Source organism: Hyla sarda, chromosome 1 (genome assembly GCF_029499605.1).
Source record: "Hyla sarda isolate aHylSar1 chromosome 1, aHylSar1.hap1, whole genome shotgun sequence".
In the NCBI taxonomy this organism is placed as follows: Eukaryota; Metazoa; Chordata; class Amphibia; order Anura; family Hylidae; genus Hyla; species Hyla sarda.
Window position 1 is genome coordinate 121150559 of NC_079189.1, and position 60948 is coordinate 121211506.

Here is a 60948-nt window from a genome sequence, read left to right on the forward strand (position 1 = left end):
TGACATATCTGTCCATTTTAGGAATTGACCAGAGCAGCATATGTTTGCTATGGGGATTTTCTCCTATTCTGGACAGTTCTTAAAATGGACAGAGATGTCAGCAGAGAGCACTGTGCTCGTGATGTCAGCAGAGAGCTCTGTGTTCCAAAAAGAAAATAATTTTTTCTGTAGTATTCAGCTGCTAAAAAGTATTAAGATTAAGAAAGGATTAAGATTTTTTAATAGAAGTAATTTACAAATCTGTTTAACTTTCTGGCACCAGTTGATTTAACCCCTTAATGACCAAGCCCATTTTCACCTTAAGGACCAGGCCAATTTTATTTTTGCGTTTTAGTTTTTTCCTCCTCGCCTTCTAAAATCCATAACTCTTTTATATTTCCATCTACAGACCCATATAAGGGCTTGTTTTATGAGTGACCAATTTTACTTTGTAATGAAACCTCTCATTTTACCATAAAATGTACGGCGAACCCAAAAAAAAAAAATGTAGGGAGGAAATTTAAATGAAAACCAAAACTTTGCGCATTTTGGAGGGATCGTTTTCACACTGTACAATTTAAGGTAAAAATCACATGTGTTCTTTATTCTGTGGTTCAATACGATTAAAATGATACCCATGGCTAGATACTTTTATATTTTTGTACCGCTTAAAAAAAAATCTCAAACTTTTTGTACAAAATCAGTAATCTAAAATCGCCCTATTTTGACCCCCTATAACTTTTTCATTTTTTCGTATATAGGGCTATATGAGGGCTCATTTTTTGCACCATCATCTGTACTTTTTTTTAGATACCACATTTGCATATATAAAACTTTTAGATCATTTTTTATAAATTTTTTTTTAAATAAAATGTGACAAAAAAGCATCATTTTTGGACTTATTTTTTACGTTTACGCCATTCACCGGATGGGATCATTAACATTATATTTTGATAGTTTGGACATTTACACAAGCGGCAATACCAACTATGTTTATTTAAAAAAAAATGTTATTCTTTTTGGGGGTAAAATGGGAAAAACTGACAATTTTCATTTTTATTGGGGGAGGGGATTTTTCACTTTTTTTTTTTTAAAAAATTTCAACTTTTTTTTTTACACTTTTTATGTCCCCATAGGGGACTATCTATAGCAATCCTTTGATTGCTAATACTGTGCAGTGCTGTGTATAGGACACAGCACTACTTAGTATTATCGGTGATCTTCTGCTCTGGTCTGCTCGATCGCAGACCAGAGCAGAAGACCCCGGGAGACGGCCGGAGCCAGGTGAGGGGAACTCCGGCCGCCATGCTGGATGATCAGATCACCGCGACAGCACTGTGGGCGATCCGATCATCCAATCAAAATACCGCAATGCCGCAGATGCCGTGATCTGTATTGATCACGGCATCTGAGGGGTTAATGGCGGACATCCGCGCGATCGCGGATGTCGGCCATTACGGGCGGGTACCCGGCTGCTGCTAGCAGCCAGAACCTGCCGTGTATGACGCGAGCACCGTTCCGATGCTCACGGTCATACACAGGACGTAAATGTGTGGGAAGTCCCGCCAAGCCAGGACGTACATTTACGTCCATTGTCGTGAAGGGGTTAAAAAAAAAAAAGGTTTTCCACCGGAGTACCCCTGTAACTGGAGGAGAATGGTCTCCCTCAGCCTGAGAACTTTTCTAATAGTATGTTCACACAGGCAGATTACCTGCGGAATTTCCGCATGGTATTTGCTGTGAAAAATCCGCCACGTATTTTGCTACCATTGACTTTTATGGGTCAGCAGAATATCCTCAATAGAGGCAGATTTGCAGATTTTCCTTTGAACTCATTAAAGTCAATGGTAGCAAAATCCGCTGTGGATTTTCCGCAACAAATACACTGCTCAAATTCCGTAGGTTATCCGCCCACGTAAACATTCCCTACATTAACAAAAGAAATTTGTGGAAATTATACCAGCTCATAGTTGCCGTAAAAGTCTAGTTGTGGTGTAAGCATCTCTCAATGGGGGAGATTTATCAAGACCTGTGCTGAGGAAAAGTTGACCAGTTGCCCATAGCAACCAATAACTTTGCTTCTTTTATTTTTCAGAGGCCTTTTCAAAAATTGAAGAATCTGATGAGTTGCTATGGGCAACTGGTCGACTTTTCTTCTGCACAAATTTTGATAAATCTGCCCCAATATTTTGTTGTACCTTACTCTGCTGACTTTCTCTTTGAGATTGGCATATGAAATGGCCCTTATTGAATTTTAGATCTTATAGAGAAATATTAAGGCCTACAGGCATTCAGCTCGTGGTGTAAGAATGTTTACATGAGAAAACAGTCCATATGCCTTAGGATGCATAGAATGACTGAAAGCACAAAAACTGGAATATGTCTTTGCATTTGCCTCTATTTTTTTATATTTGGTCTTAGGCAAAATTTCCACATGGGCTTTTTTTGGCATTTTGTTTCCGTGGGAAAAACGCTGCGGCTAGATGTCAGCAGGGAGTCAATGGGGAAACGCAAAACGCCAAACTTTCTTTGCATTTTTTGGGGTTTAGGCATTTTTTCCCCTGACCCTGGCGTTTTGCTGCGATCTGGCAGTTTTTCCAAATCACAGCAATGCTGAGATTCTGGCATTTTTTAAACAAAAACGCCATAGTTTCAGCATCCTCGGAGAGAAGGAGTGATGCATAGCATCCCTACTTCCCTCCGCAGCCATACAGCATTTTCCAGCGCAGCATTCTGCACTGGAAAATGTCCCTGCACTGATCAGGACTCAGCTGTGCTTGCGGCTACAGAGCCTGGAAAACAGCTGATGCTGAGCATTAGATACAGTGTACGTTGTATATCTACTGCCCAGCAAGAACTTACAGTGAGCCTGCAATGTGTATACAGTATACACATTGCTGGCTCACTTAACCCCTTGCTGAACTGAGCGCTATATGCCAGCCCAGGAAGGAAAGAATTAATTTACACTACTGGACAGTGTAGGTTAACCCTTTCGGTGGTATACACTATATACAGCTATCTATAGATAGCTGTATATAGTGTATACAGAACACAAGGTCACTTACCTCCCTGGCTCCTGTCACCGCCGGGTCCATGTAGCTCCACCCCACAGTGATGCCATCATTAGGAGTGGAGCTACAGACGGGAGGCAGAATGGAAAGTGTGAGGCTCCGTTCACATTGTACATTTTGTATAATGTGAACAGACCCTTCTGCCAGTGTCTTCCCAGACAGGGAGACTCCAGCTGTTGCTAAGCTTCAACTTCCAGCATTCCAGGCTGTCTGGGCATGATGGGAGTTGTAGTTTCGCAACAATTGGAGGCTCTCTATTTGGGAAGACATTGCAGTATGGGAGCTTTCCCCAACGGAGAGCGCCAAAAATGTCCTGACCCATTTTTGTGTTTCTTTTTTCTTCTCAGTTCAGATTCGTGTATGCAGAGGATTACGGTGGATTCGGTGGACTACTGTGGATGAACTGGATTTTTTTATTTTAATAAAATGGTTAATAAGGGCTGTGGGGGAGTGTTTTTTAAAATAAAATAATTTTCCAATGTGTCATGTTTTTTTTTTTACTGAATTTTCAGGTTTAGTAGTGGAAGCTGTCTTATTGACAGAATCTATTACTAAGCCGGGGTTTAGCGTTATCCCCAAAAACAACTAGCGCTAACCCCCAAATATTACCCTGGCACCCACCACTACAGGGGTACAGGGAAGAGCCGGTACCGACAGGCCCAGAGCGTCAAATATATGGCGCTCCTGGGCCTAAATGGTAACAGGCTGGCGTTATTTAGGCTGGGGAGGGCCAGCATAGGCGTGCGCAGCCTATTGCATTAGGGTGTGCACCCTAAAGCACAAACTCACTCCGCGCACGCGTGTGTATATATATATATATATATATATATATATATATATATACACACACACATACATATACACACACACACGCACTCCTGCTTGCATAGTGTAGGAGGATTGGATCCAGGGCCAGTTTTAGGCTTAACGTGGCCCTGGGCAAAATCAGAAGTGCGGTCCCAAAAGTCGTAATAGTGCACTAATCAGATTAGCACATTTTTGGTCACTTCAAATACCATAAAAAATATCTAAAAAGCAAAAAAAAATTAAAAAAATGGTACCGATAAAAACTACAAATCACAGCGCTAAAAATGACCCTCATACATCCCCATATACAGAAAGATAAAAGTGCTATAGGGATCAGAATAGTACAATTTTATATTTGTGTATTCACATTAGGTTGGCAGCATAGTTCCCCCACATTAGGTTGGCAGCATAGTTCCCCCACATTAGGTGCAGTATAGTTCCCACACATTAGGTAAGTAGTACAGTTCCCCCACATTAGGTGCAGTATAGTTCCCCCACATTAGGTGGAATATAGTTCCCCCACATTAGGTGGAATATAGTTCCCCCACATTAGGTGGAATATAGTTCCCCCACATTAGGTGCAGTACAGTTCCCCCACATTAGGAGCAATATAGTTCCCCCACATTAGGTGCAGTATAGTTCCCCCCCATTAGGTGCAGTATAGTTCCCCCACATTAGGTGCAGTATAGTTCCCCCACATTAGGTACAGTATAGTTCCCCCAAATTAGGTTGGCAGTATAGTTCCCCCACATTAGGTACAGTATAGTTCCTCCACATTAGGTGCAGTACAGTTCCCCCACATTAGGTGCAGTACAGTTCCCCCACATTAGGTGCAGTACAGTTCCCCCACATTAGGTGCAGTATAGTTATAATTGTAGGGAGGAGGACAAGTCTAGAATTTACCATGAGGCTTACGGGACTAATTCTACCGCTGATCTTATATTTGCCAAGGGGTTCAATAGGCGGAGCCAAAGGGATGTCAAAATTAGGTTTTGCCTAGAGTGTCAAAAATCCATGCACCAGCCCTGACTAGACCTCCCACTTGTGTGTATGTTTGCTGGTGTTTATAGGGAGGCATTGTTCATGTGGGGGGAATATTCCAAATTACATTTTTTTTGCACCAGATTGGTTGAAAAAGTCTGCAGCTGACCCAAAACTAGGACTCCCAGCATGTTGCACCATAATCTAAATTGTACTCCTATATAGTGCAAGAGTTGTAAGTGGAGTTGTAATTTTGGTCATCATAGATTGTATCAGGGTATGCTGGGAATTGTAGTTGGTAACTGCACCTCCCAGCATTGCATTCCTTGAAGGAATGCAATGCTGGGATTTGCAGTTACCAACTACAATTCCCAGCATGCCCTGATACAATATATGGTGACCAAAACTACAACTCCCATTATGTTGCACTATACTATAGTATAGGTTATATGGTGCTACATGCTGGGGGGAGCTGTAGTTTTGGGTCAGCTGCAGAGATATAGGCTGGAATCTGGATCAAGGAAATTTCTTGATCCAGATTCCAGCCTATATCTCTGCAGCTGAACCGAAACTACAGCTCCCCCCAGCATGTAGCACCATATAACCTATACTATAGTTTAGTGCAACATAATGGGAGTTGTAGTTTTGGGTCAGCTGCAAAACATAAGCTGTATCAGGGCATGCTGGGCATTACAAATAGTAACTGCAACTCCCAGCATGCCCTGATACAATCTTGGTCTGCTCTGCAGCTGTCCCAAAATTAATGCATTGCTTCCCCAGGACTCAGGAGTATAGTGCAACATAATGGGAGTTGTAGTTTTGGGTCAGCTGCAAAACCATAGACTGTATCAGGCTGATGATGCAGCCTATGGTTTTGCCGCTGACCCAAAACTAATTTTGGGACAGCTGCAGAGCAGACCGAGATTGTATCAGGGCATGCTGGGAGTTTCAGTTACTACTAACTGTAATGCTCAGCATACCCTGATACTATCAGGACATGCTGGGCGTTACAGTAGTAACTGTAACTCCCAGCATGCCCTGACCACACCACACATGCCCAGGCTCACAGCTCAAGACTACATCCCCATCATGTATGATTGTGACTGTCTATTATATGTAGCCTACATATAATAGACAATCACATGATGGGGATGTAGTCCTTAGCTGTGAGTCTACATATAATAGACAGTCACAATCATACATGATGGGGATGTAGTCCTTAGCTGTGAGCCTACATATAATAGACAGTCACAATCATACATGATGGGGATATAGTCCTGAGCTGTGAGCCTACACATAGGCGTGCGCACGGGGTGTGCCGGGTGTGCACAGGCACACCCTAATCACCGCGGTCGCGGCCCGCTGCTGCAGGACTCTTTTTTTTTTTTCGCCGACATCACCAGCCCGACCCCCCCACCCACACACCACTCCCCCCCCACCACCCCCCGCTCGGCGCCGCAACCACTACTACACACATTATCCCTACACTGACTGACCTTACATGCCGCCCGGGGCCGCTTTAAGAGCGCGGGGGCTGATGCAGTGGCGTTGCTAGGGTTGGTGTCACCCGGTGCGGTAGAAAATGGTGTCACCCCATACCTACCCCCTCCCCCCAGTAAGTTTTTAGCCTGTTGTGACAGACACCACTGTTGTAGCGCATTGTGAGAAATTACAGTATAATAATCAGATATACCAGTTGCCACAGAATAGGAAAGTGTTAAAGAAGTTTTCACCATTGAAATATACAGCTCCCAGAATTACTTAAAGGGGTACTCCACTGGAAAACATTTACTTTTATATCAACTGGTGCCAGAAAGTTAAACAGATTTTTAAATTACTTCTATTTAAAATCTTAATACTTACAGTACTTATAAGCTGGTGTATGCTCCACAGGAAGTTGTGTAGTTCTTTCCAGTCTGACCACAGTGCTATTTGCTGACACCTCTGTCCATGTCAGGAACTGTCCAGAGCAGGATAGGTTTGCTATGGGGATTTGCTCCTACTATGGACAGTTCTTGACATGGACAGAGGTGTCAGCAGAGAGCACTGTGGTCAGACAGAAAAGAAATTAAAAAAGAAAATAACTTCCTGTGAATCGCTTATACAGTAGCTAATAAGTACTGGAAGGATTAAGATTTTTATATAGAAGTAATTTACAAATCTGTTTAACTTTGTAGCACCAGCTGATTAAAATTATTTTTTTCCAGTAGAGTACCCCTTTGAGCAGTGGTGAGGTTATGCTGGGAGTTGTAGTTTCACTGACCTAACTGTAGAACTGACAAGTGACTACAGCTCTGATAGGACATAGTGAGGACAATGATACAGGTGACGTCTTCTCTATAGTCTTCACTTATCTAATTCAGATGGTACATACCGCCAGGACTTGTTCCAGCTAAAACTTCTCTCTGCAGAATGTGACGCCCAGACGTCTCCTCACTATGTCAGCGCATTCTCATCCTCTATATGAAAACAAGTATTATTATAAACCTGCCAGACACTGTATCCTCTAAATATAATACTACTATACACTATACTCTTTGATTATAAACCTTCCATACACCATACCCACTGAATATAATACTACCACACACTGTACATTCTGAATATAATACCAACACATACTGTACACTCTGAATATAAATCTGCCACATACTGTACCCCTGAATATAATACCACCACACACTGTACCCACTGAATATAATACTACAACACATTGTACATTCTGAATATAATACCAACACATACTGTACCCTCTGAATATAAATCTGCCACATACTGTACCCCTGAATATAATACCGCCACACACTATACCCTCTGAATATAATACTACCACAAACTGCGCCCTCTGAATATAATACTACCACAAACTGCGCCCTCTGAAAATAAATCTGCCACATACTGTACCCTCTGAATATAAATCTGCCACATACTGTACCCCTGAATATAAATCTGCCACATACTGTACACCTGAATATAATACCGCCACATACTGTACCTTCGGAATATAATACTACCACCCACTGCACCCTCTGAATATAATACTTAGAGATGAGCAAACTACAGTAAATTCAACTCGTCACAAACTTCTCTGCTCGGCAGTTGATGCCTTATCCTGCGTAAATTAGTTCAGCTTTCAGGTGCTCCCGTGGGCTGGAAAAGGTGGATACAGTCCTAGGAGACTCTTTCCTAGGACTGTATCCACCTTTTTCAGCCCACCGGAGTACCTGAAGGCTGAACTAATTTACGCAGGATAAGTCATCAACTGCCAAGCCGAGAAGTTTGTGACGAATCGAATTTACTGTAAGTTCGCTCATCTCTAATAATACTACCACAAACTGCGCCCTCTGAATATAATACTACCACAAACTGCGCCCTCTGAATCTAACTTTGCCATACACTGCCCCCTCTGAATATAATACCACAACCAAAGTAACACCCCTCAACATCCGTTAGCTGATGCTATTACCACGGGAGGGGGGTATTGGTGGTGTTGCTAGTGGATGATGGGGGTGCTACTACTGGGGGGGTGTTGCTGGAGGATGATGAGGGTGCTACTGGCCATCCCCCCTGGCAGTATCACCCCCATCATCCATCGGCAGGATCATCCTCCTGGCAGGAGCACCTCCATCATCCACCATCAGGATATGTTGATGGAGGTGCTGCTGGGGGGGGGGGGTGTTGCTGGTGGATGATGGATGATGAGGGTGCTACTGCCAGGGGGGGGAGCATTAGGTAGGCAGCAGTGCCCCCACATTAGGTAGGTCGCAGTTTCCCCACATTAGGTAGCATCTATTCCCCACATTAGGCAGCATAGATTCCCCACATTTGGTACCAGTTCCCCCACATTAGGTAGGTACCAGTTACCCCACATTAGGTAGCAATTTCCCCAGATTAGGTAGCAATTTCCCCACATTAGGTAGCAATTTCCCCACATTAGGTAGCACAGATTCCCCACATTCGGTAGCATAGATTCCCCACATAAGGTAGCATAGACTTCCCACATTTGGTAGCACAGATTCCCCACATTAGGTAGCACAGACTCCCCACATTAGGTAGCATAGACACCGCACATTTGGTAGTAGTTTCCCCACATTAGGCCGCAGGTTCCCTTCCAGGTTCCCCACAATGGGTCAAAGTCTCCCCACAATAGATCACTGGTCATACCCCCCCCCCCCCTCCCCACACACACACACACACACAATAAAAAAAAAACACATACAACACAGAGGGACAAACACACACACACACACACACACACACACACAGTCAGAGAGACACACACAGGCACACACACAGAGTCACACAGTCACACACACACAGCGTCGCACAAACACAGAGTCACACACACACTCAGAGAGTCACACAAACACACACAGTCACATACACACTGTCACACACAAACATAGATAGAGACAGACAGACAGAGAGACAGACATACACACTCACCCATCCAGCGCAGCGCTCCTTCTCACCGGGCGCCGTGCGAGTGACGTAACTCACGTCCTCCTGCGCGGCCATGCGGTGTGACGTCAGGCCGGCGCAGACGTGGGAGCGGAGGCCGGGCACAGTACTGGTGAAGGTGAGGGGTGTGATGACGGTCGGGCGCACAGTGAAGGTGAAAGAGGGGGTTTGCTGACGGACGGGCGCACCGCACACACAGCGCGGGGGGGGGGGGGGGTATGGGTTCCTGACGGATGGGAGGCCGGTCGGGCACAGATGGGGGGGGGTGCTGCGGAGCATCTTGGTGTCACCCCATTAGGTTGGTGTCACCCGGTGCGGGCCGCACCCCCCGCACCCGGGTCGCAACGCCACTGGGCTGATGGGTCAGGCGTCAGTGCGCACGGCTGCACATGACGTCATGACGCACGCGCGCACTGTTTCTGGAGAGCCCGCACAGGAGAGGCCCGCTGCCAGGGCAAGGACAGGAGAAGCCCGGGCCCCCAGCTCTGGAGTCTGGGCTGCTGTAGAGGGCATCTAAGGAGAGAGAGGCCTGCAGCAGCAAGTGCCGGTAAGTGGCTGCTGGCCTGCTGCCATACATGATGGGGAAGTAGTCCTGAACTGTGAGCCTACATTATGTAGGCTCACATCTCAGGACTACATCCCCATCATGTATGATTGTGATTGTCTATTATATGTAGGCTCACAGCTAAGGACTACATCCCCATCATGTGTGATTGTCTATTATATGTAGGCTACATATAATAGACAGTCACAATCATACATGATGGGGATGTAGTCCTGAGCTGTGAACCTACATATAATAGACAATCACAATCATACATGATGGGGATGTAGTCCTGAGCTGTGAGCCTGGGCATGTGTGGTGTGGTCAGGGCATACTGGGAGTTGCATGCTGGGAGTTGCAGTTACTACTGTAACTCCCAGCATGCCCTGACACAATCTCGGTCTGCTCTGCAGCTGTCCCAAAATTAGTTTTGGGTCAGCGGCAAAACCATAGACTGTATCAGCCTGATACAGTCTATGGTTTTGCAGCTGACCCAAAACTACAACTCCCATTATTTTGCACTATACTCCTGAGTCCTGGGGAAGCAATGCATTAATTTTGGGAAAGCTGCAGAGCAGACCAAGATTGTATCAGGGCATGCTGGGAGTTGCAGTTACTATTTGTAATGCCCAGCATGCCCTGATGCAGCTTATGTTTTGCAGCTGACCCAAAACTACAACTCCCATTATGTTGCACTATACTATAATATAGGTTATATGGTGCTACATGCTGGGGGGAGCTGTAGTTTCGGGTCAACTGCAGAGACATAGGCTGGAATCTGGTCAAGAAATTCCCTTCATTGAGATTCCAGCCTATATCTCTGCAGCTGACCCAAAACTACAGCTCCCCCCAGCATGTAACACCATATAACCTATAGTATAGTGCAACATAATGGGAGTTGGAGTTTTGGTCACCATATATTGTATCAGGGCATGCTGGGAATTGTAGTTGGTAACTGCAAATCCCAGAATTGCATTCCTTGAAGGAATGCAATGCTGGGAGGTGCAGTTACCAACTACAATTCCCAGCATGCCCTGATACAATCTATGATGACCAAAACTACAACTCCACACATCTATATAGGAGTACAATTTAGATTATGGTGTAACATGCTGGGAGTCCTAGTTTTGGGTCAGCTGCAGACCCAAAACTACAATGTGCACACTGCTCCAAGCTTGCTGGGTGCCGCATCACTTTTTCAACCAATCTGGTGAAAAAAAAAATTCTATTTGGAATATTCCCCCCCCCCCCCCCCCCTCTGTGCCCCCATCTTATAGTAAAAGTGTTCTTCTGTTTGCCAAGTAAAGAACAAACATGAGTTTTACCATTCAACTTACAATTTTTTTTTCAAATCCACATCAAATGCCTCCCTATAAACACCAGCAAACATACACAAGTGGGAAGTCTAGTCAGGGCTGGTGCATGGATTTTTGACACTCTAGGCAAAACCTAATTTTGACAACCCTTTGGCTCCGCCCATTGAACCCCTTGGCAAATATAAGATCAGGGGTAGAATTAGTCCCGTAAGCCTCATGGTAAATTCTAGACTTGTCCTCCTCCCTACAATTATAACTATACTGCACCTAATGTGGGGGAACTATACTGCACCTAATGTGGGGGAACTGTACTGCACCTAATGTGGGGGAACTGTACTGCACCTAATGTGGGGGAACTGTACTGCACCTAATGTGGGGGAACTGTACTGCACCTAATGTGGAGGAACTATACTGTACCTAATGTGGGGAACTATACTGCCAACCTAATGTGGAGGAACTATACTGCCAACCTAATGTGGAGGAACTATACTGCCAACCTAATGTGGGGGAACTATACTGTACCTAATGTGGGGGAACTATACTGCACCTAATGTGGGGAACTATACTGCACCTAATTTGGGGGAACTGTACTGCATCTAATGTGGGGGAACTATACTGCACCTAATGTGGGGGAACTATACTGCACCTAATGTGGGGGAACTATACTGCACCTAATGTGGGGGAACTATACTGCACCTAATGTGGAGGAACTGTACTACTAACCTAATGTGGGGGACCTATACTACGCACCTAATATGGGGGAACTATACTGCCAAATTAATGTGGGGGAACTATACTGCCAACCTAATGTGGGGGAACGGTACTACTAACCTAATGTGGGGGAACTATACTGCCAACCTAATGTGGGGGAACTGTACTGCACCTAATGTGGAGGAACTGTACTACTAACCTAATGTGGGGGAACTATACTGCACCTAATGTGGGGGAACTATACTGCCAACCTAATGTGGGGGAAATATATTTCCATCCTAATGTGGGAAATTTATACTGCCAACCTAATGTGGGGGAACTATGCTGCCAACCTAATGTGAATACAAAAATATAAAATTGTACTATTCTGATCCCTATAGCACTTTATTTTTCTGTATATGGGGATGTATAAGGGTCATTTTTAGCGCTGTGATTTGTAGTTTTTATCGGTACGATTTTTTTTATTTTTATTTTTTTTGCTTTTTAGATATTTTTTATGGTATTTGAAGTGACCCAAAATGTGCTAATTTGATTAGTGCACTATTACGACATTTGGGAACCCACTTCTGATTTTGCCCAGGGCCACGCTAAGTCTAAAACTGGCCCTGGATCCAATCCTCCTCCACTATGCAAGCAGGAGTGTGTGTGTGTATATGTATGTATGTATACACACACACACACACGCGTGCGCAGAGTGAGTTTGTGCTTTAGGGTGCACACCCTAATGCAATAGGCTGCGCACGCCTATGAGCCTACATAATGTTCAGAACTACATCGCCATCATGTATGGCAGCAGGTCAGCAGCCACTTACCGGCACTTGCTGCTGCTGCAGGCCTCTCTCTCCTTAGCTGCCCTCTCCAGCAGCCCAGATTCCAGAGCTGGGGGCCCGGGCTTCTCCTGTCCTTGTCCTGGCAGCGGGCCTCTCCTGTGCGGGCTCTCCAGAAACAGTGCGCGCGTGCGTCATGACGTCATGTGCAGCCGTGCGCACTGACGGCGGACCCATCAGCCCCCGCGCTCTGTAAGGTCAGTCAGCGTAGGGATAATGTGTGTAGTAGTGGTTGCGGAGCCAAGCGTGGGGTGGTGGGGGGAGTGGTGTGTGGGTGGGGGGTCGGGCTGGTGATGTCGGCGATGTCCGGTGGGGCTGGCGTTTAGTAGTGAGAAAAAAAAAAAGTCCAGCAGCAGGCCGCGGTGATTAGGGTGTGCCTGTGCACACCCGGCACACCCCGTGCGCACGCCTATGAGGGCCAGTAACAATGGTCCTCGCCCACCCTGGTAATGTCAGGCTGTTGCTGCTTGGTTGGAATCTGGCTGAGAATAAAAATACGGGGAACCCTATGCTGTTTTTTTTCATGAATAAATACATTTTAAAAAGCGCATAGGGTTCCCCCTATTTTATTTTTAGCCATATACCAATCAAGGTAAAAGATAATAATGCAGTTCACTATAGCTGAGTGCATGTCCAAGGTTAAGTGTGTTGCCTAAAACCCCAGTTAGGATAAGGAATAATTTAGATAATAGTGTATAATAACAATGCAAGAGGTGCTGCTCTATCCCCGTAACCCGGCTTCCGTGCTGCAGACCGGCAGGGTGGCGTTCCCTTCCACGTGCAATAGTAGAAAACGGAAGATGTCCAGCACCAGGAAGGCAGGTAAAAACTTATTTATTGAGGTACAAAAGTAACAAACAGCATATCAAGGAGCGTAAAGCCTACGCGTTTCAGGCTAGAGAGCCCTTAGTCATGGCATAAAAACTTTACAGCACTGTGTTCTTTTATAGTAAAATGCAATAGAATCACATGATCTGAGCAGCAAAGTAGTGGATCATCTAAAAAATGCGGCATGGAGTTAATCACAAAACACTAAGATTGTTATACATATATAGACATGGCGTACAATACACGGGTATATAGGACAACCACAAGATTCAATTGCACTAGTACTTATATTATCGTGAGCAATGTTGAAATCTGGCTAAATAGATGGACCGTATTTACTAATTACTTCTGTTATTAAAACGTTAGTATAAGGTCTTGTCTCAAATTTAACCCTTGTGGTTCTCTCGTGCCTAGCATGAATATCCAGAATGATTCCCTGTTGAGAACCATTCTTCTTAAGTCTCCACCCCGTCTCGGTTTCCTAACTTTTTCTATGCCCATGATTTGTAATGTATTCATGTTGCCTCCATGAACATCCCTAAAATGCCTGGACAACGCAGAAATATTACTATTAAAAGACAAAGTATTCTTTGCATCAGATATGTGCCTGCGTATCCTAGTTTTCAGGGAGTTCATGGTACAACCAACATACTGGCATTGGCATGATGTGCAGGACGCTAGATAAACTACATTTTTTGTATTGCAATTTACATAATCCTTCAAAACAAAAGTTTTGGTATTTGAATATGATTTAAATTCCTTATTGACCTGCATGTAACTGCAAGTGATGCAGACATTGTGCCCACACCTCCAGTTACCCGCATGAAGCAACCAATTCGTACCAGTATGTTTGTTATCATTACTACTAAACGTACTGGGTGATAGGATAGATCCCAGAGAGGGACCTCTTTTGGACACCATCTTGAAGTTGTCCTGTAAAAGATTATACAAAACAGTGTCTTGATGCAATATAGGTAAATTCTTTTCAATGATATTCCTAATTTTATGAAATTGTTTGCTGTACTGTGTGATGAAGAAAGGGGGATGAGCCCTATCCTGTCTCGTTGTAAAATCCTTATCTTTGGTACCATGTGCAATAAGATCCTGTCTATCTAGTTTGGCCGCTCTATTTCTTGCCTTATAGAGTGTCTCCGGGTGATATCCTCTTTCCCGTAATCTGTTAAAGAGTAGGTCCGATTCATGTATAAATGTTTCTTGTTTGCTACAATTGCGTCTTAATCTGCACCATTCCCCATAGGGGATGTTGCGGAGAACATGTTGGGGATGGCATGATGTGGCTTGTAGTATAGAATTCCCTGTATTCTCCTTTCTATAGGGGGCCGCCACAATCCTATCATTATCCACAGAAAAACATACATCCAAGAAGGGTATGCTTTCCTGTGAAAAATTGTAGGTGAAGGAAAGGTTCAGTTTGTTATCATTAATGTATTGTACAAACTCTTTAAACTCCAATTCCGAGCCTTCCCATACAAAAATGAGATCATCTATGTATCTCCCCATCCATTTGATCTGTTTTTGGTATGGATTACTGTTTGAGAAGATCACCTCCTCTTCCCACTGACTCATAAAAATATTGGCAAAGGATGGGGAGTATTTCGCCCCCATCGATGCTCCCCTGGTTTGAAGAAAAAAGCGGCCATCGAACATAAAGTAATTATTTTTCAACAAAAATTCCGTGGCCATTAAAATAAATTCCTTCAAACCAGGGGAGCATCGACTGTATGTGTCCATATGTTTGGCCAAAGCTCTGATGCCCTCTGGCCAGGGAATGGATGGATAAAGGGAGACCACATCACACGTGGCCCATGCACATGCGGAATTCCACCTGATACCCTCCATTACCTGTAAGACATGTTTGGTATCCCTGATATAGCTGGGTGTGACCTTAGTGAGGGGTTGCAAATAGCTGTCAACCCAGTCCCCCAGTCTCTCCCCAAGAGATCCAATACCTGCCACAATAGGGCGCAGGGGAGGTGGAAAAACCCCTTTGTGGACCTTGGGGAGAGAGTGGAAGACTGGGGTGACAGGATTCCTGACCATCAAGTATTCCTTCATTTTGTTATCTAAGATACCCATTTGGATACCTTCCTCCAATATTCTGTTTAGTGCAGCCTGACAGCTACTTGTAGGGTCACCTTTGAGCTGCCTATATGTGGATTGGTCTGATAACATGTTCATATTTAATTTCTCATACAAACCCACATCTAAAACCACTATGCATCCACCCTTATCTGAATTCCGGATGATCACATTTTTGTTGTTCTTTAATTCTTGTATGGCTGCTTTCTCTAGTCTGGACAGATTGGAACCATGTGTATTATTTCTACTTTTAACCTCTTCGTGTAGTTCCACTAAATCCTTTTCCACTAGTTCCTGAAATCTGTCCAGAGCAGGAGGGCGTGACGCTACAGGATAGAAATCCCTATTACAGGTAATAATTCCTTGTCCCTCATCACAAAAACTAGACGATTCAATATTCAATGCTCTTAATGTAAGTATATTTCTCTGATCAGCAAAATCAACACACGTACCAACATCATTGGCAACTACACCTTCATAAATATGTGTGTCGTCACTGTAAGTGACCGTGTCCGGTTCATGTCTTGTAGATTTCGGTATAAGAGAAAAATGTTTGTGCAAAGTCAGTTTCCGTGCCCACCTGTTTACATCCAGTATAGTAGCAAACAGGTTAAAGTCACACGTTGGAACATAATTCAGTCCCTTACTGAGGGCAGATGATTGTGCAGAGGTGATAATAGATGCAGAGAGATTCAAAACGGTTTCACTCACTTTTTGTGCGGAGTTTTGGACCGGAGGGCATACCCGCTTGCATCCACGCTTCCTTCCTCCTCTCCGTGTACGTTTGCGTGACGAAACCCCAATTGCTCACAATTAACACCAGGTGTGGTTGGAATGGATTTCCGGGACGAAGTAGACAGGCTTTCATTTGATGAGGATATTTCCTGGGCGCTATCCACATCGGAAAAACTCACTCTGCGTTTCACTTTGCGGTTTTTCTTTCGGTAACTCCTCTTTTTGTTCCCATTTCTCAAAATGGATTTAGGTACATTGTGTTCATAGTCCGATGTTTTGTGCATAGCCCATGTATATATTTCATCTTTCTGATAATCAAGGGTATCTCGGTTAAATTTTCCTTTTTTAATGTCCATGATTTTATTTTCCAATTCTGTGGTTTTTTGTGTAACTTTTAATTCTAGCACCTTATAGTTATCGTTGTTTTGAAATGGTTTAAGTTTACTTTTCACATCTTGCATCTCAGTTTCGATAGCTTTTAGCTCCAGCTCTTCTTCCTCCATAATGTAGGAAATCAATTTTTGAGAGCACTCGGATAGAGCTGTATCCCACTTATTCTGGAATTGTTGTGAAAAGACCTTGGTAGGTCGTTTTTTTAACCTCAGTCCCCTTGGTATCATAAGTTTCTCATGATAGGTACTCAGTGTTTGGAAGTCCCACCATGTCTTGAGTTCCTTTATTTGTAGATTTTCCAATTGCCGCATTAAAAGAATGAGATCTTGTGGAGCAGTGGGAGTCAGATTCCCCAGGTTGGAAGAAAAGACTGACCTGATTTTTTCTGCCCTATCTGTTATAGGGGCAACCATGGCATTTGGTTCCAGGTCCTCCACCGCATCCACTAGTTCCGTCATGTGCTGTTCCATAGTTACAGTCAGCGTTGTCCTCTTGTCGGGGAGAGCAGGTAGCGCCAATTCATAGACAACAATGCAAGAGGTGCTGCTCTATCCCCGTAACCCGGCCTCCGTGCTGCAGACCGGCAGGGTGGCGTTCCCTTCCACGTGCAATAGTAGAAAACGGAAGATGTCCAGCACCAGGAAGGCAGGTAAAAACTTATTTATTGAGGTACAAAAGTAACAAACAGCATATCAAGGAGCGTAAAGCCTACGCGTTTCAGGCTAGAGAGCCCTTAGTCATGGCATAAAAACTTTACAGCACTGTGTTCTTTTATAGTAAAATGCAATAGAATCACATGATCTGAGCAGCAAAGTAGTGGATCATCTAAAAAATGCGGCATGGAGTTAATCACAAAACACTAAGATTGTTATACATATATAGACATGGCGTACAATACACGGGTATATAGGACAACCACAAGATTCAATTGCACTAGTACTTATATTATCGTGAGCAATGTTGAAATCTGGCTAAATAGATGGACCGTATTTACTAATTACTTCTGTTATTAAAACGTTAGTATAAGGTCTTGTCTCAAATTTAACCCTTGTGGTTCTCTCGTGCCTAGCATGAATATCCAGAATGATTCCCTGTTGAGAACCATTCTTCTTAAGTCTCCACCCCGTCTCGGTTTCCTAACTTTTTCTATGCCCATGATTTGTAATGTATTCATGTTGCCTCCATGAACATCCCTAAAATGCCTGGACAACGCAGAAATATTACTATTAAAAGACAAAGTATTCTTTGCATCAGATATGTGCCTGCGTATCCTAGTTTTCAGGGAGTTCATGGTACAACCAACATACTGGCATTGGCATGATGTGCAGGACGCTAGATAAACTACATTTTTTGTATTGCAATTTACATAATCCTTCAAAACAAAAGTTTTGGTATTTGAATATGATTTAAATTCCTTATTGACCTGCATGTAACTGCAAGTGATGCAGACATTGTGCCCACACCTCCAGTTACCCGCATGAAGCAACCAATTCGTACCAGTATGTTTGTTATCATTACTACTAAACGTACTGGGTGATAGGATAGATCCCAGAGAGGGACCTCTTTTGGACACCATCTTGAAGTTGTCCTGTAAAAGATTATACAAAACAGTGTCTTGATGCAATATAGGTAAATTCTTTTCAATGATATTCCTAATTTTATGAAATTGTTTGCTGTACTGTGTGATGAAGAAAGGGGGATGAGCCCTATCCTGTCTCGTTGTAAAATCCTTATCTTTGGTACCATGTGCTCACGATAATATAAGTACTAGTGCAATTGAATCTTGTGGTTGTCCTATATACCCGTGTATTGTACGCCATGTCTATATATGTATAACAATCTTAGTGTTTTGTGATTAACTCCATGCCGCATTTTTTAGATGATCCACTACTTTGCTGCTCAGATCATGTGATTCTATTGCATTTTACTATAAAAGAACACAGTGCTGTAAAGTTTTTATGCCATGACTAAGGGCTCTCTAGCCTGAAACGCGTAGGCTTTACGCTCCTTGATATGCTGTTTGTTACTTTTGTACCTCAATAAATAAGTTTTTACCTGCCTTCCTGGTGCTGGACATCTGACGTTTTCTAATAGTGTATAATAGGATTATACAACAAACCAGTCCTCAAATGTATGTAGAAAAAATTGTGAAAGGAAAGTGATATGTCCAATAGCGTTTAAAACAATTTATTATAGATAAATGCAGAAATGTATATAGTCGAGGTCTAACGTGGGGCCCTTGCGCAGACTCAACGGCAATAATGAAAAAAATTATGAATAGGGTAAAACAAATAACTGGTATAAAAACTAGATACTAGAAATAGTCCCCACAAATGAGAATATCCATATGTTCCATAAATATCAAATGGTCTGAAAAGAGTTCTGCAATTCAGTGGAAGCAGTTTATGATAAAGTGCATGAAAATGCTATTGCAGTATACATTGGGGCAAAAAAGTATTTAGTCAGCCACCAAGTTCTCCCACTTAAAAAGATGAGAGAGGCCTGTAATTTTCATCATAGGTATACCTCAACTATGAGAGACATAATGAGAAAAAACAAAATCAATAAAATCACAATGTCTGATTTTTAAAGAATTTATTTGAAAATCATTGTGGAAAATTGTTATTTGGTCAATAACAAAAGTTCATCTCAATACTTTGTTATATACCCTGTGTTGGCAATGACAGAGGACAAATGTTTTCTGTAAGTCTCTACAAGGTTTTCACACATTGTTGCTGGTATTTTGGCCCATTCCTCCATGCAGATCTCCTCTAGAGCAGTGATGTTTTGGGGCTGTCGCTGGGCAACACGGACTTTCAACTCGTTCTAAAAGGTTTTCTATGGGGTTGAGATATGGAGACTGGCTAGGCCACTCAAGGACCTTGAAATGCTTCTTATGAAGCTACTCCTTCGTTGCCTGGGCGGTGTGTTTGGGATCATTGTCATGCTGAAAGACCCAGCCGTGTTTCATCTTCAATGCCCTTGCTGATGGAAGGAGGTTTTCACTCTAATGATACATGGCCCCATTCAGTCTTTCCTTTACAAGGATCAGTCATACTGGTCCCTTTGCTGAAAAACAGCCCCAAAGCATGATGTTTCCACCCCCATGCTTCACAGTAGGTATGGTGTTCTTTGGATGCCACTCAGCATTCTTTCTCCTCCAAACACGACAAGCTGAGTTTTTACCAAAAAGTTCTACTTTGGTTTCATCTGACCATATGACAATCTCCCAATCCTCTACTGAATCATCCACATGCTCTCATGTACTGGCTGAAGCAGGGGACACGTCTGGCATGATTTGAGTCCCTGGTGGCGTAGTGTGTTACTGATGGTAGCCTTTGTTACTTTGGTCCCAGCTCTCTGCAGGTCATTCACTAGGTCCCCCGTGTGGTTCTGGGATTTTTGCTCACAGATGTTGTGATCATTTTTACACCACGGGTGAGATCTTGCGTGGAGCACCAGATCGAGGGAGATTATCAGTGGTCTTGTATGTGTTCCATTTTCTAATAATTGCTCCCACAGTTGATTTTTTCACACCAAGCTGCTTGCGTAGTGCAGATTCAGTCTTCCAGTCTGGTGCAGGTCTACAATTTTGTTTCTGGTGTCCATCGACAGCTCTTTGGTCTTGGCCATAGTGGAGTTTGGAGTGTGACTGTTTGAGGTTGTGGAGAGGTTTCTTTTATACTGATAATAAGTTCAAACAGGTGCCATTAATACAGGTAACAAGTGGAGGACAGAGGAGACTCTTAAAGAAGAAGTTACAGGTCTGTGAGAGCCAGAAATCTTGCTTGTTTGTAGGTGACCAAATACTTATTTTCCACCTTTATTTGCAAATAAATTATTTGAAAATCAGACATTATGTCTCTCATAGTTGAGGTATACCTATGATGAAAATTACAGGCCTCTCTCATCTTTTTAAGTGGGAAAACTTGCACAATTGGTGGCTGACTAAATACTTTTTTGCTCCACTATAAGTTAAATAGTGTGGTGCTATGCACCGCTCCCCGGGTCCACGTTCTGTTAGGGTTTCAGACTCTGGTTACGGCTGCAGCATGCCAGCCATCTTGAGATGTGAGGCAAACCGACAGTGTTCGGAGGGTTACAGTGGGAGCACGTGCTGGCAGTGCATGTAGTTGTGAACAGAGTCACTTTCCTTCAGCATAGGTGATTGACACAGTTGGGGCGCGTGCATTCAGTGCAGTGATCCGGCTCCTAGGATGACTGCATCAGCGGCGGATGAGAGACCTGGATGGATGCTCATCTGCGGAGAGTAGCTTGGTAGCAGCTGGCTCAAACTGTAATGTAGTACAACATGTATGTAAAAATCCTGAATGGGCAAATTGGTGAGAAATATTGCACCGATATTCTCCTTGGGGTAAGAATAGTTGAACGTATGGAACAGTTCTCAACGGGGGTAAATACAAGCAGAGGACTAGATGCGATTCAAGGCCACGGGCCTTTTCCTCAGTAGTCTTGTATGGATGTGAAACAATAAAACTGTCCAGTTTATATAACCCAAAGGATTAAGAAAGGGGAGGGGAAAAGGGTGGTAAATAAAACAAGAAATGGATCTGGCGATCCTGCTAAAAGCATATTGTGCAGACATATTATAAAAATTGTCACGCTACTGGATATCAAACTTAGAAAAAGACAGAGAAAAAAAAGAAAAGGAAATATAGTCTATGGTGTACAAATGAGCAATATATAAAATAAAATATATGTGGAGACAACATCATAATGGTAGCAATAAAAATATAAATATGTTAAATATGTATAAATTAGGATATCAATGCACTAAAAATAAATATAAAAATAAATATAAAAATTTAATAAAAATAAAGAATAAAAATTAATAAATATAAAAATAAGAATAAAAGTATAGTAATGGGAAACAGAAAATATTACATGTGAAAATGAAATTAAATAGAAAAAATTAATGCATAACAATAGAGCCTATAATGAAAGATTGGACACAAATAGAATAAGAATAAAGTGTATCAACACAGAAGAAACGATGTATCACTTAAGCGGAATCAACCACAGGGTCCGTCATCGCGATGGTAAACGACCTGCTGGTGACAGCCATGGGGGAGAGCCCGACCCAAGTGTGTCAAAGAAAGCCAAAAATTTCTATTTCAGCATTCAATCCCCTTGGTGTCAATGTGTCAAATTCGAAGGTTTTCTTAGCTTCTACTCTAGACATTTGTATGATGTAAGCTCAACATCTCCTGACATTCTGAATAGCTGTAAAGAACAAATTAGAAGGGTCTTGGTGGTGATATTCTGCAAAATGTAATGATAGAGGATGTGTTTTGGTCCCTTCTTTATATTATAGATATGATATACTACTCTTATTTTTATATTTATTTATTTTTATTCTTTACTTTTATTTTTATTGCATTGGTATCCTAATTTATACATATTTTACATATTTATATTTTCATTGCTACCATTATAATGTTGTCTCCACATATATTTTATGTAGTGCTCATTTGTACACCATAGACTATATTTCCTTTTCCTTCTTTTTCTTCTGTTTCTAAGTCTTATATCTGGTAGCGTGACCATTTTAATAATATGTCTGCACAATATGCTTTTAGCAGGATCGCCAGATACATTTCATGTTTTATTTACCACTCTTTTCCCATCCCTTTTCCCCTCCCCTTTCTTAATTCTTTGGGTTATATAATCGGACTGTTTTATTGTTTCACATCCATACAAGACTACTGAAGAAAAGGGTCGTGGCCTTGAAGCACGTCTAGTCTTCTGCTTGCATTTACCCCCATTGAGAACTGTTCCATACTTTCAACTATTCCTACCCCGAGGAGAATATTGGGACTTGTGCAATATTTCTCACCAATTTGCCCATTCGGGATTTGTACATACACTTTGTACCACCTTACAGATTGAGCCAGCTGCTACCAAGCAAGGAGATCATGCTTGCCACAGCTGAGCATCCATCCAGGTCTCTCATCTGCCGCTGATGTGGACATCCCAGGAGCTGGACCACGTGCCCCAACTGTATCAATCATCTATGCTGAAGGAACGCAACTTTGTTCACAACTACACACATTGCCAGCATGCGCTCCCACTGTGACCCTCCGAACACTGTCGGCTTGTCTCGCATCTCAGGACGACTGGCATACTGCAGCTGTAACCAGAGGCTGAAGCCCAAAAAGAACGTGGACCTGGTGAGCGGTGCATAGCACCACACTATTTGACTTATACTGCGATAACATTTTCATGCACTTTATCATTAATGGCTTCCACAGAATTGCGGAACTCTTTTCAGACCATCTGTTATAGGGCCATTTGATATTTATGGAACATACGGACATTCTCATTTGTGAGGACTATTTCTAGTTCAGTTAAAGTATTTCTTTTACCCCATTTATTTATTTTATTATTATTGTCGATGAGTCTGCGCAAGGGCCCTGTGTTAGACCTCGACTATAAACATTTCTGCATTTATCTATAATAAATCATTTTAAATGCTATTGGACTTATCACTTTCCTTCCACAATTTTTTCTATGTACCTTTGAGGACAGGTTTCTTGTACAATCCTATTATGCACTATTATTCAGATACAAACCAAGCAGCAACTACCTGACGTTACCAGGGTGGGCGAGGACCATTGATACTGGCCCACCCCAGCCTAAATAATGTCAGCCTGTTACCGCCTAGGCCCAGGAGCGCCATTTTTGATGCTCCAGACCAGTCGGTACCGGCTCTTCCCGGTACCCGTGTGGCGGTGGGTACTGGGGTAATATTTGGGTGTTAGCGCTAGCTGTTTTTGGGGGTAATGTTAAGCCATGGCTTACAAATGGATTCCTTTAATAAGACGGTTTCCACTGCTAAGCCTGAAAATTCAATAAAAAAAAAAAACACAATCACAGCCCTCGTTAACCATTTTATTAAAATGTAAAAAAATCCAGTTATCCGCAGTAGTCCACCAAATCCGCCATAATCCTCTGCATACACGGATCTGAAACAAGAAGAAAAAAGAAACACAAAAAATGGTTTAGGACATTTTTGGCGCTCTCCGCTGAGGAGAGCACCCATAATACAATGTCTTCTCAAACAAAAAGCCTCCAATTGTTGCAAAACAGGTGACAAAAATCCCCCCCCACAAAAAAAAAAAGCATTAGGTAGGCAGCAGTTTCCCCACATTAGGTAAGTAACAGTTTCTCCACATAAGGGAGCAGTTTTGCACCACACATTAAGTAGCAGTTTCCTCACATTAGGCAGCAGTTCCCCCACAGTAGCATAGTGCTCCCCCCCGACACACAGACACACACGGCGTCATAGACACAGACACAGTCAACTGGCCTGCGCAGCGCATCTCCTCTCCGGCGGCAGCCTGACGAATGACATCACTGATGTCCTCCTGCACGGGTCTGCGGAGGGATGTCACTTGTGCAAAATCCCTCGTCAGACCCGGGCCGGCTGGCAGCAGACTCGCAGTGTTAAAGTGGCCGCTGCGATATTAAGCAGCTTGGGCTGTGCTGGCGCCACGGCCACTTTATAACAATGAGCAGCGGTGGTGCAGCGGCAGGGCCGGCCTGACCATGGACCCAGGTGGCACAAACTGAAAAAGTGCCGCCTGGGACTATGGTCCCTTGGTTGGGCCGGCCCTGGGTTTGGGAACATTGGCGAGGTAGGCATCCGTCTAGGGTGCCCTTTGGATGATGGCACCACCTGTCTAAATTTTATTAAAATGAAGAGTGCCATTTGGCACAGCAGCACATTGCACAGTGTCTTCTCCGTTCAGAGATCCCCTGTATGGCCGGCGGTCTCCTTCCTCGTCATCACGTCGTCGCGTACGTGCGTCGGCGTGCATAGCGACGTGATGGCAGTGACGGAGAGCGAGGATACCCGGCCGGCAGCAGAGCGACGGGGGACACGGCAACAGCGATGGAGCAACATCCAGGGCAGCGGTGATGGGTCCGGAGCGGCGGGGACACGTGAGTATTACCTCCTATGCAGTGGTCTTCATTCTGCGGACCTCCAGATGTTGCAAAACTACAACTCCCAGCATGCCCGGACAGCCAACGGCTGTCCGGGCATGCTGGGAGTTGTAGTTTTGCAACATCTGGAGGTCCGCAGGTTGAAGACAACTATTGGGTTCAAAATCTTTGTTTTTTTAGATTTTGCCCCTAAAAATTGGGTGCGTCTTATGTGCCGGTGCGTCCTATAGGACAAAAATACGGTACTATCTACAGTCCCCTTATATTTTTATGTTATGTACAGATATGTCATGTGTCATACTTTTATAAATATGACATCTAAAAAATATATTGTCTTCTATTTAATCTATAGATGTAACAGTTAAGATTTGTTTTTCTATTATTGTGACCATCTAATAAATCATTCATTCTTCATTCCAGTGAATGGTGGATGTGAGGATGATCGAAATAAAGTACTAACAAACTACCGGTACTCTATTTTCCCTATGAATCAGTTGCCCTCATTGGAATATCTATAAAGAAGGCTTGTGTTAAGGTCTGGAAGTAAAATGATCATGGATGTCCTAGGTATTGGACATGGCTGAAGAAGCCTGTTATTCCCAGTTTCTCTGGCCAATGCTGGCAAGAAGTGAGAAGTTGTCACTGCAGAAGAAACAAAGCTACGTTTATGCTTCTTGCTCAGTCAAGTCAGCCCACTCCCCCAGCCCAGCATTTCTTTTGGCCCCATCACTAGCACTGTACCTCATTCTGCACACAGTAACGCAGCACTGATCTACTAAGAGGTCTACACGACATCCAGAAAGTTCACAGCAGGTACAGGTAAGGTCTGCATTCAGAAATGCTAACATAACTTGGCATAGAAAACAATGTGATGTTTGTTAATTTAATAAAGCTGTGTAACTTCACTATTTGGCTACATTTTATTGTGCTTTATGATAAATTTGCCTGCAGGACCATCATTTACTATCCTGTTCTTACTGTACATTGTATTATATTGCATTGTATGTCGTATTATGCCACAATTACGACTTTACAATCAATAGTGAATAGTGAAAAGAATGTTATCATTTAATATATATATCTGGGAATTTTTATTTTTGCCTATATAGTACAGCATAGGCTATTACCTGTTTTAGCTGATGTGGCAGCCATGGGATAGGCTCGATTTTGGATGTAAATTCATCAATGAAGTCAACCTGTAGTGCTGCCTACATTTCCCATCAATCCTCTGGCTTCGGCTGGGGCGTTAGATTATTGCACCTGGTCATCTCATCAGGCTGGAGATGATCATAATGTGAACTGATCTCAACCAACTTGTATGCAGTTTTGATGCGATTTCTTATTCACAGTGCATTATTTAAAAAAAAAAAAATGTTGCCATGAGATGAAAGCAATTTGACCTATAATCGCAGTTTAGGTGTTTTGTGAAAATATGAAGTCATTAGGCTGTGCTTGCATTTTGAAATGTAACTGCATTTTACATGTTTTTACTAAGATAAAGATACAGTTTCATAGTAATTTGCTCAACTGTGGTAAATTACCACCATTTTTGCCTCGATTACTGAACTAACAGACTAAAATTTAATAAATTAAAACGTATAAAACACAATGTTTGAATACAGCCTAAGGCTAAGTTTCCAGTTGTTTTTTTTTTTTTTTTTTTTTTTTTGCGTTTTGCCCAAAAAAATGCCAAAACAGCCACCATGGCGTTTTTTCAATTGAAAAAATGCAGCTGCCAGATGTTAGTTGTAAATCAATGAAAAAAGGCAAAAAAAAATCTCCACTTTGCATTTTTCAGTTTGGCGTTTCTTTTAATCCTTTTGGCACTTTATCACTCTTTTTTGGTGTTTTTCAGCAGAAGTCTATGGAAGTAAAAAAAACGCCAAGCAATCCAAAAAAGTGGTCGAGATACCTTTTTTAATAAAATTTCGTAGGGTACCATTAAAAAAAATTATAAAAAAGATACAGTAGCGATGGAAAAAATTGTATTTAACGAAATTCATATTTTTTATAACAAAATTTTTATTCATTTTTAAACAGGAATCAATTTATGTGTGCGGACAGGGTACAAAAAATGTAGCCGACAATAATAAAAATGTAGTGTGTGTGTGTTTTTCACTTTTTTTTCTTTATTTTTAAATTTTTTGTAGGTAGTACTACTACTCCCAGCATGGAACCCACTGTTCCATGATTGGTGTAGTGCTATCAGTACTAATTGACAGATCGCCCCGGGTCCATTGCGATCCTTCTGTATAATTTATAGATGCGGCCGGACACCTTTATTGTCTCCTGCACTGCCGTGTATATACACCTATTCATATTTCCCGCAGAGAGCTGTGATTGGCCAGATGGTTCCAGCCAATCACAACTCTCTGTGGGAAATATGAATAGGTATATATATATATGCCGGAGACCATAGAAGAGCGGCTGGCCGCATCTATACATTATACAGGAGGATCACAGTGGGTGTCAGGAGTGACATCCGCTGTCATCTTTCCTTAAATGTAGGTACTACAGCTCCCAGCATGGAGCAGAGTGTCCTATCTATTGCAGAGATGCGGAGCAGATCTATACAGCGCTCGCATCTCTGCACTATACTCCGGCCGGCCAGTGATATGAATAGAACTTCACTGATTCATATTTCCCTGTGAGAGCGGGGATTGACTGTAACCAATATGAATGAGTGATGTTGCAGAGATGCGAGCGCTGTATAGAGCCGCTCTGTATCTCTGCTATATTATGGATGATAGCATCGGGTGTCAGGAGTGACAGCCGCAGCAATATGTCTAATAGTACAGGTACTACTATTCCATCATGGAACAGTCTGTTCCATGTTGGGAGTAGTAGTACTATGTAAAAAATAGAGAGAAAAAAAGTGAAACGCATGCAGACACTGTTGTTAAATCATTTTTTTTTCCCATCCACTACTGCATTTTCCTGCGTTTGACGTTTTTTTTCATGCATTTTTCTGGCGTTTTTGCCTTTGAGTGGAAATTGCATTTTTGGCTCCTTTGGCGTTTTTTTTCAAAATTTGTTGGGTACCAAAAAAAAAATAAATGTATTTAACAAAATTTAAATTTTTTATAACGAAATTTTTATTCATTTTTAAAATGGGACCAATTTATGTAGGTGGGCAGGGACCTAAAAATGTAGCTGATGATAATAAAAATGTAGAAAGGGGACATTTAAATGTCAAAATAATATATTTTTTTATAATTAATTTTGTTAAACTTTTTATTAGTAATGTATTTTAATAATGTGTTTAATAAAGTGTGTGTTTTTTTTACTTTTTTCACTTTTTTTCTTTATTTTTAATTTTTTTTAGGTAGTCCTACTACTCCCAGCATGGAACAAATGGGAGTAGTAGTATCTGTACTAATAGACAGATCTCCCCGGTTGTCACTTCTGAGACCCGATGCGATCATGCTTTATATTGCAGAGCGGCTTTCTCCTGCACTCGCATCTCTGCTCTGTACTTCGGGATGGCCAGTGATGTGAATAGAATTCACATAATTGATTCATATTTTCTGCCCAGAGTGGTGATTGGTCGGATGGTGGCAGCCAATCATCACTATCAGCGGGAATTATGAATCAGTGATCTAAATTTCTATTCACATTACTGGCTGGCCAGAGTACAGTGCAGAGATGAGGAGAGCAGGAGAAAGCCGATCCGCATCTCAGGGATGAAGGATGAAGGACAATCGCAGTGGGTGACCTGATCTGTCCTTAACTGCAGGTACAACTGCTCCCAGCATGGAGCACACTTTGCTCCATGCTGGGAGCTGTAGTACCTACATTATTAGACAGATCGCAGCGAGTGTCACTTCTGACACCTGCTGCGATCTCTCTTTTAATGCAGGTACTACAGTTCCCAGCATGAAGCAGAGTGTGCCCTCATGGAGCAGAGTCTCATGCCCTAAATTACAGAAAAATGTATCCCCTATACCCGGGATAGGGGATACGTTTTTGATCGTGGGAGGTCCAAGCGCTTTGGCCCCTTGCGATCGTTTGTATGGAGTCCCAGCTCTCACACAGAGCGGCGTGTCACAACCCCTGCCCGAAGCGAGGGCCACCATGCCCCCTCCATATATCTCTATTGGAGAGCCGAACATTGCCGAACGGCTCTCCCATAGAGATATATGAAGGGGGCGTGTTGCCCTGCGCCACTCTGTGTGAGAGCCGGGGCTCTGTACAGACGATCACGGGGGGCCACAGCGCTCGGCTCCCCTGAGATCTAAAACTTATCCTCTATCCTGCTAAGTTTTTCTGTAATTTAGGGCATAAGACTTGTTCTTTAAGGAAAGATCACAGCAGGTGTCACTCCTGACACCCACTGTGATCCTCCTGTATAATGTACAGATGCGGCCAGCCGCTCTTCTCTGCTCCCCTGCATTCCCGTATATATACCTATTATTTTTATTTCCTGCAGAGAGTTGTGAATGGCTGGAACCATCTGGCCAATCACAGCTCTCTGCGGTAAATATGAATCTGTGATATGAAGAGCTTCACATCACAGAATACAGTGCAGTGGAGCGGAGAAACGGCCATGCTGTCCGCTTGTATACATTATATAGGAGGATCGCAACAGGTGTCAGAAGGGACACCTGAGGCAATCTATCTATTAGTACAGGTACTACTAAAAGTAAAAAAACACACACTTTATTAAATACATTACTAATAAAAAGTTTAACAAAAATTACTATAAAAAATATACACTGCTCAAAAAAATAAAGGGAACATTAAGATAACATATCCTAGATGTGAATGAATGAACTAATCATATGAAATACTTTCGTCTTTCATGAATATGCTGACAGCAAAATCACACAAAAATTATCAATGGAAATCAAATTTATCAACCCATGGACGTCTGGATATGGAGTCACACTCAAAATCAAAATAGAAAACCACACTACAGGCTGATCAAACTTTGATGTAATGTCTTTAAAACAAGTCAAAATGAGGCTCAGTAGTGTGTGTGGCCTCCACGTGCCTGCCTGACCTCCCTACAATGCCTCGGCATGCTCCTGATGAGGTGGCGGATGGTCTCCTGTGGGATGTCCTTCCAAACCTGGACTAAAATAATTGCCAACTCCTGGACAGTCTGTGGTGCAACGTGGCATTGGTGGATGGAGCAAGAAATTATGTCCCAGAGGTGCTCAATCGGATTCAAGTCTGGGGAGTGGGCGAGCCAGTCCATAGCATCAATGCCTTCCTCTTGCAGGAACTGCTGACACACTCCAGCCACATAAGGTCTAGCATTGTCTTACATTAGGAGGAACCCAGGGCCAACCGCACCAGCATATGCTCTCACAAGGGGTCTGAGGATCTCATCTTGGTACCTAATGGCAGTCAGGCAAGCACAAGGAGGGCTGTGCAACTTTCCAAAGTAATGCCACCGCACACCATTACTGACTCACCGCCAAACCGGTCATGCTGAAGGATGTTGCAGGCAACAGAACGTTCTCCTCAGTGTCTCCAGACTATCATGTCTGTCACATGTGCTCAGTGTGAACCTGCTTTCATCTGTGAAGAGCACAGGGTGCCAGTGGCGAATTTGCCAATCTTGGTGTTCTCTGGCAAATGCCAAACGTCTTGCACGGTGTTGGGCTGTAAGCACAACCCTCACCTTTGGACGTCGAGCCCTCATTCCACCCTCATGGAGTCTGTTTCTGACCGTTTGAGTGGACACATGCACATTTCTGGCCTACTGGAGGTCATTTTGCAGGGCTCTGGCAGTGCTCCTCCTTACATTGTGTTGTTTAAGTGTTTCCTTAATTTTTTTGAGCAGTGTATTACTTTTACATTTAAATGGCCCCTTTCTACATTTTTAATATTGCAGGCCACATTTTTAGTTCACTGCCCTCCCACAAGAATTGATCCCTGTTTAAAAATTAATAAAAATGTTGTTATAAAAAATATATTAATTAAATACAATTTTTTCCATCCCTACTGTATCTTTTTTTTTTAATGGTACCCTACTATTTTATTAAAAAAAGGTATCTCCATCCCTTATTTGAATCGCCCGTCCTCATATCCCGACCTCCTAACTCGACCTCCTATCCCGACCATCCCGTCCTCCTATCTTGACCTCCTATCTCGACCTCCCATCCCGTCCTCATATTCCGACCTGTAATATGTGTACCAGGTATTGAAATATCTCCAGAAGTTATGTGGGAACATACATTTCCCATTGATTTGCATGGGACTTTAAACAAAAACCCCGACCCTCACAAATGTGGGTAGTTAAGGGTTAAATTAATTATCCTATATTTTAAGTGGACATATAAGTAACATGTGACCAAGTATTATTGAAATATCTACAGCCGTTTGGAAGTTATGCAGTAATATATATTTCCCATAGACTTGTATAGGACTTTAAACATAAACCCCGCCCCTGGCAAATGGAGGTGAGTAAGGGTTAAATCACCTAGCCTATGTTTGTTGTTGACATATAAGTAACATGTGTGCCAAGTTTCATGTTAATATCTTTAGCCGTTTGGAAGTTTTTGTGGAACATACACACATACATACATACATACATACACACACACACACACACACACACACACACACACACGTTGAGTTTTATATATATATAGATGTATGCAGAATAACTTTCCAATAGCATGTTATTAAAAAAATATGCTTCTTTCTATTAAATTTTCCGCTTTGAAAAAATTAACACTAGGGTTCTCCCTACCAGTTCTGGCCGCAAGCCTTTTTTTAAAAATAGATTTCAGACTCATGCTGGAGTCCTAAATCTCAGACTGCCGTCGGGACACAGACAAGCTCAGCACTGCTCCCTACCATTAATAACACATATTATGACATATCATTTACTATATCAAGGATCTTTGGGTCTATATTGGACTATTACATAGCCACTGTATGGCATTATTATGATACTGCATAATGCTGTTCTCTAGACATTGTATTGTACTGCAATTTGGTTACTGTATGGCAGTAATATGTAGTTAAAGGAGATCTGTAATGCTCTGAACTTTATCCCCTATTCAAAGGATAGGGGGTAAGTTTTAGATTGCGGGGGGTCCGAGCGCTGGGGCCCCCGGATCTCCTGTACGGGCCCACGGCAATATACAGGAAAGGGGGTGTTTCATCCTAGCATGATGCGGCAGCAGGCACGCCCCTCCATGAATCCAATAGGGACAGAACACCCCCTTTCCTGTACATTGCCGCAGCCCCGTACAGGAGATCGCGGGAGGCCCCGGCGCTCGGACCCCCCCTCGCGATCTAAAACTTATCCCCTATCCAAAGCATAGGGGATAAAGTTCAGAGCACTACAGATCTCCTTTAAGTAGGTATGCCATAATGACTTACTATTGGATGACAGCATTTTCTTATGTATAAAATATTACTGTTTTGGTAGCCAATTTTGTGTTATGTATTCAAAAAAATTAAGGAAACTGACAAGTTCTATATTTTGTTTCAGGGTTATGTGGACTATTTGTGTGAAAATGATATGCAGCTTGCATTTATTGATTTATATAGATCACTATGCAAAAGCTCATAAAAACACAGTTCGGCCTGAATCACATTTGTTTCAAAGGCCTCCATCACAAATACTGTAAAAAAACAAAAAACAAAACAGACATAATAATGCACCATCCTTTTGTCAAGATGGTCAATCCAGAATATTGAACATAAAGCAAGTCACAGCATCAAGTGAAAGACCCCCAGATTGGAGATCCAATACATTTTACAGCTTTTTGCATTTTGAACTGGGGTCTTTCACTTGATGCTGTGACTTGGACTTGCTTTTTGATTATATAATTTCATTATATACCCTATTATACCCAATTATGACCAAAATTTGGCCTCTTTCCCGTCGTGGCCCTCACCCATGGCCAAAGTAGGCTGCTTAGTCTAAAATGCCTGGGCCTATTTTGTCCCCCAGTCCGGCCCTGTATCACACCCAAAGTGGAGACAAGGAGGGTGCTGTCTTTGAAAGAATAAAGGCCAGGTTTTTTGTACCCTCTAGGTTTGAAGGGGTACTCCTCTGAACAAAATATTTTTTTTTAATCAAATGGTGCCTAAAAGTTTAACAGATTTATAAATTAGTTCTATCTAAAAATCTTAATCCTTCCAGTACTTATCAGCTGCTATATGCTCCACAGGAAGTTCTTTTCTTTTTTGAATTTCCTTTCTGCGTGACCACAGTGCTCTCTGCTGACACCTCTGTCCATTTTAGGAACTGTCCAGAGTGTGAGCAAATCCCCATAGCAAACCTCTCCTGCTCTGGACAGTTCCTGACATGGACAGAGGTGTCAGCAGAGAGAACTGTGGTCAGACAGAAAAGAAATTGAAAAAGAAAATAACATCCTGTGGATCATACAGCAGCTGATAAGTAATGGAAGGATTAAGATTTTTAAATAGAAGTAATTTACAGATTTGTTTAACTTTCTGGCATCTGTTGATTTAAAAAAAAAAATTTTTTCCAGTGAAGTACCCCTTTAAACCTTTTTTCCCTCACTAGGATGTGGAAGCTGGACTTATGCTGCTAGAAAATACCAAGTCACTTTCCAAGAGTGGTCCCAGTATGAGTTGTTATGGGCTGGCCAGGCAGGCTATATGACTCCAATGCCAGGCACTGGGAAATAGTGTAAGGCAGGGATAGGTGGAAGCCTTATAGAGTGTGCATTCTGGCCCTATAAATTGCAGGAACAGCATGTGTTTGCACCCTGTCGACCAAACCAGGAACTGCAGCCACAGGAAGAGGAAGCAGCAACAGAGATCGGTGGTAAGTGCAGGGGCAGACCATATGTCAGTGGATGCTGATTGCTGGCATTACACTTGTCTGTTTGCATGGATTTATTACTTTGGGACACAGTGATGCAAGAGGTCTACCACACCAACCATTTATATGCCTACAGCTGCCAGCCATTGGAACCCATAGATATACTATATGATAACTAAATTGTGGTTTTTGACCAGTGTTTCTTCAATATTAAATGTAAATTCATTAAAGAATGGTTATTTGTAAAGTAAATACATTAATGTGCTACATAAAATGAACACAATCTTAATTGTGCCAGTCAAGTCACAAAACAGTTATTTTATCCTAGCCATTACAGTCATGTGAGAGAAACATATAATACACTTTTATGTGAATGTTAATACTTGGAAAAAACATCATTTTGAGAAAGTGTATGTTGGAATGGAAATGAGCCGTTGACGTATTTTACATATACGTAATTCCTTAACTTTTCTCCACTGTCGCCTGCAGTATAGCGCACACTGTGCACATGGGATTTTTAAGGAGTGAGAACAGATCCCCTGTCTGGCACTTTTTAAGGCAAAGGACAAATATTATGCCTAGTTTTATATGGCTTTGTAATGTTTTCCTCTCCAGTTTATTTAACATGATGGTGAATAGGAATATATTTCTGCATTTGAAAGCAAAAAGGTATACTCTAATCATTCAGTTTTGAGGATATAATGCATCAAATTATCTGTTGCGGCTTTAATGGCTGGTGGCATGTAACATAGTAGTACAGTCCATCGAGTTCATCCTAAAACCCTACTGAGTTGAGCCAGACAAAGGCTAAAACCCCCATGAGGCTGATGCCAATTGCCCCATGACAGAAGAAAAATTCCTTTCCAACCCCAATATGGCGATCAGAATAAATCCCTGGATCAACATTTTATCTCCACAAATCTAGTATCCGTAACCTCTAATGTTATTACTATCTAGAAAAACATCCAGGCCCCCCTTGAACTTGTTTAGTGAGTCAGACATCACAACATCATGTGGCAGAGAATTCCATAGTCTCACTGCTCTTACAGTAAAGAATCTCTGTCTGTGATGATGGTGAAACCTTCCTTCCTCTAGATGTAGAGGATGCCCCTTGTTGTGGTTAAGGTATAAAAAGATCACTAAAAAGATCTCTGTACTGTCTATTCATACATTTGTACATTGTGATCAGATCACCCCTAAGACATATTTTCTCTAAACTAATTGGACACAATACTCTATATGTGGTCTGACTAGTGATTTACAGTCATGGCCGTGTAAGGTTATGCACTTGGGCCATAATAACAAACCATAATAACAAAATGTACAATTATGTGCTAAATAATAAGACATTAGTTAAAACTTCTACCAAAACAGACTTGGGGGTACTGGTGGACCGTGAGCTCAACTTTAGTGATCAGTGCCAGGCAGCTGCTGCCGAGGCTAACAGAGTCATGGGATGTATCAAGAGAGGGATAGAGGCCTGTGACAGGGACATAGTTTTGCCTCTCTATTGTTATGTTCAGCTATCCGGCCGCACACGCTGGCTGTGAGTGCATGGCCCCGTCACCTCGTGATGCCGGCTGGGCTGGGATTCGTATCACGGGACGCGCCCACATGCGAATCCCAGCCTGTTACTTACCTGGTGCTTCTCCTGCCACCTCCTCTGTATCTCTGCTCCAGTGCACGTATCCCGACCCCTAGGGCACACGCGTGCCAGAGCTCGGAGATTTAAAGGGCCAGTACGCACAATAATTAAGTGTACACCTGTGGCTCAGTTATAAGTTCCTCCACCTCCCATACTTCCCTGCTGCATCTTTGTTGCCCCAGTTCCTAAGAGAAAGTGTACCTGTTAGTTGTCTTGCCGTGTTCCTGACCTTTAGCTCTGTGACCTCACCTTGCTCTTTTGCCACCTGCCTTTTTGACCTCCTGCTCCGTCCCCGATTAGGCACCTGTGCTTCCTGTCCTGACCTTCTGCTATCCTGACGATGAGTTGCTGTATCCTACCTGTGCCTCGAAACTCCTCAGCTGCCTGTGTGGTCGAGCTGTACCAGGGGTAGCGACCTGGGTGCCGCCTGCTGCAGCAAGTCCATCCCGCTTTGCGGTGGGCTCAGGTGAAAACCAGCGGCACCTTAGACTTCCCTCCCTGGTGCGGTCCGAGTCATCTGCCACACAGGTCCAGCGGATCCACTACTACCTGCGTTCCTGTCTACAGAAATGTGAGTGTTACATATATAATGTATATAGAGGCAAAATGATGTCCCTTTCACAGGCCTCTATCCCTCTCTTGATACATCCCATGACTCTCTTAGACTTGGCAGCAGCTGTCTGGCACTGATAATTAAAGTTGAGCTTACTGTCCACCAGTTCCCCAAGTCTGTTTTGGTAGAAGTTTTACCTATTTTTTTTTATTATTTAGCACATAATTGTACATTTTGTTATTATGGCCTAAGTGCATAACCTTACATTTATCCACATTAAACTTAATTTGCCATGTCTGTGCCCAAGCCTCCAGCTTCCCAAGATCCTTTTGTAATAGTATATTATCATCCTCTGTGGTGATCACCTTACCCAGTTTGGTGTCATCTGCAAATATAGAAATTCTACTCTATAATCCCTCCACAAGGTCATTAATAAACATATTAAAGACCACTGAGCCAGTTGCTAACCCATTTACTGAGCCAGTTGCTAACGCACCTACATATATCCTCCCCTAGTCCTGGCATCCTCGTTTTATGTACTAACCTTTTGTGTGAGACAGTATCAAATGCCTTAGAAAAGTCCAGATAAAACATCCATAGCTGTACTCTCCAAGAAACAGCTAGTCTAACAGTGCTAGGATGTTCCATTGCAAGACTATTATAGACTGCAGTGCAATTCTTGCCATCAAAAAAGAGTAGAAATTTTGATAGACACAATGGCTCACATTTATCATTGTCTTTAGACTGTTTTTTGTGTCTAAAAAAGGGGCAAAAAAGGCGCAAGCAGGGTTTTTTGCGCCTTTTTTTGCCCCTTTTTGTTTACACATTTCTGCTGATTTTGAGTTGCAATCCACTGATTTTGAGTTGCAATCCACTGATTTTGGCAATACACATGATATGGAAGGGATTTATCATTGCACCTTTTTGTAAATAGGAGCAAAAAAAGGCGCAAAACCACTGAAAAGTCTCTAAAACTACACCAGCCCAGACATGGTGTAGCTTTTTGGTGTATGTGTAGACAGAAATTTCAGAAAATGTGGACCTGCACAAAATTTATCAAAGCTCTTTTACCTTTTAATAAATTTGGTGCTCCTACACATTATCAGCACACAAAAAAAAAAGGTGTAAAAAAATGCTTCACTTGCACTGCAATGATAAATGTGGGCCATTGCACTTGGATGTGATGCCTATGTTAAAGGGGTACGCCACCAAAAAGAAAATAACAAACATTAATTTACACTTCGCGGAACTTATTGTGGGCCGCAGCGATGTCCTACATCGGCCGGTGATACGGTGCATGGAAGTGTCATGTAATGGGCCCGGGCACCAGGAAGAAGGCTGACCCAATAATCCACTGCCTGTTTTAGTTTGTCAAGCTAGCAAGGAGTGTGGCTTGTTGGGACAGGGCATGGCTTGAAATGCTAAAACCTACACAAATAGTTTAGGGGCAAACTACTGCCATAAAGTAAGCCAGCCAATAGGTGATTTAGGGTTAGACATAAGTAACACAAAAGTATGTCTTAAAAGATACAGCAAAGTAATCATGGTTTGAGCCACCGTGATAAATTCTGTGGCTCTTCAGACTGGTAGAAGTTTATACTTAGCATTAGACAGGATTAATAATTGTCCCCAGTTCTTTTTACAATTCATAAGCAGATCCAATGCTTTGTGCCATTATTACTTACAGTATAGCTGCAGAAACTCTGTGTTTGCTTATATTGGCCAATGTTCCTGTTTTATTTTGCAGTGATCACTCTGTAGTTAAATCATATCTAAAAAGGTATGCGGCGCCAAGAAGCCTATCCGCTATCAAACCACTGGTTCTCCCTGGGTGCATAAGAAAAAAAAGAGTACTGTATTGAAACATGAAGGCTCAAAAGTAATGTAACTGTAATGTAACCTTTTAAGCTGTATTTTTTAGAGGCTTTAGGCAAATGTGAAATGTAGGCGCTCATTCTCACTGGGCTTTTATGTTTTGGTATATTCAGAATATGAATACAGAGCATTTTGTGAAGCTCAGCAAGGTACAGTTAAAAGGTCTAAAATATCTTACAGTCAAAGGAAGCGTTTCTCCATACAGCTGCAGCAATTCTATAATAAAATTCTATACTGAAAAAAGTTCTAGTCATAATTCTGATTGTTGTACAGTCTGAAGCTGTGATGTATTGCACAGTGGGTCATCATTAACACTTACTATGTGTACACACATACACAGGAAAAGATATGAGAGAGGTAGATATATTATATATTTCCCTTTGACGTAAAGTGACAGCCTAATTTGCTTATATTAAGTTTATTGTATAGTTACTTAACCACTGAAGGATGGTTAATGGGGACTCAGGAGCTAAGCCCACGTCATAGTGGGGTGGTCCTGGCGGCTATCAGCTGCCAGGATCCGTGGCTAATGCTGGACATCATCGCATCACCCCTTGGACACCGCGATCAAAGTTGAACGCAGCATCTAAAATGTAAAAAAAAAACATCCCGACAGCTCAGCGGAACTGATCGGGACCACCGTAGTGAAAATGCGGTGTCCTAATCAGCTGAGGGGATGGCGGGAGGACCCTTACCTGCCTCCTTGCAATCCGATCGGTGGCCGATGCTCCAGGAAGCCTCAGCAGTCTGGAGCAATCAAGCACCGATAACACACCGATAGCATTGAACAGTGTATGCAATCTTAAGATTGCATGTAATAGTCCTCCTATGGGGACTAGAAAATAGTGTAAAAAAAAAGTTTAAAAAAAAAGTTAATAAATGTGATTTTACCCCTTCCCTAATAAAGTTTGAATCACCCCCTTTTCCCATTTGAAAAAAAACATGCAAACGAAAATAAACATTTAAATAAAAATGAAAATTAAAAACATGTGGTATCGCCGCGTGCATAAATGATCGAACTATAAAAACATAATTAAACCGCACCGTCAATGGCATATATTTAAAAAAATACCGGAGTCCAAAATTGCCGATTTTTGGTCCCTTTGTATACCTTAAAAAATGTATAAAAAGCATTTAAAAAGTCCCATCTAACCAGAAATGGTACCAATAAAAAACCATCACGACACAAAAAATGAGCCCTCATATAGCCCCATATACGGAAAAATGTTAAAAAGTTATAGGGGTCGGAAGAGGACATTTTAAAAAATGCTAATTTTCATCCAAAAAGTTATAATTTTTTAAAAGAAGTAAAACAAAATAAGACCTATATAACTTGGGTATCATTTTAATGATAAAAGCTCTGCATACAATCATCAAAAGTTACAAAATGGCATTTTTTTTTTTATTTTGCCCCATAAATATTTTTTTCCTGGTTTCACCATCAATTTTGTGGTGAAATGATTGACTGTCCTGGCAGGCTGGGAGTTTTGCAACAGCTGGAGGCATTTCAGGAGAAATTGCGTTACAAATTTTTTGGGGGGGGGCTTTTTCTCCTTTTACCCCTTATGAAAAGGAAAAGTTGGGGGCTACACCAGCATGTTAGTGTAAGGAAATAAAAAAATCTTTACACTAACATGCTGCTGTTGCCCCATACTTTTCATTTTCACAAGAGGTAAAAGGAGAAAAAGACCCCCAAAAAGACGCAATTTCTTCCGAGTATATGTGGACGTAAAATGCTCTGCGGGCGCACAACAGGGCTCAGGAGTGAGAGAGCGCCCTGTACATTTGAGGTCTAAATTGGTGATTTGCACCAAAACACAAAAAGAAACACCCACATGTGACCCCATTTAGGAAACTACACCCCTTAAGGAATGTAACAAGGGCTATAGTGTGCCTTAACACCCCACAGGTGTTTGATGAATTTTTGTTAAAGTTGGATGTGAAAATGAAAAATTAGTTTTTTTTCCTGCAATGCTGGTGTTACCCCAAATTTTTCATTTTCACAAGGGGTAATAGGAAAAAAGCCCCCCAAAATTTGTAACCCCATTTCTTCTGAGTATATAAATACCCCATATGTGGATGTTAAGTGCTCTGCGGGCGAACTACAATGCTCAGAAGAGAAGGAGCTCCAATGGGCTTTTGGAGAGAGAATTAGACTGGAATTGAAGGCCATGTGCATTTACAAAGCCTCCATGGTACCAGAACAGTGGAACCCCCCCCCCAAGATGACCCCATTTTGGAAACTACACCCCTCAAGTAATGTAACAAGCGGTGCAGTGAGCATTTACACCCCACTGGTGTCTGACCGATTTTTTGAAAAGTCGTCCGGAAAAATGAAAAATGTTATTTTTCATTTGCACAGCCCACTGTACCAAAGATCTGTCAAATGCCAGTGGGGTGTAAATGCTCACTACACCCCTTATTACATTCTGAGAGGGGTGCAGTTTCCAAAATGGGGTCACATGTGGGGGGTCCACTGTTCTGGCACCACGGGGGCTTTGTAAACGCACATGGCCACCGACTTCTATTCCAACCAAATTCTCTCACCTAAAGCTCAATGGCGCTCCTTCTCTTCTGAACATTGTAGTTCGCCCGCAGAACACTTTATATCCACATATGAGGTATTTCTATACTCAGAAGAAATGGGGTTACAAATTTTGGGGGGCTTTTTCTCCTATTACCTCTTGTGAAAATGAAAAATTTGGGGAACCCCAGCATTTTATTCAAAAAAAATTTTTATTTTATTTTTACGTCCCACTTTAACAAAAGTTCGTCAATCACTTGTGAGGTTTTAAGGCTCACTTTACCCCTTGTTGTGTTCCTTGAGGGGTGTAGTTTCCAAAATAGGGTGCCATGTGTTTGTTTGTTTTTTACTGTTCTGGCATCATGGGGGCTTCCTAAACGCGACATGCCCCCCAAAAACCATTTCAGCTAAATTCGCTCGCCAAAAGCCAATTGTCACTCCTTCCCTTCTGAGCCCTCTAGTGCACCCACAGAGCACTTAACATCCACATATGAGGTATTTCCTTACTCGGGAGAAAATTAGTTACAAGTTTTGGAGGGCCTTTTTACCTTTTACCCCTTGTAAAAATGAAAAAAATGGGGCTACAATACCATGTTAGTGTAAAAAATGGAGATTTAGATTTTTCTCCTCCATTTTGCTGCTATTCCTGTGAAACCCCTAAAGGGTTAACAAACTTTTTGAATGTCATTTTGAATACTTTGAGGGGAGCAGTTTTCATAATGGGGTCCATTTTAAGGCATTTCCAGAATAAAGACCCTCATATTCCCTTCAAAACGTAACTGGTCCCTGAAAAATTCAGATTTTGACATTTTCGGGAAAAACTTGGAAAATTGCTGCTATACTTTGAAGCCCTCTGATGTCTTCAAAAAGTAAAAACATGTCAACTTTATGATGCCAACATAAAGTTAACATATTGTATATGTAAATCAATATTTAATTAATTTGACATGTTTCAAAGTTGGAAAAATGCAAAATTTTGAAATTTTTCCTGAAATGTTGACATTTTTCACCAAGAAATGATGCAAGTATCGACAAAAATGTACCACTAACATAAAGTAGAATATGTCGCGAAAAAACTATCTCGGAATCAAATTTCTAAGTAAAGGCATCCCAGAGTTATTAATGCGTAAAGTGATAGAGGTCAGATTTGAAAAAAAAATGTTCCCATCATAATGGGCTCCATCCCCAAGGGGTTAATGTTGTGTCCCCTCAAAATAACTCAACATATGTTCACACTACAGAATCTCCACACAGAATTTCAATCAGGAATTCTGCTTGGAGAATCTCAGTAGCGGAAAATTGTGGCAAAATTATTGGCAAATTAGAAATGGTTTGGTGGTCTTAGCATCTCTACTGTTATATTTGAAAGGACACAATGTGTATATTTAAAAGGACACAATCTTTAGAAACAGAAAAGAACTTGACAAAAATGTAGAAAAAAAATATCTCACAGTTTAACCCCTTAAGGACTTAGGGTTTTTCAGTTTTTGCACTTATATTTTTTCCTCCTTACCTTTTAAAAATCATAACTCTTTCAATTTTCCACCTAAAAATCCATATTATGGCTTATTTTTTGCGTCACCAATTCTACTTTGCAGTGACATTAGTCATTTTACCCAAAAATTCATGGTGAAACGGAGAAAAAAATCATTGTGCGACAAAATCGAAGAAAAAACGCCATTTTGCAACTTTTGGGGGCTTCCGTTTCTATGCAGTGCATATTTCGGTAAAAATGACACCTTATCATTATTCTGTAGGTCCATACGGTTAAAATGATACCCTACTTATATAGGTTGGATTTTGTCGTACTTCGGGAAAAAATCATGACTACATGCAGGAAAATGTATACGTTTAAAAATGTCATCTTCTGACCCCTATAAATTTTTTATTTTTCCACGTACAGGGCAGTATGAGGACTCATTTTTTGCGCCGTGATCTGAAGTTTTTATCAGTAGGATTTTTGTTTTGATCGGACTTTTTGATCACTTTTTATAAATTTTTTAATGGTATAAAAAGTGACCAAAAAGACGCTTTTTTGGACGTTGGAATTTTTTTGTGCGTACGCCATTGACCGTGCGGTTTAATTAATGATATATTTTTATAGTTCGGACATTTACGCACGCGGAAATACCACATATGTTTATTTTTTTTTAGTTACACTGTTTTATTTTTTTATGGGAAAAAGGGGGTGAATCAAACTTTTATTAGGGAAGGGGTTAAATGACCTTTATTAGCTCTTTTTTTTTTACTTTTTTTGCAGTTTTATAGGTCCCATAGGGACCTATAACACTGCACACACTGATCTCTCATGCTGATCACTGGCGTGTATTAACACGCCTGTGATCAGTGTTATCGGCGCTTGACTGCTCCTGCCTGGATCTCAGGCACGGAGCAGTGATTCGTCGATCGGACACCGAGGAGGCAGGTAAGGGCCCTCCCGATGTCCTGTAAGCTGTTCGGCGGTACCGAACAGCCGCGGCGGTCCCGAACAGCCCGACTGACTAGCCGGGATACTTTCACTTTCACTTTAGAAGCGGCGGTCAGCTTTGACTGCCGCTTCTAAAGGGTTAATACCACACATTGCCGCGATCGGCGATGTGTGGTATTAGCCGCGGGTCCCGGCCGTTGATGAGCGCCGGGACCGACGCGATGTCGCGGGAGCCGGCGCAGGACGAAAATATACGTCCTACGTCATTAAAGGGGTATTCCAGGAAAAGACTTTTTTTTATATATATCAGCTGGCTCCAGAAAGTTAAACAGATTTGTAAATTACTTCTATTAAAAAATCTTAATCCTTTCAGTACTTATGAGCTTCTGAAGTTAAGGTTGTTCTTTTCTGTCTAAATCCTCTCTGATGACACCTGTCTCAGGAAACACCCAGTTTAGAAGCAAATCCCCATTGCAAACCTCTTCTAAACTGGTTGTTTCCCAAGACAGGTGTCATCAGAGAGGATTTAGACAGAAAAGAACAACCTTAACTTCAGAAGCTCATAAGTACTGAAAGGATTAAGATTTTTTAATAGAAGTAATTTACAAATCTGTTTAACTTTCTGGAGCCAGTTGATATATATAAAAAAGTTTTTTCCTGGAATACCCCTTTAAATAGACAACTCACAGGCCTATGACCAGGGGCAAACTCTTTGTCTAAAGGACAAAAGGTTTCACCATCATCACCAAGAGTAGTGAGATTATGAAACTCTCTGTCACATGATGTTATGATGGTGAATCCATAAATGAATGGAGCTTGGATGTTTAAATGGGCACTGTCCCCAAACTTTTTTTTTTATATGTTGTAGTACTTATGTACTACAACATATCTCTAATATAAATCTATTAAATTTTTTTCCCCATTAAAATAGTTTATTTTAATGTTCAAAACCGGCCACTAGGGGTCTCCCTCCTAGTGGCCGGCTGCAGGCTGCTGTGACATCACACATGAATTCGGGCCGATGCCGGTCGGGCATTGGTCCTAATTCATTTAGCCTTCGTTCTCTCCCTGCCTGTCAGTCAGACGGGGGGAGCGAGCGCTGAGAGCACATTGGCTCCCTGGCTTCACATGCCAGCCCCACCTCCCGGCATCTACACGCCGCCGCTGCTGCTGCTCTGCACTCGGGTATGGCTGGGGGGGGGGGGGAGTGGGGTTCGGGGCAGCGCTGCGGCAACTTTTGATTTCAACAGGGGGGGATGGGGGGTAGCACTGCAGCAATTATTGATTTCAACAGGGGTAGGGGAGCGGGGTTCGGGGTAGTGCCGCGGCGCTAACAAAGTTATTGTTTTCAACACAGAGTGCCTCCAGTTGTTTCACCACTACAACTCCCAGCATGCCCTGACAGCCAGTAGATGTCAGGGCAAGCTGGTAGTTGTAGTGGTGAAACAGCTGGAGGCACCCTGTATAGTGAACTAAGGGCGGAAGTGTCGGCCCCAGCAGGCATCAGTGACGTTGTGCCTGCTGGGGAAGTCTGCCTGGTAGTGAGCACACTACCAGGCAGACAAAAAAGCTTTTTTAATATAGTAAACAAAAATGTAAAGGCAGGGAGGGGGTTAGGGATAGATGGGCAATAGGCAGGGACAGAAAAAAAATGGGTGGTGGGAGCTACCCTTTAACTTGCAAAGTATAATACTAAAGGTAATGGTTATTAGAATACTGAAGGTGGGACCAGGAATTTATTATGATTACTATGATATTTTGAGTTGGGAAGGAATTTTTCCCCTTGGTATGGGGCTATTGGCATCTGCCTCATAAAGGTTTTTTGTCTTCTTCTGGATCAGCACAGTAGGGTATAAGATGGATCAGCATGGTAGAGTTATAGCTTGAACACAATCGGCTGTTGTCTTCTTTTAACTTTAGCAGCTACGGAGCTATCATTGTGGTTTAACAATCTCCCTCTGCTCTGTGCTTACATTATGCATCTGACAGCCTTTGCCTGATACTAATACAACATAATTAAAGTCTTCACTATGTTCTTTACTCAGTCACAGATAGGCGCATAGGGTCCCATTACAAGAGAAGTACTATACATTTAAAATCATCATTATCATTCTGGTTGTGCTAGTTTAGTGTTGTACAGTGGTCTAGTCAACCATTCAAGTCAAGACTCCAGAGAAGAAGAAATCATTTACAGGCCAAGAGTCTGTCTCACTCTCCAGTATGAATAATGATATCCATATTCTGTTTATGTTTCTTTTCTTAATGTATTTTATCTTTCATTACATTTTGTCCGTCAGTGTATAGTGGAATATTGTGCTATTGTGTACAGTGGAATATAATTACAGTTTGCTTTTGTCAATTCAGATCAGGTTGCTCAATCCTGTGACACTAATTGTTGGCTGCTGTTACATAATTTTTTCTCCTTCTTGCCTTGTAGCAATGCCAATACATAGATAACATTGTGGATTGCATGGGTAGCGTGCCAAGGTATATTTTTAACCCCAATCTGGGCCCAACACACTTTTTATTTGAATATAAAATACTAATAGTGTGTTAACCCCTTAATGACGCATGACTTAAATGTATGTCCTGGTGAGCTGGTACTTAACGCACCAGGACGTACATTGACGTCTTAAGCATAACTGTGAGCATCGCAGCGATGCCCGGATCATGCGTGGCAGGTCCCGGCTGCTGATCACAGCCAGGGACCCGCCGGTAATGGCGGACATCCGCGATCCCGCGGATGCCGCCATTAACCCCTCAGATTCCGTGATCAATACAGATCACGGCATCTGCAGCATCGCGGTCACTAAAATGGATGATCGGATCGCCCTCAGCGCTGCCGTGGCGATCCAATCATCCAGCACGGCAGACGAGGTCCCTTCACCTGCCTCCACTGCCTTCCCACAGACCAGAGCAGAAGATGACTGATAACACTGATCAGTGCTATGTCCTATACATAGCACTGAACAGCATTAGCAATCGAATGATTGCTATAAATAGTCCCCTATGGGGACTATTAAAGTGTAAAAATAAAAGTTAAAAAAGTTAAAAAATAAAGTTAAAAAAGGTGAAAAACCCCCTCCCCAAATAAAAACATAAATTGTCCTATTTTCCCTATTTCACCCCCAAAAAAGTGTAAAAAAAATATTTTATATACATATTTGGTATCGCCACATGCGTAAATATCTGAACTATTAAAATAAAATGTTAATGATACTGTACGCTGAACGGCGTGAACGTAAAAAAAAAAAGTCCAAAATAGCTGCTTTTTTTATAACATTTTATTCCCCCAAAAATTTATAAAAAATGGATTAAAAGTTTTATATAAGCAAATATGGTATAAAAAAAAGTACAGATCACGGCGCAAAAAATGAGCCCTCATATCACCGCATATACGGAAAAATGAAAAGGTTATATGTCTTCAAAATAGGGGGATTTTAAACGTACTAATTTGGTTAAAAAGTTTGCGATTTTTTTAAGTGCAACAGTAATAGAAAAGTATGTTATCATGGGTATCATTTTAATCGTATTGACCCAAAGAATAAAGAACACGTCATTTTTACCGTACATTGTACGGCGTGAAAACGAAACCTTCAAAAATTAACATAATTGCGGTTTTCTTTTTAATTTCCCCACACAAATAGTATTTTTTGGTTGTGCCATACATTTTATGGTAAAGTGAGTGGCATTACAACGGACAACTGGTCACGCAAAAAACAAGCCCTCATACTAGTCTGTGGATGAAAATATAAAAGAGTTATGATTTTTTTGAAGGCGAGGAGGAAAAAACGAAAACATAAAAATACAATTGTCTGAGTCCTTAAATGGGCACTCTCTTTAAAATTAATTTTTGCTATTACACTCTATATGGTAAATAAAAAATATTTCTAATATACTTTGGTTATAAAAAAATTTAGTTTTCTATATTTTATTTGTGCTTAAAAAAGCTCAAGAGCACATTTTCCCCCAACTCATACACAGAGTTAGGACCGAAGCCCAAACACAGAAAATGCAGCCTGGAGTGCTGAGACACCAACAACATATGGCAGTTAAGTGTGAGAGGAGCTATGATTGGATGAGGCTGGACAAACCCCCCTCAGCACTCCAGGCTGCACTTTCTATATTTGGGCTTCGGTCCTAAGTCTGTGTATGAGATGGGGGAAAATGTGCTCTTGAGTTTTTTTAAGCACAAATAAAACATAGAAAACTTTTTTTTTTAAACAAAGTATATTAGAAATATTTTTTATTTACCATAAGGAGTGTAATAGCAAAAAATAATTTTAATGAGAGTTACCCTTTAAGGCCCAAATGGGCTGAGTCCTGGGGGTTAAACAACTAATGGGGGTTAAACAACTAATCAAATATTATAGTATGTACAAATTATAACCACTTTTTTAAAGGGGTTATCCACCATAAGGTGATTTTAGTACGTACCTGGCAGACAGTAATGGACATGCTTAGGAAGGATCTGCGCTTGTCTTGGGGCTAAATGGCTATGTTGTGAAATTATCATAACACTGTGGCTAGCTTTTTGTGAACTGGCATTTCCTGTTTGAATTTTCTTTTTTGCCTACAAATCCCATAATTCAATTTCCGGCCCTCTCACACATCAGCCACCCCACCTATTGAAACATAAATGAGCTGCATCCATTCAAAAGACCTGTGGTTTTCAATCGGGGTGCCTACAGCTGTTGCATTAGTTGCAGATTGATCTCTCTCCCACCAAGTGATCCCTCCACCCATTGAAGCAGACAGGCTCCCTGTCATCAGCTGACTAGTGAGTCGGGTCTCGGCCGCATTGCAAGCTGGGAAAAATCTGAGACAACAGTCATTTTGTATGCTGTTAAAAATTTATATTGGGGCGAAAATCACATAAGAATTGTGAGAAAACCGTCACACACAGGTATAGACACTATATTATGAACTACTCTAACTTTACAGCCCCTGTAGCATAGTCAAACAAAAAACATTCCTGGAATACCTCTTTTAGTTGTGATCACAGGGGGCTAAAGATTAAAGAACTATTGCTTGGAGAAATATTATATTTCCTTTAGGTTGGATTTGATGTGGCCCAGAGAGCACATAACTAGAAGGTCCACTTGTTAGTGCTCTCCCACTTGCATGGTGGTAACCATTTTGAAGCGTTTCCTAGTTGCAATTCAGAAAGAGCAGTCAAGAAGGCTTGATCATTTTTACAAAAGGGATTTGGTGCTTAATATGTTATTTTAGCAACCTTTTGAGCCACTAGATGCACAGGATCACATCTTATGTAGAAACAATTCATTTTACCCTGTAAAGTTTACATGACTTCTACAGTAATTGAAGGACTGAAAAGACAATTGGCGCACTATCTTCAGTACTTTAGTGAAAATTCTGAAGTAATTTTCCAGATTCCATGAAACAATACCTGTTTAATGTGCACTGTCTTTCTAAAACTAGAACTGCGCTCACATTTATCTTGCTCATGCTTATATTAGTACTTAGTTCTTTAAAGGGGTACTCCGCTGTTAGACATCTTATCCCCTATCCATCTCCCCTGCAGCAGCCCGGTACCTCAGCAACCCGGAGCTGTGTTTTCTCCAAGGCTGATGACGGGCAATGCATGGGACAGGGCATCGTGACGTCATGCCCAACCCCCCTCAATGCAAGTCTATGGGAGGGGGCGTGACACCCCTTACATAGACTTGCGTTGAGGGGGTGGACGTGACGTCACAAGGGCGCAGGCCGTTACATCGCAATGCCCCTTCCCCTGCACCGCCCATCATCAGCCTTGGAGAAAACGTAGCTCCGGGCTGCTGAGGTACCGGGCAGCTGCAGGGGAGATCGCGGGGGTCCCCAGCGGTGGGCCTCCCGTGATCAGACATCTTATGCCTTATCCTCTGGATAGGGGATAAGATGTCTAACAGTGGAGTACCCCTTTAAAGACCTTATTGAAATAAGTTGCCAGTACAATAGCAATAAAATCAATGATCCGTGTGTTTTATTGAAATAAACCACTAATCACACAAGCACTTAGCATTCATATATTCTATAAAAATGTCTCCATTAGGGCTCCTTCACACACTTATTTTTCAGCTTGTTTGAATTTTAAGTATTTACATCATTTTTATCAAGTGTTTTTAGTGGGGTTTTTATTTGTAAGAGTTGAAATGTGTTTTTTTCAGCAATTTTTCAATTCTGTGGAAAAAAACCAGGTCTCATGAAGTAGTCTATGATGGTTTCACCCACCTGTACACCATGGAGGAATGGCCTCCGAGATCCCCAGTTGTTAGGTCTCCACTTACATCTTAAGACTGTTACAATCGGCATAGTTGTAAAGAACACATGCTGCTTGGATGACAACATCAATTTTGGCCTCAACCAATTGCAGTGCACTGGTTAACACCCTCCACTTACCATGATACTGAAGGTTGACTCCATGAGGCCTCATGCCTGGCATTGAATACTCTACTGCATACATCAAAGACTCCTCTATGGGTATGGGCAGTTCTTGACTCCCACATTTCAATGTCATTCGTACCTGTCCTCATTACTTCCATAGTCCTCATTACTACCATAGACATCTGCTGTTACCAAATCTGCTGAGTAAGGTTTGGCAATAGACTAAAAATACTGTGGGTTCTGTGACATATTCTCCTCACAATCCTGGAAACCTAGGATGACAGATTTATCATCCTAGATTGAAAGTACGAGGATGCATAATTTTCACTCCTCAGAGGAGGAGCACAGACAGGGTGAAGTGAGTATGTGGGGTACCCAGGAAATGTGCCCGCCATACCAGGAGTCTGGGAGATCTTCCCTTTTTCCAAAAGTTAAGCAGATATTCCTTAAGAGTTGGCAAGTATGATAGAAGTGTTATTTTGCTTAGGAGCAGTATTATAAATTGTGCCTTAAAATCAGACACTTTCTTCCCAAGATTCAAAAGCAACATTTATAAATGAGAAAATATGAGGCCAAATTTATCAATCTGCCTGAAACCAAAACTGGTTTACCGGGCTCTGGTAAAATGAACGCTGAACTCCGATTGGTAGTTATGGGCAAAACCAGAAAGCTTTGGTTTCCGGCAAATTGATAAATCTGGGTCATGATGTATAAAAAATACATTGCAATACACTCTTCAACCATTGCTGGACAGAGAGAGGGGCTACCCCCAAAAAGTCCTCACCCCTTATCAGACTAACTGACAGAGACAAGAAAAGGATAGGAAAGTGATCCCGTTTGTGAGGACATATCATCCCTTTACTACAAAAATGTATCAAATAGTTAGGGAACACTGGAAAATCTTAGAAAGATCTTATCCAGCCATTGAAGAATTAAAAAATCCACCACACATTTGCAATCAATGACCACAGAATTTGTCTCATAAGGGCAGGTATAGGTATTAAACAGAAAAGTCGTCAAACATTCCTGAGTATCAAAAAATCTGGGACATTTCCCTGCTTGAGCTGTGCTCAATGCAGCAATGTTATCAGAGGGGATTTTTTCACACATCCGCATACTGGAAAGAAATTTCCAATTACAGGATTTTTTACATGTCAGTCTTGTAATGTCATCTATCTGATTAAGTGTCCTTGTGGTCTCCAGCGTGTAGGAGACCGCATCAATAGGCACAAATCCAGCATTAGGTGCAGTAACTTGTTGTTACCAATCCCACAATACTTTAAAGAAAAATGTCATTCTATTGCACAGTTGAAACATCAGGTGATAGATGAGGTACTCCCACCTAGACGTGGGGGTGATATTAAGAAACTGCTCCTTAAGAAAGAAGCATTTTGGATACATCATTTGGACACTCTGGCACCACTTGGGTTAAATCGCGACTATGAGTTATCTCAGTTGTTTTAATCATGCATAGTTAGCTGATGAATACTATTGCAATGCACTTTTACATTACAGAGAGCAACTTGAGGTCCTTTACGGCGGGGTGCCACGGAACTAAGGATACATGCTCCTGTTTTTCCTTTTTCGAATGTTTATTTGTTTTGTTTATGGTTGCTAGGCTACTGATGTGACGTCGTTTGTGTGAGACGGATATTGTATATATCACACGTGTTAATGTTCTCATTATGCGGTTGAGAAAGGCTGGTATAGCCGTAACGTGTACTGCCTAAGTGTTACTGCTATGAAGCTAAAATAAAAGCAAAGATTGTTCAGCAATATACGAGTGCCAGGATGCCTTTCTTCTACTTGGATACTGCTTTGATCCAAGAGCACCACCGGTGTGCAGTGTCGTCCTGCCTTGGCATTTCTGGATTAGTTCATTGCATGGACCTAAAATAGTTATTATGTATTCAAACAAAAATAAAAGTAATTTGTCTTTATAGTGCATTATCCTTTCTGCACAGCAGGTGGCGCTACCAGACCCTTCATTGGTGTTGCTGTTTAGTATCAAGTTACCAGACCAATAGCTGTACTTTCCAGACAATAGAAAGACAGATGTATACATGAAACTCATCAATATCAATTGTTGAATGTTATTATAGGGATTGTTTGCTATTAGACATCTCAGACAATGTGATCTCCCCATTCCCTTATCAATGCCTCCTTGAAGCATGACTGCAGGGTACACAGAGCATTACAGGCCATCCATAGTTCACAAATAACTCGCTGCTGTTTACTATGCTCATTTCTTCAGATGGGTTTAAAGGAACCTAGAAAGGGAACTTTTTCCCACACAATAAAGCCTACCTCAGTATTCAATAAATTTATGGGATATTCCAGCCAAATACATCTTATCCCCTATCCAAAGAATAGGGGATAAGATGTCTGATCGTCGTGGGGGTGGGGGCGCCACTGGGACCCCTGCGATCTCCGCACAGCATCTGCATTCTATGCGGGGCTGCTTCTCCAGTCTCAGAACACTTTTGTGTTTCCGTAACTGGAGATGTGACGTAACGCCAATGCCCCTCCATTCATGTTATAAGAGGAGCGGATAAGATGTATTTGGCCGGAATACCCCTTTAAACGGTTGCCGTCTATGGACGAGCCGGCTCGTCCTGAGACGGCAACCGTTGTATGACGCGGGCTCCCGACTCGATCCCGCGTCATACCGGTCGGCCCCCAGCTGATACCTATAGCTGAGGGCCGGCGTTAATAGGTGACATGCGGCGATTGCCGCGGCCAGCTATTAACCCTTTAGATCACCACTGTCAAAGTTGACAGCAGCGTCTAAAGGGACATTTAAACGCTCCATGGTGGTCCAGTGGGGAGGATTTCCCCCGCCCCGCAGTCCGATCGCGGGGGGGGGGGTTGATCCACTGCTGAGGTACCTCTCCTTCACTGCTGGCTTCTGCGCTGAGAATGATAAAGCTTGGCAGGGCGCAGAGCACACAGATCAATGTGGTTCTTATAGCCGTTTTAACCCGTCATCGCCCGTTATGAATAACGGGCGATGACGGGTTAAAACGGCTATTAGAAAAATCCCATAGACTATAATGGGATTTTCTAACGTATGTTAGGGATTTTCTAATGGTGGTTTAACCCCGCGATCGCCCGCTATTTTATAACGGGTGTTATATAACGGGTACTTTTCATAGTGTGGAAGCAGCCTAACATTTAATGACCTTTAACATGAAAATATGGTTATATATTAAACATTTATAATTAATTAAAATCAGACATATATTGGGGAAGATTTACTATTACAAAAATGTGTCAGTATTGTGGGGTAATTTGCACCAGTGTTGTAATGAGTGTTAGACACTTTTGCTCCTCGGTTGCCAAAGGGCACGGCTTAGTGTAAAGTGAGTCTGGCCTCAAGGGAAAGAGGTGTGGCTTGGATGCTACTTTGTATGCCAAAAGTGATACCAAAATTGGGACATTACACAATACATTCTAAACATATGCCAAATTTATCACACAGACTACGCCATTGTGATGAATCTGGTGCATTTTTAGACTGTGAAGCCTAGGTAGACACTGCCTGTCACACAGTACTAGAAAATCCCTGATATTGTTTCTATTCTGTTTTAACTTTTAGATTGTATAATATTTTATTCCATTTCTATTTTCTGTGCCTGATTATATTGGCAGCCATCTTGGCTGAGCTGCTTTTAATTGCACTTGGAGACAGGCTTTACAGCAACCACATGGACTTAACTTGATTGACTTCTCATGGGGGTTTGGTGTGAGCCTCTGTTATCTATCTATCTATCTATCTATATATATATATATATATAGCTATAAAATGTTTGCAGTAATCCTGCTTGTAATGATAAAGGGGAGACTGCTGAAAATTGATCTCTACAAGACAGGAAGTAACAGCTTATTGTTAGGCTTGGTGGCCAGAAAAACTGTCAGGTTTTAGCTCTGTATTGGAAACACATTCTATGAGTAAAGAAACAAATTCCTAATTCCTTATTAACCTCTTTAACCGGTTGCCGTCCAAGGACGAGCCGGAGTCAAGAGCCCACGCCATACCGACCGGCCCCCAGCTGATTCTTGTAGCTGGGCGCTGCCATTAATAGCCGACATGCGGCAATTGCCACGGCTGGCTAGTAACCCTTTAGATCGTCGCTGTCAAAGTTGACAGAGGCATCTAAAGGGACCTTTAATCAGTCCCTGGTGGTCCAAACAACCCCACTCCCCCCCGCAGTCCCATAGCGGTGGTGGGGGGGGGCGATCCACTGTAGAGGTAGCCGGAGGGCTTACCTCTGCTTCCTTGCTGGTCACGATTCTGTGGAACTACATTGATCTGTATGAGGAATCTACTGATTCCTCCTAAAAGTTTCCTAAGGGGACTTAAGGTGTAAAAAAAAAATAAAAATAAAAGTTGAATAAAAAGTTTAAAAAAACCACCCATTAAGCCCTTCCATATTAAAAGTTTGAATCACCCCCCTTTTCCCAAATTACATATAAAAAATATGTAAACATAATAAAAATAATCATATGTGGTATTGCCTCATGTTAAAATGTCCGAATTATAAAAATATAATGTTAATTAAACTGCATGGTCAATGGTGTTTACGTAAAAAATACCAAAGTCCAAAATTGCATATTTTTGGTCACCTTGTATACCCTAACAAAATGTGTAAAAAGCTATTAAAAAGTCCCACCAAAACAAAAATGGTACCAATAAAAATTAGCCCTCATATATCCCCATATACAGAAAAATAAAAAAGTTATAGGAGTCAGAAGATGACAATTTTCAACATACAAATTTTACTGCATGTAGTTATAATTTTTTTAGGCAGTAAAATAAAATAAAACCTACATAAATTGGGTATCCTTGTAACCGTATGGACCTACAGAATAAAGATAAGGTGTCATTTTTACGAAAAGTGCACTGCGTAGAATCAGAAATCCTCAAAAATTACAAAATGGCGTTTTTTTTTCTTCTTAATTTTGCCCCACAAAATTTATTTTTTTCTGGTTTCACCATAGATTGTGTAGTGAAATGATTTATGTCATTACAAAGTAAAATTGGTGGTGCAAAAAAAAAAAAAGCCCTCGTTAGGGTCTGTAGGTGGAAAACAGAAAGCATTATGATTTTTAGAAGGTGAGAAGGAAATAATGAAAGTACAAAAATGAAAAATGGCCTGTTCCTTAAAGGCATACTCCCCTGGAAAACATTTTTTGTAAATCAACTGGTGCAAGAAAGTTATACAGATTTGTAAATGACTTCTATTAAAGAAAAATGTAATCCTTACACTTATCAGCTGCTGTATACTACAGAGGATGTTCTTTTTTTTTTATTATTTATTTTCTGTCTGACCACAGTGCTCTCTGCTGACACCTCTGTCCATTTTAGGAACTGTCTAGAGCAGGATAGGTTTGCTATGGAGATTTGCTCCTACTCTGGAAAGTTCCTGACATGGACAGAGGTGTCAGCAGAGAGAACTGTGGTCAGACAGAAAGGAAATTCAAAAAGAAAAGAACTTTCTCTGGAACATACAGCAGCTCATAAGTACTGGAAGGGTTAAGATTTTTAAATAGAAGTAATTTACGGATCTGTTTAACTTTCTGGCACCAGTTGATTTAAAATAAAAATATTCCAGTGGAGTACCCCTTTAATGGGTTAAACAAAGTTAGACTAACCCTACTTGCGGATACCTCTACAGGCATATATATATATATATATATATATATATATATATATATATATCTTTGTCTTTTAAAGTAATCCTGGTAATAAAGGGATTAGAGATGAGCGAACTTACAGTAAATTCGATTCGTCACAAACTTCTCGGCTCGGCAGTTGATGACTTTTCCTGCGTAAATTAGTTCAGCCTTCAGGTGCTCCGGTGGGCTGGAAAAGGTGGATACATTCCTAGGAAAGAGTCTCCTAGGACTGTATCCACCTTTTCCAGCCCACCGGAGCACCGGAAAGCTGAACTAATTTATGTAGGAAAAGTCATCAACTGCCGAGCCGAGAAGTTCGTGACGAATCGAATTTACTGTAAGTTCGCTCCTCTCTAAAAGGGATGCTGGTCCTAAATGTAAAACTGCATTGTTAAAATACTTTTTTGTAACACCAGTCACAGATGGGCTACTTCTTTATCTTTCAGGTGGAAAACCTCCAATAAAGTATATATTGTCCACCATATAACTATGAAGGCTGTCCAAGTAGCACTGCTTTTATTTGCTGTGTGGGAAATAAGTGCCACCCCCACTGGTCGCCTCTCCTGTTATAAGAAGATTTTAAAGGACCGAAATTGTCACAATATTCCTGAGGGAATAAAAGATCTTTTTCCTCTAAATAGGAACCTCCAGGACCATTTTTGGGAGGAAAGAGAATGTGAAATGGTCTGTTACTGCAATTTTAATGAACTGCTCTGCTGTCCAAAGTAAGAATTGTCCTATCTTCTATATTTGGGTTTATTTTTGTGTCTATATACTCCAACATGTACAATCAGCCATTGCAGGCCTGCAGCAATATACACTTCCCCATCTTTTACTTTTAATGACCTTATTTTTGTATTATATAAAGCACTAATAAATATCACAAGACATTTTGTATTGCAAACTCAAGCTCCAATTTATGATTTACATGACATATCTAACAACAGCACAAATGAAGAATGCTGGAATGGCTATCTATAGGAATGATGAGTTCTCTTTGTGTACATAAAAATAAAATCTGGCCAACATTTAGAGGGTGAACCGTGTCTAACCAGCTCGGGGTAGGTAATTGTACAGTATCTTATTTGCCTGATTAAAGAAGACGTTTGGTACTGGAAGTGGGCATCAGTCATACACTATCAATCAACGTATATCTATCTGTATTTGTTACACAATTTAGATTTTATACCCAGCAGAAAACTGGAGGCTCTCAGGCTAATTCCTCCCGACCACGGGGACGGAAGATCGTGAAGTCACGGCTCCGCCTCCGTGTGACGTCACGCCCCACGCCCTCAATGCAGGTCTATGGGAGGGGGCGTGGCGGAAGCCACGCCCCCTCCCATAGACTTGCATTGAGGGGCGGGGTGTGACATCACACGGGGGCGGAGTCGTGACATCACGATCTTCCGTCCCCGTGGTCGGGAGGAATTAGCCTGAGAGCCTCCAGCGCTTCCGGAAGCAGTTACAGGTGGGTGCCGCATGCTATATTGCGGGGTTCCCCAGCAGCGGGACCCCGGCGATCTGACATCTTATCCCCTATCCTTTGGAGAGGGGATAAGATGTCTAGGGGCGGAGTACCCCTTTAATGTATTAAAGAGAATATCACATTTAGCAGAGGCCAGCCCAGGACATGTATTTATTATACATTTAACAACTACATAAAGTGATTTAGTAACAGTACGATGAATCAAAGTTCTTTAACATTTTTTTATGATCACAAGCCTCAAAAGCTATACCATTAATGGCGCCCTGTTAAGCAGAGATGGCACCAAGTGCCTCTGCACTGGTCACACACTACTAAGGCTGTACCTGCTTATGACAATAAAATGGAACTACAGAATAGTAAATTGGCTGGTTACTACTGATAAATGAATTGAGTCCCCAGGATTAAGGCTGGGTTCACACGGCATTAAGCAGTGATCCAGTAGGCTCCATTTAACACAATAATTCCCAATGCATGCACTAAATGACCCATAAATCACTGTTTAACTGATAGATGTCAAAAGTGTGTCATTTTGGCCTCCTTTGGGGATGCTTGTATTGGGGTTTGCTGGGTAAAAAAGGTGCAATATACATTTTGGGTGTTTTATACTGGGGCCTTATGTATTACAGACGCCATATATCAGACCTATTTGTTAGCTGCTCCTCAACCCCCCCCCCCCCCCCCCCCCAGCCTTTTAGGCAGACAGACACTGTCCATCCTAGATGAATGTTTTGCTTCTTTGACTTTTTTGAGCTTGTACCCACACCTTCCTGTCTTCAGTTTTAATATAAGTATTAGTTATTAATATTAGTTCAAGGCAGTTCTGCATTGGCTGCTTCTTTGATGAGGTAATTTATTGAAGCTGGAACTAGTGATCTCAAGCCCAGCCAGAGGGATGTCAGCCTAGGGAAGGGTGCTAAGAAGTGTTCTCATCATTACCATGAGCCGTAGCAGTTCTTAGCATCCCATAAACACATTTTGGTTCCACAGCACCACCTTATTCATGCAGCCTTACCAGTTTCTATAAGAAGAGCAGGCATCCCTGGTCCTACCATCTAACTTTGCTAGGCGTTTTGAAGGATCTGCCTTACCAGGGTTTCTCCAGCTCTGAAACACACATGGAAGTTCTTTCTCCTGTGGCACTGCCCACGTCAGAAATTGTAAAACAGATGACTTTTCCATGGACCTGCTCAAGTTGTATTTCTATGTTTCACATTATTCCCCTGAGTTGTGTTCTGCACTGCCAGACCCTCATATTAGTAAGTAGGATCCTGAACCTTCTTTGGGAAGCTCAAAAAGTGCACACTATCAAAAATGGCACTGTTACTCATCCATCACTCCATGCTCCAGCACCATTCTCATATGCCCTTGTGCTAGTCATTCCATGTCACTAGGTTATTGGTGTGTGCTACTGAGGTTATTAACAATAAGGACTATGTATATATTTCATCCATACTTTCCACTGCATGCGTCTATGGCAAAGTGTTCAAGGTGGCTATATAAATCAGCTAGGTTCTACTTGGGTTCCAGTTGAACTGGTCCACTACCTGTATGCATATGATCAGGCTCCATTTGGGCGGCCATGTTCTTCTAATGTCTTTTCACCTGTGTCCTGTAGTTGCTACAGCGGCATGCTGCCAACTAGTGACTGTGACCTGGGGATACCATGCAGTAACCTCATTGCTGGGATTAACAGTGAAAATCAGAAAATCAGACTACTATTCTAGGCACCAGAGATGTGACAATGGGATAAAGGACAGATTTAGAATTTTCATTCAAAAAATTCTACTCAGTCTGTAACTGCATGTCGGAAAGCCTGTATTGAAGTGAGCCCAGAACTTAAAGGGTTACTCCGCTGCTCAGCGTTTGGAGCAATCTGTTCCGAACACTGGAGTCGGCACCGGGAGCTTGTGACGTCATAGCCCCACCCCCATGACATCACGCCCGCCCCCTCAATTCAGCCCCCTCCCATAGACTTGCATTGAGGGGGAAGGGTGTGATGTCATGAGGGGGCGGGGCTATGACACCACGAGTTCCCGGCGCCGCAAGCGATACTTGTAATATTATTTGAATTTACAACAACTATTAGGCTTTAAAAAAATAATATAATATTCTGCTTCCCATTTAAGATGAAATGTTTTCACACAAACCCCACAATATTTAGTGGATTGTGGAGCCATTATACTACTTTCTGGCTCTCTTTAGATCCCTTTATAGTGAACAAAGGGCATACTCATTTATTTGTAAAGACAATTATCTTTGGAGTCTATCAATAGGCTCAATGACTCTTAACAAACTGCGGCATCTCCTGCTTCAATCGCTTCATTAATTGATACCAGAAGATTTCAACTATTGACCCCAAAAGAATAAGGCCTAGAAACCCATTGAGTAATACAGACATAATGGCCCAGATTTATCAAACTGTGTGAGAGAAAAAGTGGAGGGATTTTCCCACAGCAACCAATCACAGCTCAGCTTTCACTTTACCTCAGCTTGTTAGCTGAGCTGTGATTGGCTGCTGTGTAAAAATCCCTCCACTTTTTCTCTCACACAGTTTGATAAATCTGGGCCATTGTGCTTAATTGTTAATGACAATGCGGGTAATGTAAGAAAGCCCATATGTATTATATTAAGATTAAATGTAATAAAAGGCACGGTCTTCAGTACTGTATCTTCTGAAGCTGGCACAGAAGCTTAGTAGAAGCAACGTCTTTCCCATATACCAGCAGTTACCGTGAGGCTATTTGGCTGTGAGAGCACAGCTGAAGTGCTATTATGTTCTCACAATGATGCCTCTGTTCCTTTCCCCTAAAGCATCAGCTCGTGAACATGCCCAGAGAGCAGCCAGCTTGTATTAGCTTGCTGTATACTGTATCCTGAAGTGCCCGAACCATGCCTTCACAAGCATCAACTTCAACAGATTTCCAATATTAAATCACATCCAGCGATATCCACTTCTATAAGATATTTGCACTGTGTTTAACTCTTTCTGCCTTTTTTTTGTTTTGTTTTGTAGAGACATCTTCTTTGGGCCGAAGATTTCCTTTGTGATTCCTTGTAACACCCATTGATAAACAAAGCCACATTGTGTCAGAGACAGACAATGACGGACACAGGAATTGGAAAGATTTCAATGTGAAATACCTCTGCATTCATTACCCCTTTCTTACACCCCCTTCTTCCTTTACCAAAAGTTCCCTCTCTTCCTAGATGTTAATGTTGACATCAATGAGATTTTCTAAGGCAGATAGCCCATAGGTATATTGTACAATCCATGTTTAGCATTTGAGAATTTTGATTCAACATAATAATAAAAAAAAAAAATAAAAAAAAAAACGTCATTTGTTTAGTAAGAAAAGGGTGACATTTAGGAAAACATTGCTAGAGAATGTTATTCTCCTACAAAATTCGATAATTACTTTCTCTAAAGTCCCAAATTGTGTTATCAGTTAATTAAAAAAGAAAATAACCAAAAACAGGGATGTATATAACTGCTAATAGCCACACTCAACATCTGGCATAGTAAATAACATGCATGTATATCCTCTACATGAGTGGCTCGGGATATGCTAAATGGAGGAAAATATATTTTTCTAATGACGTACACTTTGTGTGTATAGAAAGCTTAAAGGGGTACTCCGGCGCTAAGACATCTTATCCCCTATCTTATCTTGTCACGCCCCCTACCAAAGGTTTGCATTGAGGGGGCGCAGCGTGACATCACACGGGGGTGGAACCGTGACGTCACAATACTCCGGCCCCGTGATCAGCAGTCATCAGACCTGGAGCGAACATGGTAAAGGGGTGCTGCGTGAAAGATCATGGGGGTCCCCCTTTGGATAGGGGATAAGGTGTCTTAGCGCCGGAGTACCCCTTTAAATGGGCACTGTCAGATACAAAAACTTTTTATACGTTGTACATCTTGGCAATGTGTCATTAAAGGAGTACACCCGTGGGGGGAAAAATTTTTTTTAAATCAACTGGTGCCAGAAAGTTAAACAGATTTGTAAATTACTTCACTTTAAAAATATTGGCCCAGATTTATCAAACTGTGTGAGAGAAAAAATTGAGTGATTTTCTCACAGCATCCAATCACAGCTCAGCTAACAAGCTCTGGTAAAGTGAAAGTTGAGCTGTGATTGGTTGTTGTGGGAAAATCACTCTACTTTTTCTCTCATAGTTTGACAAATCTGGGTCAATATCCCTTCCAGTACTTATCAGCTGCTTTATGCTCCACAGGAAGTTGTGTAGTTCTTTTCTGTCTGACCACATGCTCCCTGCTGACACCTCTATCCGTGTCAGGAGCTGTCCAGAGCAGAAGCAAATCCCCATAGCAAACCTCTCCTGCTCTGGACAGTTCTTGACATGTTCAAAAAGAAAAGAACTTCCTATGGAGCATACAGGAGCTGATAAGTACTGGAAGGATTATGATTTTCAAATAGAAGTAATTTACAAATCTGTTTAACTTTCTGGCACCAGTTGATTTAAAAAAAAAATGCTTTCCACCGGAGTACCCCTTTAACCTTTCTAATATACTTAGAAGCACAGACATGGACAAAGTCCAGTTAGTGAGGGAGGGCTAGCACTCCTCTGTGATCTCTCCTGTCTGATAGTACTCCTCTGTGCTCTCTCCTGTCTGATAGTACTCCTCTGTGCTCTCTCCTGTCTGGTATTATTCCTCTGTGCTCTCTCCTGTCTGATAGCACTCCTCTGTACTCTCTCCTGTCTGATAGTACTCCTCTGTGCTCTCTCCTGTCTGATAGTACTCCTCTGTGCTCTCTCCTGTCTGATAGTACTCCTCTGTGCTCTCTCCTGCCTGGTATTATTCCTCTGTGCTCTCTCCTGTCTGATAGCACTGCTCTGTGCTCTTTCCTGTCTGATAGCACTCCTCTGTACTC

At 41.8% G+C, this 60948-nt stretch overlaps 1 protein-coding gene across 2 annotated transcripts; it reads left to right on the plus strand.

Annotated features, from left to right (window-relative positions):
• The first annotated feature begins 9762 nt into the window (after positions 1-9762).
• On the plus strand, positions 9763-59996 carry SCRG1 (stimulator of chondrogenesis 1). Of its 2 annotated transcripts, none has more exons than XM_056560780.1 (4): positions 9763-9846; positions 25142-25540; positions 55014-55292; positions 59067-59996. In XM_056560780.1, exons 3-4 carry the CDS (start codon positions 55057-55059, stop codon positions 59119-59121), a joined length of 291 nt encoding a protein of 96 aa, XP_056416755.1. In that variant the 5' UTR covers positions 9763-9846; positions 25142-25540; positions 55014-55056; the 3' UTR covers positions 59122-59996. The 2 variants fall into 2 exon arrangements, with proteins under 2 accessions (XP_056416755.1, XP_056416753.1); XM_056560778.1 differs by lacking the exons at positions 9763-9846; positions 25142-25540 and adding exons at positions 33291-33482; positions 37425-37556.
• The last annotated feature ends 952 nt before the right edge of the window (positions 59997-60948 follow it).

Bases quoted from the DNA above. Each gene is read 5' to 3' on its own strand.
- SCRG1 (XM_056560778.1), top strand. The intron at 55,293-59,066 runs GTAAGAATTGTC...TTTGTTTTGTAG, and splicing joins GAACTGCTCTGCTGTCCAAA to AGACATCTTCTTTGGGCCGA.